This window comes from Abrus precatorius, unplaced genomic scaffold (assembly GCF_003935025.1).
Source record: "Abrus precatorius isolate BTA unplaced genomic scaffold, Abrus_2018 Scaffold6, whole genome shotgun sequence".
Lineage (NCBI taxonomy): Eukaryota > Viridiplantae > Streptophyta > Magnoliopsida > Fabales > Fabaceae > Abrus > Abrus precatorius.
This window is the reverse complement of record NW_020874406.1, coordinates 25,841,932-25,902,967: the sequence shown is the minus strand read 5'-3', so window position 1 is coordinate 25,902,967 and position 61,036 is coordinate 25,841,932. Positions and strand designations below refer to the sequence as shown.

The 61,036-nt window shown below is 31.0% G+C and overlaps 9 protein-coding genes across 14 annotated transcripts in view; 2 read left to right on the top strand and 7 right to left on the bottom strand.

Moving 5' to 3' along the window:
- Window positions 1–831: 831 nt before the first annotated feature.
- LOC113870480 (uncharacterized mitochondrial protein AtMg00810-like) lies at window positions 832–1,974 on the bottom strand. The gene has a single exon (XM_027507070.1). The coding sequence runs from the start codon at window positions 1,972–1,974 to the stop codon at window positions 832–834; it is 1,143 nt and encodes a 380-aa protein (XP_027362871.1).
- A 4,467-nt stretch (window positions 1,975–6,441) lies between these two features.
- On the bottom strand, window positions 6,442–6,971 carry LOC113869996. The gene has a single exon (XM_027506580.1). The coding sequence runs from the start codon at window positions 6,922–6,924 to the stop codon at window positions 6,583–6,585; it is 342 nt and encodes a 113-aa protein (XP_027362381.1). The 5' UTR covers window positions 6,925–6,971; the 3' UTR covers window positions 6,442–6,582.
- A 1,853-nt stretch (window positions 6,972–8,824) lies between these two features.
- On the top strand, window positions 8,825–9,585 carry LOC113869939. Its single transcript, XM_027506487.1, has one exon. It carries the CDS (start codon window positions 8,825–8,827, stop codon window positions 9,509–9,511), a length of 687 nt encoding a protein of 228 aa, XP_027362288.1. The 3' UTR covers window positions 9,512–9,585.
- A 5,366-nt stretch (window positions 9,586–14,951) lies between these two features.
- On the bottom strand, window positions 14,952–19,969 carry LOC113868634 (SH3 domain-containing protein 2). 3 transcript variants are annotated; one of them, XM_027504401.1, is made up of 12 exons: window positions 19,871–19,969; window positions 19,716–19,735; window positions 19,518–19,581; window positions 19,164–19,277; window positions 18,989–19,058; window positions 18,750–18,898; window positions 18,113–18,214; window positions 17,834–18,034; window positions 17,107–17,169; window positions 16,787–16,930; window positions 16,117–16,191; window positions 14,952–15,460 (listed from the first exon to the last, which is right to left on the bottom strand). In XM_027504401.1, the coding sequence occupies exons 3-12, from the start codon at window positions 19,575–19,577 to the stop codon at window positions 15,350–15,352; spliced, it is 1,089 nt and encodes a 362-aa protein (XP_027360202.1). In that variant the 5' UTR covers window positions 19,578–19,581; window positions 19,716–19,735; window positions 19,871–19,969; the 3' UTR covers window positions 14,952–15,349. The 3 variants fall into 3 exon arrangements, with proteins under 3 accessions (XP_027360202.1, XP_027360201.1, XP_027360203.1); XM_027504400.1 differs by lacking the exon at window positions 19,871–19,969 and having other exon boundaries at window positions 19,716–19,835; XM_027504402.1 differs by lacking the exons at window positions 17,107–17,169; window positions 19,871–19,969 and having other exon boundaries at window positions 19,716–19,835.
- A 1,147-nt stretch (window positions 19,970–21,116) lies between these two features.
- Window positions 21,117–30,498, bottom strand: LOC113868633 (LRR receptor-like serine/threonine-protein kinase FEI 1). Of its 4 annotated transcripts, none has more exons than XM_027504398.1 (15): window positions 30,331–30,497; window positions 29,995–30,053; window positions 29,519–29,745; window positions 29,010–29,145; window positions 28,314–28,385; window positions 28,146–28,217; window positions 27,768–27,839; window positions 27,328–27,399; window positions 27,136–27,207; window positions 26,287–26,381; window positions 24,479–24,646; window positions 24,027–24,359; window positions 23,147–23,392; window positions 22,426–22,559; window positions 21,117–21,856 (listed from the first exon to the last, which is right to left on the bottom strand). In XM_027504398.1, the coding sequence occupies exons 3-15, from the start codon at window positions 29,613–29,615 to the stop codon at window positions 21,638–21,640; spliced, it is 1,788 nt and encodes a 595-aa protein (XP_027360199.1). In that variant the 5' UTR covers window positions 29,616–29,745; window positions 29,995–30,053; window positions 30,331–30,497; the 3' UTR covers window positions 21,117–21,637. The 4 variants fall into 4 exon arrangements, 3 of the variants coding, with proteins under 3 accessions (XP_027360199.1, XP_027360198.1, XP_027360200.1); XR_003505403.1 differs by having other exon boundaries at window positions 21,244–21,856; window positions 22,426–22,843; window positions 30,331–30,498; XM_027504397.1 differs by lacking the exon at window positions 29,995–30,053 and having other exon boundaries at window positions 21,165–21,856; window positions 30,331–30,453.
- Window positions 30,499–36,745: 6,247 nt separating this feature from the next.
- On the bottom strand, window positions 36,746–38,284 carry LOC113870479 (cytochrome P450 89A2-like). Its single transcript, XM_027507069.1, has one exon. It carries the CDS (start codon window positions 38,282–38,284, stop codon window positions 36,746–36,748), a length of 1,539 nt encoding a protein of 512 aa, XP_027362870.1.
- A 5,869-nt stretch (window positions 38,285–44,153) lies between these two features.
- LOC113869685 (trihelix transcription factor GT-3b-like) lies at window positions 44,154–46,640 on the bottom strand. The gene is made up of 2 exons (XM_027506134.1): window positions 46,115–46,640; window positions 44,154–45,225 (listed from the first exon to the last, which is right to left on the bottom strand). The coding sequence occupies exons 1-2, from the start codon at window positions 46,442–46,444 to the stop codon at window positions 44,629–44,631; spliced, it is 927 nt and encodes a 308-aa protein (XP_027361935.1). The 5' UTR covers window positions 46,445–46,640; the 3' UTR covers window positions 44,154–44,628.
- Window positions 46,641–50,617: 3,977 nt separating this feature from the next.
- LOC113868977 (phytochrome-interacting ankyrin-repeat protein 1-like) lies at window positions 50,618–53,814 on the top strand. Its single transcript, XM_027505025.1, has 3 exons — window positions 50,618–51,282; window positions 53,058–53,229; window positions 53,324–53,814. Exons 1-3 carry the CDS (start codon window positions 51,151–51,153, stop codon window positions 53,560–53,562), a joined length of 543 nt encoding a protein of 180 aa, XP_027360826.1. The 5' UTR covers window positions 50,618–51,150; the 3' UTR covers window positions 53,563–53,814.
- A 6,857-nt stretch (window positions 53,815–60,671) lies between these two features.
- Window positions 60,672–61,036, bottom strand: part of LOC113869373 (F-box/kelch-repeat protein SKIP25) — a 1,844-nt gene continuing 1,479 nt past the window's right edge. The window contains exon 1 of the mRNA XM_027505671.1: window positions 60,672–61,036. This exon is cut by the window's right edge and continues 1,479 nt beyond it. The gene's annotated coding sequence lies outside the window, so the exon portion shown is untranslated.

Here is a 61,036-nt window from a genome sequence, read left to right as displayed (position 1 = left end):
TAATTATTTAAAAAAAAGATGTGTTATTAACAAATTTTACAAATTATTATTATTATATACTTAGAATAATAAAATAGAACAATTAAATTAAGAATAATTTAATCCATATAATATAGAAATTCCTCTTTTCTCTAAATCTTCCAACTTTGATAGGAGCCAAATTGAGTCATGAGGGATTTTATCCCCTTTCCTCACCAAAATTTTAAACTACACGAAAAAAAAAAAAATCCCTCCTTTCTTCTTTCCTCTATTTTTTCTTAATCAAACATTATGTTATGGATACATGAATTACAATTTTTGATCTTTTAGAACTTAAAAGAAGCAAGCTTATCAAGGTCCCCAGCAAACCTAACATCTTTGGATACCTGTTTAACATTTTAACTAATGCTTGGTAGGTTTCTTCATGACAAGGCTTCATGCCCCAAGACTTAGTTCATGTTCACTATACAGCACATACATACTAACCTTAAATTAAAATTTTCTTTTAGTCCCATAAATTTTCTTGCAATCACAACAATTTTATGCCAAACAACTATTTGCTTTTATCAATCTACAAAACAATCCCTTTATCAGCGTAACATTATTTATTGTCAAATTAAGAAAATATTTGGCCAAGAACTGTGTGTCCTTCTCATTCAGATTGCTCATATAAATACAATAATATTACAAGCTGTAACGTTGATTTCAGCCCAATAAATCAGCTAAACTACCATATATACATTTATAGCTAATTATGTTAAATAAAAGAATAACCGTTACAAATAATTGTGCAATCAATCCCATACAATTCTGTTTTCCATTAATTCCCATTAATTTCGTTGACATCCCCCCTCAAATTGATGCTGGTAAATCTACAAGCATCAATTTGTCAAGTAGAAAATTGTGTCGTTGACGTGTCAAGGATTTAGTGAAAATGTCAGCGATTTGAACAGATGTTGAGACATGTGGTAGATTGATGACTCTTCGATCATAAGCTTCTCGAATAGAGTGGCAATCAACCTCGATGTGTTTCGTCCGTTCATGGTAAACTGGGTTTGCTGCAATCTGTATGGCACTGGTGTTGTCAGCATGCAATGGAGTTGGTTGTTCTTGAGAGAATCCAAGCTCTGTAAGAAGACCACGCAGCCATATAATTTCAGAACAAGCGGCAGACATTGCACGATATTCTGCTTCAGTGGATGACTTTGAGACTGAATCTTGTTTCTTACATTTCCATGAAATAGGAGCATTTCCTAAAAACATACACCAGCCGGTAGTAGATTTTCGGGTGTCTGGACATCCAGCCCAATCAGCATCACTATATGCTTGGAGTTGCATTGATGAACCAGTAGGAAAAAATAAACCACGCTTTGAAGTGCCAAGGAGATATCTAACGATTCGTTGTGTTGCTGAAAGATGGAAATGCCGTGGAGATTGCATGAACTTGCTTACTGTATGGACAGCAAAAGAAATATCGGGACGAGTGATAGTTACATAGATGAGACTTCCCACCAGCTTGCGATATTGAGTGGGATCATCTAGAAGGTCACCTTCATCTCGTCTATATTTAACATTAACTTCTATGGGAGTGTCAACAGGGGTTGCATTTGTGAGTCCAGCTAGCTGGACCAAGTCTTGAATATACTTTTGCTGATTTAGAAAAATGCCTTCATGATGATAATGCACCTCTAAACCCAAAAAATAAGTGAGTTGGCCTAACTCTTTCATATGGAAAGTTGAATGCAGTAGGTGTTTGATTCTTGAGATAGCAACTTGATCAGAGCCAGTTACCACAATGTCATCCACATAAACGAGAAGCACCACAATTCCTTGAGGAGTCCTTTGTAGGAAAAGAGATGGATCATACTGACTTTGAGTGAATTCAAAACCAAGTAATGTCGATCGAAACTTTTCAAACCATACTCTTGGTGCCTGTTTCAATCCATATAAAGATCGTTTTAGTTTGCAAATAGTATTAGGCGAAGGTGTAGGCATACCATTAGGAAGTTTGATGTAAACTTCCTCCTAAAGATCACCGTGAAGGAATGCGTTTTTGACATCCATTTGATGTAGCTGCCAAGATTGTGATGCAGCAAGAGCAAGAATAGTGCGCACAGTTGTCATCTTGGCGACTGGGGCAAACGTCTCATCATAGTCTAGTCCATACTCTTGCTTATTTCCAAGCACAACGAGACGAGCCTTATAACGATCTATAGAGCCATCCGAACGCAACTTTATAGAGAACACAAACTTGCTTCCCAAAGGTTTAATAGATGATGGACATGGGACTATGTCCCATGTTTGATTTTCTTCCAAGGCGAGAAGTTCAGCTTCAATAGCTCGCTGCCAACATTCATTCTCCATGGCCTGTTTATAAGATGAAGGAATAGGAATAGAAGATAACGATGCTGTCATGGAAGTGATATACCTTTCTGGGGGCTTACGAACGCGTGAGCTGCGTCGTAGAGGAGCCGATTCTGGTTCTAGTTCTTCTACTGGACCAGCAGCCAAGGAATCATCTTGAGGGGGCCCATGAGAGTCAATTGGTTGAATGTGAGTGGTAGTACTACGTCTTTTGTATGTCAAGAGAGGTTTAGGAGATTGTTGACCTGCATGAGAGTTGGAAAACAATGGCAAAACAGAAATCGGAGAAGCAACATGATCATGATGTGATGCGAAAAAATATGTATGTTCTTGGAAGATGACATTTCTAGATACCCGAATTCTACGAAGGTTAGGATCATAACATAGAAAGCCCTTTTGATGAGGAGAATATCCAAGAAAAGCACATTGAACAGATTGTGCAGTGAGCTTGGTGCGTTCTTGTGGAGGAAGATGGACATAACACACACAACCGAAGATACGAAGAGTGGAGTAATTTGGTGGGTGACCATGTAACCGAGTGAATGGAGATTCATTACCTAATGATGGAGATGGCATTCTATTTATAAGATGGACTGCAGTGGAAAGGGCTTCACACCAAAAACGTGAAGGCACATGAGACTCCAATAAAAGGGTGCGAACAACATCTAACAAATGGCGATTTTTTCTTTCCGCTACCCCATTTTGTTGTGGAGTTGAGGAGCATGACCTGTGAGATAAAATGCCATTGGATTGCAAAAATTCCTGAAATGAGTGTGACATGTATTCACCTCCATTATCAGAGCGAAATATTTTTATTTTTGATGAAAATTGGGTCTGAACATAAGCATGAAAAATTTTGAAAGTGGAAAAAACTTCATCTTTTGATCGTAAAAAATAGACCCAGGTGAAACGACTATAATCATCAATAAAAGTTACAAAATATTTGTAATTAGCATGAGATATAACTGGTGCCACCCCCCAAACATCACTATGGATGATATCAAAAGGTTGTGTTGTATGAGACTGATGAGTTGGAAAAGGCAGAATTTTACTCTTACCAAGCTTACAAGGAATACAATCAAAATGAACAACATTAAGAGATGGAGTGTGTTTATTTCCAAGAAAACCAGATTTTAGCAAGTCATGAAGTACATTTGTGTTTGGATGTCCAAGACGCTTATGCCACACTTGGTAATCAACAGAGGCAGAATTACAAGAAACTAAAGGCAAAGAAAGACTTGGAGGTAATGAGAAACGGATTGGGAAAAGACGTCCAACTTTAGGCCCCTTCGCGATGATCTTCCCTGAGTGTTGATCCTGCACAAGACAACCAGACTGTGAGAATTGTACTTGACAATCATTTTCGACTAATTGACCAACTGAAATTAGATTACTAGTGAGGCCAGGAGAGACAAAAACATCTGTGAGAGATGAAGAAATATCACCCGTGGCTGTGATAGGCAATTGATTTCCATCAGCGGTATGTATGTTGAGAGTGCCCAAATATTTTTTCACATTTGTAAGAAATTGAGCATTGTTGGTCATGTGGTTGGAAGCCCCCGAATCAAAGTACCAAGATGAAGAGGATTTACCTGAGATTCCTAAAGCAGAGAATGCTGAAATAATCATCTGTTGAACCATTTCAGGAGTCACCGTTGAAGTAGTAGCAAGAGGATTTGGTTGAACTGGTACTGCATTGACTGAATTGTCAGGAATAGATGAATCAATTGCGGCGGTAAAGGCTGTGACATTTCGCTTTGGTGGCCTTATTGTGCATTCCTTAAGAATATGTCCATGTTTTTTGCAGTAGTTGCAGAATTTTTTTGGGCAATTGGAAGCATAATGTCCAAATTACTTGCAACAAAAACATTGAACAGCACTCATGTCATGACTTCTTGACTTCCCTCGTGCCACATATGCCATTGGAACAGTAGATGATTTTTGATCTGCAATGATGGACTGTGTATGGAGGCGTTGTTCTTCACGTAACAGATCATTGAAACACGCATCCAAAGATGGTACAGGGTCACGATGCATGAGATTGGACCGAATACCTTCAAAGTCAGATCTCAATTTCATAAGAAATTGATCTCGTTTAGTCGTTTCATAAATAGTTTGTACTGAACTTAGACCTTCAGAAGTTAAGTCTGCATAAACTATATCAGTGTACTCAGCCCAAAGATTCATGAATTGAGAGTAAAAATTAGAGATGGAGAGACTATCCTGTTGAAAGGAAGCTATGTCGTGCTCAAGCTGGAATCGTCGTGCAGTGTTCTTTTGACTGTAGACTTTTTTTAAGTAGTTCCACATTTTGGCTGCTGTCTTGTAAGGACGAAGATTCAAAACAATGTTGGGGTCAACGGAACTAAGGACCCAGGCCATGACCTGAGCATCTTTGACTACCCACTTGGCATGTTCAACCTTATCTTTGTCTTTATCAGGAATTGGAGTGTTGCCATCAACATGACCCCACAAATCTTTTCCTGTAACGAATATCTCGAAATGGAATGACCAAGCTGAGTAAGGCGAACCAACAGGACATCGTGCTTTTCGATAGACATGGAACTAGAGTAATCTGGACTGGGAAGCAAATGACCGAGAAATAGAAGTGAAAAAAAAAACCGAGAAGGTAGGCGAGGTTCTTGGATCGTAACCTAAGCTGATACCATGTCAAATTAAGAAAATATTTGGCCAAGAACTGTGTGTCTTTCTCATTCAGATTGCTCATATAAATACAATAATATTATAAGCTGTAACGTTAATTTCATCCCAATAAATCAGCCAAACTACCATATATACATTTATAGCTAATTATGTTAAATAAAAGAATAACCGTTACAAATAATTGTGCAATCAATCCCATACAATTCTGTTTTCCATTAATTCCCATTAATTCCGTTGACATTTATACGTACAATAAAGAAAATTAAGACAAGAAAAGTAAAGGGGCAAAAAATACAGCTTTTATCATCACATTCTGCATGCAAAAAGGACAAACATTTCTAACCCAAATTGAACATCATTATTATAATGCCGTAATTGCAAAAAACAAAAATAAAGAAAATTGGTGTTTGATCAATATTAATTGCCATGATCCCATGGCAAACATTTTAAGCAACAAATGTGACCGTCCTCCTCTCTTTTTCTGATGCCTTCTTCAGCTTGTTCTCCTTTTCCCTAACTTGAAGCGTCCTAGAATCTGTGACTGTACTGGGTATTGCATTCTTTTTTTCTACTTGGTTTGTGGTTGAACCCAAAACTTCACTGCCATTTGCAAAGCCCTTCTTCGTGCTGAATCCAAAACATGACTTCATGATGTTGCAATTTGCTTGAATTCACTCAATAGTTGATGAAACCAACCCGGTTTGTTATGTAGTTCCAAATATGAACTTCAATTGTAACTTTGCAATTTGGTACCAGTATTTATATATCAGCATCTGAATCATCATTTTACTATTCTCTTGTAAATTTGTGCTTGAATGCGCTGTCAACTAAGCACAATTTCGATATATAGCCATTACCTTAATAAGTAAATGTAGAGCTTGCAAGTAACGTTTAATTTATATTCAAAGGCTTGAGTCAATTATAGCACGCGTTGACTAATTTTCTTTGCACCATCGTTCATCAATAACCCATGATTTATAACATGCACAGCATTAATCTATGCTTTACGTGTATTCGAGGATGAAATTTGAAAAGTTAATTTAAAATATTTGATTTTGTTTAAATTAAACAAAGCAATTTACTTTACGTGTATTTAGTTTATTATCATAATGTACTTTTAATATACCTGTGTTGTTTATTATCGTAATGTGCATTTAACTCATATATCTTAATCATATTTTATCATATCATATGCACTAAACGAGCCTTTATATCCATAACGTATGACTAAACGTAAAACCCCCCTCCTCATTGATGAAAGCAAAGAGAAAATTCTTCATTTCTCTAGCAACAGACCATGGACTTGATGAACAAGTCCAATACATCGCAATCTCGTACAAGCTTAACTTGAAGACCAAGGAACCTCCCCCTCAAAGAGATAAATATATACATAACTATGTGTGGAAATTTTTAACTCTGCCTATATCTGCAATATTTTTTGTTTATTTATATAAGAAGGGAAAAAATGGGTATTTCTAATTAAGAGATGCTTATACACTATTCAATTTCTTGTAACCACAGCTTTAAAAGAAGAAGAAAGAAAACAGTAGACAACAGAAATCAATAAACTCACGATTATTTCTTAACAGTTGCTTCTTTTTCCTCATCACTAAGAATTGATTTTACTGTAGAAACATCAATTCTAGCTGATTCCTGCTTCACCCAATGGACAATCCTCTCCGCTTCTTTGCTTACCCTCTCTTCCTCTTCCAACGCTTTCTTCAGCCTTCTTTCTTGTTCTTTGACCGAAAAGGTGCTCATGTCAGATAGTATTTCGTCATTCTTTCCCCATTCAACTTGGTCTGAACTTGAAACTCCACTGTATTTGCCATTCCTTGAAACACTAATCTTCTTGGTGGAGAAGCAAAAACAACATGCTGATCCTGATCCTGATCCTGTGTATTCTGCCTCCATCATGCAAATTTGATGCGTAAAACCAACGATGGTCTTTTTGAATACTTTACTAATGTAATTTGAGAGAAAAATAATGAAGGGTATAATGTGGAGTTGTTCAGATAAGGACTTATTTTGAAGAATGGGAAACAAAAGTAAAGGAATCTTCCACGCCAGAAAGCTATATTAAACATACTTAGCTTCTAGTGGCTAATGTGTTGGGACCCAGTTTAAGCAATTCCATTGAAATTGTGATCTTTGTTTGAGTTGGTGAAAAGTTTACGTCAAAGATGATATCTGCATTTGCAATATTCATTTTGGGCGGCTGCTAGTTTATTATTTTTGCTTTTTGCCCCCTTAGGTAGAACTAAGGATTAGGAATACAAACCGGTTATGAGAGACCTATCTATCTATATCTAATTAGATATTAAATACTATCATCATTTAGAATAAAATTTAATTAATTAAATGCTATAATAGAATATATATATATATATATATATATATATAGTATAAGTTTAAAAAAATTTACACTCGATTTAAATTTTTTATTTAATTTAAATTTAACGGGTTATAATTTATTACTTTATTGACTATTAGATGTAAGTTAAATAAAAAACTTAGATTGAGTATAAGAGTTTTTAAATTATAATTTATTACTATACTGACTGTTAAATGTAAGTTAAATGAATGACTTAAATTGAATGTAAGAATTTTTAGATTTACACTAGTATTAAAAATCCTTTCTCTATATATAATTAAGTTTAATAATAATAATGTTAAGTGCTATATTCAATGATTGTACTAAATTTATTAGGTGTGTGACTTTTCATGTTGTTTAAATTTATTATGAGAATAATTATTAAATAAAAAATGATTATTACAAATTGAATAACTAGAAACAAATTAAAAAAATTAATTTCTTAGAATAAGTTTAGTTTATAAATATATTTTAAAATAAAATCATTCAAATAAAAGGTTTAAGAAATAAATATATACTTTTTTCTTAAATTTTTAAATTTAAGATTTTTTTAATATTTTTATTTACAAATATATCTATTGTATCATTCATACTCTCATGAGATAAAATGATTTATTATTAAATTTAAATATCATTAGATATTATTAAAGATAACACGTGCTCAAATAAATAAGTAGTTACCTGTTTACTCGAACTTACTTTGAAGTAATAATAATCTATGTTTATAAAGTATTGAAATCAATAACATTTAAAGCTTTATTTTATTTTTTAAAATTCAATAAAAATAAAATATTTAATATATATACTTGTGTCGCTGTATATAATCAATAAACTACTCACTACTCTTGAAAAATTTGTTTGTATTAAAATAAAGTATAATATATTTACCTCTCATAACAAAAAAAAATAGAAAAGTTTTCTAAAAATGGAGACTATAATTGATAACTCGCCTCTTTTCTTCGTTTCACGGATAATTTATCTTAATTTTCTTATACCTCTTTATTTTTGTACCTTAAGCTTCTTTTATTGTCAACACACTTTAGTCTCCTTTTTTCTTTTTCAACCAACACACCTCAAACTAAAATACCTTTTAAATATACATAAATAGAAATTTAAAAAAAAAAGTATCCATTTATTATATTAAAATTATAAAATTATAATAAATACTTTTCTATTTAATAAAATTTAATTATTATTATGAATTAAGTATCCTTAGTCTTTGGGGTTAATGTACTAATAAGATTATTAGGAAGACAGCAAAGCTCTCATGGTTTCCCATTTCTACAACCACACACTGTTGACCGAAAGAGGAAAAAATGGGTCCCTAAGAAAGCGCGAGTGGACCCCACGCTCGAAAACGGACTAGTTAGCCGTTGTTGAATTGATGGGTATTCTTTGCACACAACACAACAATCACACACTTCACTGATCACTGCGACGACAATGGACTCCGCAATCGAAGAAATCATCTCACAGGCACAAGACGCATGCGTTTTGGAGGAACTCTCCGCCATCAACTGCTCTGGAATCACCCACTCTGTTCTTCCTTCTCACCTCGAATCCCGTTTCCGAAACCTCAAATCTTTCCCACCTACCCGTTCTACATCCACTTCTACAAACCTACATAACAATCACCAAAGTCCCAATTTTTTGCCTTCCAAACACAATCCACATTCTGGGTGTGCCTCCGATTCTTCCAATGGGGAAAAGGGGCTGAGAGAAAAGCCTAAACATGCCTCTCTTTCTTCACCCCCTTTTGGTTCTGCTTCTGCCTCTTCCCCTTCCTCTGAAGAAAGCTCAATGTCCTCACTGTTCAGGCCAACGCAAAACGACGAAGAAAAGCTATCCAAACAAAACTCTGCGTCTTCTCCTTCGCCACCTCGAAAGACGGGGTGTTTCTGGTGCTCTCCGAAGAAGAAGAAGAAGAAAAGCAAGGAGAATTCGGGTGCAAATGATGACTTGTTATCGGAATTGGGAAGTTTCTCGAAGAAGCAACAGCAGAAGATGCTTAAGAAGGCAATGAAAGAAGAAGAGAAGATTAGCCGCGAAGCTGAGAAGATCGTACGGTGGGCTAAACATGCTTCTGCAAGGATGAACATTTCTGACATTGAGGATGAGTTCAGTGATTGATGATTAGGTTGCATTGCATAGCAGTTTCATATTTATATGTGTGTGTTTAATTCGATACAAATATCTTCAATAACTTGGGGATTGTCTTTATTTTGTTTATACAATCGAGATATTTTGGTAATTTTCAAAATTGTAAGTAATCTTTTTTATTTTTGTCACATCAAGTATTTTTTCGGAGGTGATTGTTAATGAGGAAGTTATTTAACATATGTGGTCTTTTTAACTTAGGAATCATCTTAATAAGTTAACATAATGAAAAGAGAAACCATTAATGCATGCGGCATTGTTTTTCAAATGGATTACACTGTTTCACTGGCAGAGCCTTAGAACCTGTGGAAAATGAAACTAAAATATTTTTTGATCTTTCCTATTATGTACATGGTGTGACTTCAGGAGATTGTCACCTGAATCCTATCACAAGACAGATACAGAACTTGGTGTATGTTTGTTTTATATTCTGATAGAACTGATTTTGGACTATTGAATATTATTAAGATGTACATTTAAATTAATATTAACTACAAACTTTATAGTGGAATGTGTGTCATGCTATTAGAAATTGATTTTGTTAGATTACCAAATGGGGACAGAAATGGTAAGCAATTCTGTAAAGGAAGCTATTTTTATAAGCTGACTCTTATCTTCAAGTGCGTGTGAATATATCTGTGTGATATATGATTATTTAAACAAGCAGGGAAGTTCATACTTTTTTTTTCTCTCTCTTTCTTTGGGACACGTCTTTGCAAATCCATTTGATGCCAGTGAGAAATAGAGCTGGGAGAAACTGATTAACATTTTCAGCAGGGAGAGAGGAAGCTATGTTTATTAGCTGACTCTGATTCTTCAAGCGGCTGCGACTTTATTTGTGTATGATCTTAAACAAACAAGGAAGTTCATATTTTTTTTCCTTTTTATTTGGTACATAATTTTGCAGGTGTTGCATGCGTGTGAGAAACATATGGGTGGAGAATCTGATATACATTTTCCGCAAAGAGAAAATCTTCGAGGAACCTATGTCTATAAGCTGATTTGCATGGGACCCTGATTGTGTATGATCTTAAACAACAAGCAAGGAAAGTCCATACTTCTTTTCCCTTCTTTTGGCACTTTGCATTTGTATAGCATGCACATGAAGAACAGAGGGGGAGCATATGTATGATATATGTTTTCAGCTGGGACAAAACCTTTAGAATTTGATACATCTATCGTTACAACCAGAGCTTAAGAAACTGAGTCAAGTATGAAATCAATAATGAGACAAGTACGAAAATTTTAGATGAATTCGTCCGAAATCACCCAATGGACAAGTACAAGTATTAAAGTGAGTGACACTATGAGAAGTTATAAATGATAATTATAAAAGGTTAAGTATAATAGATAAATTTTTAAATTCTCTCTGAAAGATATGTTATTTGAAATAGTTATAGGCTTGTTCTAATTATTTGAGAAATTTAAAACTACAAAAATGTATTATAAAAAGTTTTAAAAGGAAAAGACAGCAATAATTGAACAAAGGAACTGCTTTATAAAAGGGGTCAGGGGAGAAACTGATATACATGTTCGACAGGAAGAAAAATTTAGGGAGGCTATGTTTATTATGGGTCTGATCCTTGAAGTGCATGTAACTCCATTTGTGCATGTTCTTAAACTAGGAAGTTTATACCCTTTTTTTTTAACACAAACACACGGAACAGAATCTGAAATACATTTTCAGTAGGGAAAAAAAACTTGTATAGTTGGAAGTTAGATTACGAAGAAAAGGTAAGAGAGGATAGTTTTTTTTATTTTTAATGTAATTTTATTTTTAAAAAAAATAGAATAACATTACTTTCTTTTGTTTGTTTTTATAAATATTACATAACTTTCTTGATTTGAAAGTAAAAAAATTATCTTCACTTGTATCTTTCTTTCAAAACTTCACTTTCAAACATGCCCTGACTTCGCATGTGATAATTAAGCAAGCAAAAGAGAAAAACGCGTCCTCAAAAAGTATTCAACATGCTGAACTCTTTTTAATTAATTAGTCCAACATATCATTTTATCATAATTCTTTGAGATCTCGTGCCCGCGTCTAAGCAATATTTTTGAAATTTTATATAATTTTGAACTTTTGTATGTTTGTGCTCATATATTCAACATGCCGCCATAGCTCGAATGGACTGTATACCAAAAACATCCTTAATTATCCGGTGTTGAATCCCAAGTCTGAACTTAACAAGGATGATCATTCATACTCATAACTATAGAATGAATATCAAGGACATCTTATTTAAAGGGTTAATCACAATAGCAACTTTTTTTTGTTTGCAATTTTTTCATTTTTTATTTCTTTATGTAAATATAACAGATCAGCTAAAGGGTTAGGGAGATGATGTGTAACGATAAGTTGCAACCATTGAATGCATGGGGGGCGGGTAATATTTCTTGCTGCAACATATGACTAAGTAGCCCAAATGAACTTCTTGATAAGATCCTTCGTGCTCGCAGCTAGTTTAGTTTAAAATTAAATAAAAGTAATTTTAAATCATTAAATATGATATATATATATATATATATATGTGTGTGTATATATATATATATATATATATATATATATATATATATATATATATATATATATTACTTTTAAACAATCAAATGTATCGTTCATTTATGCTGAGATTGTAGTTGTACCAGGCAAAAATTCTGTGCAATTACGTGAACTACTTTGAAACGATTATATATGATTTTAGTTTCTTGAGGCTATTTATCCCTTTTCCTTTTTCTGTTCCATATTTTCTTAAGATCACAGCACAAGTTGTTGAGGTTGGTAATTGGGGAATTCTGGCACGGTTTTCCTAGGATTTAAACAAGGAACTAAAGGTTATATTCTTTTCGATACCAAATCCAAAGAACTGTACATATCAAAAATTGTTCAATTCTATAAAAATCGATTTTCTTTCATTGAAAATGCACACTTTGCTACTCAAAATGATATTGAACCTTCTCATGCTCCTTATAATTCTTGTTATTTGTTTGATTTCACTCAACAGTCTTAGTAACACCACTAAAACTTGTGGCAATTTTAATAATGAAAATATTATTTCTGACACTATACAAACTGAAAATGAAAATTCTTCTGTTGACAATAATAATCTTTTTATTTACCAAAATGAAACTCAAATCCTTATAAGACATTCTAATAGAATAAGGAAAGCCCTATCTTATTTGTAAGACTACCATTGCAGTCTTCTTACTTCAACAACAACAGCAACCACTTCTAAAATCAGGTATTCTATTTCTAATTTTGTTTCTTATATGCACAGCAACAATTATCCGTAGCCTTATCTACAGTCACTGAATCTGAACATTATGAGGATGTTATCATGCAAGACTGTTAGAAAAAGGCCATCATAGTTGAAATGTCTGCTTTGGAGTAGAACAAGACCTGAATTCTTACTTCTTTGCCACCAGGAAAGAAAGTCGTTGGTTGCAAGTGACTTTTTAAAGTGAAATATAAGGCAGATGGATCTGTAGAAAGACATAAAGCCAGGCTTGTTGCTAAAGACTTTACTCAAACTGAAGGAATTAATTATTTGGAGACCTTCAACCTAGTTGTGAAGATGACTACTGTGAGAGTTTTGTTAGCACTTGCATCTACTAATCATTGGCATTTACATCAATTAGATGTAAATACAACATTTCTTCATGGGGACCTAAATGAAGAAGTATACATGCAAGTTCCTCTTGGATTACATACCTCAGAGTCTAAATTAGTTTACAAATTATAAAAGTCTATCTATGGCTTGAAGCAGGCAATGGAATGCCAAACTGACCTCATTTCTTATGCAACATGAATATAATCAATCAAAGGTTGATTATTCATTATTCACCAAGAAAGTTAATGACAGTTTTACAGCAATTCTCATTTATGTAGACGACCTGATCCTGGCAGGAAATAATCTCACTAAAATCAACAATTTAAAGCACTCATTGGATGCTAAATTTAGCATTAAGGATATAGGAAATTGAAGTACTTCTTGGGCCTTGAGATTGCAAGATCACACAAAAAAATTGCATTATTTCAGAGAAAATATGCACTTAACTTACTGCAAGACATTGGTTTACTTGCTGTCAAACCTTGTTCTACTCCAATTGATTATAATGTACAACTTCACAAAGAGTCAGGCACACCTATAACTGATCTTTCTTCATACAGAAAGCTAATTGGTAGATTACTTTACTTGACACACACTAGGCCTGATATATACTTTGTGGTAAATCATCTAAGCCAATTCTTATCATGTCCTACTGATTCACATCATCAAGTTGTTGTTAGAATCTTAAAATATATTAAAAGTACTCCTAGAGAAGGTCTTTTCTTTCCGGTCTCCAGTGACATTAAACTCAAAGGCTTTTGTAACTCTGATTGGGGCGCTTGTATCGACTCATGCAGATCCACTTTTGGTTATTGCTTCTTCCTAGGATCATCACTAGTGTCATGGAAGAGTAAAAAACAGTTCATTGTGTCTAGATCCTCTTCTGAGGCAAAATATAAAGTCATGGCTCAAGCTAGCTGTGAAGCTCAATGGCTCAAATTACTTTTGACAGATTTTTCTATTGATCACTCTAGTAGCATTCTCCTGTACCGTGACAACAAATCAGCCATGCACATTGTCAATAACCTTGTCTTTCATAAGCGAATTAAGTATATCGAAATTGACTGTCATGTTGTTCAGGAAAGAGTTCAATCTAGCCTCATACATTTGCTACCTATTTCTTCTACCTCCCAAATAGCTAACATTCTGACCAAGGGTTTATCTCCCAAATGTTTCAGAATCATCATTCCAAGCTTGACATGCTTGATATACACAAACATACACGTTGGATAGCCAACTCAACAACAAACTCATGTTGGCTAACTCTAGTTAATATACTTGTATAAATAGACTTTTTTATTCTTAGATTAATTTTTTGAGATTTCAATTTCTCAAGCAATATTTTTTCTCAAATCAATAAACAAAAATTCTCTCTTTCTGCAAAGTTAGTTGTTCTTTCTTTCTTCATACATTGAGCATAATATCTTTTACGGTTTGAACGCCAGTCTGGTATGCTACTTTCCGTTGCTGTAAATCCTTAGCGTGGAATCCAGTTTATTTCAATTTCAATCTATGATCTGAGTCTTCCTTAGATGACAAGTCTCGCGTTGATGGGTTAATAATAAATTCAATATACGAACAAGAGAATCATGACTCGTGAGTCTATACAGCCAACAGTTTTTTAGACAAATATATCATTTAAGGTTCAGCTAACTTCCTCAGACTCTTGAATCAACCACACTCAAATTCGAATAGTCTTAATTTGAACCTTCATTTCAATCTACTTCAGACAATCTAGTAACACCATGCAACTAAAAGATTTATTTCTGTTAGATTAGCAAGACATCATGCAACTAAAAGATAAAAATATAATCACCTTTTCCACATTGATACATCGGAAGATTTCCTAATACAATGTTTCTCACCATATCTTCGTTTAGAATTACAGACCATCCTATAGAATATGGACAGCAGAAATTAGCATTTACCCACCTTACTAAGCTTTTCATCTCAAAAACTAAGTTCCTTAGAATGAACCAAGAGCCTAAGAAAATACCAATAATATATCACTCTACATATTCAAACTGTTATTTCCTCTTGCAATTATGCTCACATATACAACATACTGCAGAGAAGACAGAACTACCTAAAAATAATTGTAAGCACATGCTATTGCTTTTCAAAAGCACCTATTCCGTGATTACAATATACAATTTGAGCCTCACCTAAGCAAAAGACCAATATTGGCATCGTGCCGATATTATTCCACTATCTTGCTGGCTGGTATTAAGTCCTGTCTCTGTACATAAGCAGAGGGAAACCATCCAGCATTGCCTTTGCATTCTCCTTCAGACCATCCATTGGGATCAACCTGAAAATGTAACAACCAAAAGGAAAATACAAATACGGCTCAAATCAGTTAATCCGTTATTGGCAAAAAAGATTATAGCATATGGTCCCATAAAAACATTATGACATTTTTCTAAATATTAAATCAACAGTGGCACTAGTAGGAAAATGCACACTAACCATAAACTTCAGCACAGTAATATGTTAAGGGGACAAAGGTGTCGATTATTTGCATGTTATCAAGATAATGACTACGCAGTGAAAGATCTCAATATTTAAACTATCTGTTTCATATGTTGAAGTAACAGATAAATGGGTATTAGAGCAGATGAAGGTACGAAAACCAAATAAAAAATTAACTCCAAAAGATGATTCATTTACTGTCATTCAAGGAAGGGTGCAGGCTAAATGTTATCTTGGGATAAAATTTTTGTGCAAGTGAATTTTGATTTAATTTTAATCACATCTCCATTTTACGGTTTTTACCCCTCTTCTTCTGCATCACAGGACTAGTGCTTTTATGAATTACAACTCCAACCAATGACCCATAATTATGAACACCAACAAGTCCATCTTTAGTTCTTTAAACAAGCAAAAATTAAGCTTTGAAAGAATCAATTTATCTGGAATGCAAGTGATGCTGCATCATAAATAGCTGAACAGTCCTTAAAGAAATACCTGACGAACTACAACAAAATCATCAATTGATAAGCTTAACTCCCCCTCAGCTTGAGCATCAAATGGATGTATGACCTACAAGACAAATGATGATGAACATGAATCAGTTTAGGAGATTGAGGTTAATGGAAGATTTTCCAACAAATTTTGGCTTCTATCAAATGATAAGATTTTTTTCTCTGGTACACAGATTTGTCAATGTTTTGTGTATGTACATGAATACATGATTTCTAATCATTCACTATTTTACACATTATATTTTCTGTAGACCCTTTGTTGAGCAAATTTTCAGTACTTCTGTAGTCACCACTCTCTTGCAATTATTTTTCCTTACACAGCAGTTTCTGTTTATTTTCATTTTAGAAAAAATAAATAAATTATGGTAAAAAATAACCGTACATGCCAGGTGTCTTACTTTAAAGCAGAGGAAGTACATACCGCAATAGTACTAAAAAAATTCCCCCCCTTTGTAATAAAATATATGACAATACAATAATGAAAAGAATTAGATAAGATTTCATTTGCACAAAAGCAAAGCTAAATTATCTGTATAGGCTTCATCTTGAGCAATTAAGATTGTAATGAAGGAGCTTGTGAATGGCACAAGCACCTTACTAGTATATGTAATCAAGGAGCTCAAGATTTATTCATTTGTTCATACGTGACTTACCTTTGCAAAAAAGTATGTGCCTGTTTGACTGTTGTGTTTATAATCTAAGCCATTTGAATTAGTATTCTCATCTACAGGTTGATTATATCCATCACTTGGCAGTGGAAATGATGTAGACTCTTTCGGTTGTCTCTCCTCAATGATCTAATTCAAATAACATCCAATTTAATGTACAGGTTATTAATTTGATCAGTGACAAAAAAAAAAATATGGTCACAATATTATGACAGAAGCCAATTAGTAGAATGGAGTCAATGGACACAGGAACTAGTAACTATTCTTCTGATTTGAAGGAAGTATCAGGCTACATGGTCACTAACCTCACCATATAGTTTCTCTAGAATAACAAGGACATGCTGATGATAGGCTCTCTCAGCATCCACCTGCCAATAAGGGGACAAATGAAAAAAGAAAGCAAAGGTTTAGGGGAGGAGGATTTTCACAAGGCTCAAGAACCATACAAAATATAACTACAAAATGAAAATATTTCTATTTTATCCACACAAGTTCTGCAGCCTAATGGAGAAGAATTGACTGCAGACAGTATGTGATCAATAGAAGCATGTGAATCTTCTTTTCTTTTATAATCTCCGTATCCGTATTGGAAACAATTTGGTCAATGACAAACAAGGGCAGCCCAGTGATACAAGATTCCCACGTAGTGGGGTCTGTGGACAATTGATATACGCAGCCTTATCCCCATAAGTAGAGAGATAATTTATAGGATTTAAACCCATGTGACCTAGAGGTCATGGCATGACCTCCAGGTCAGAAAGCTTGCACTAAGAGCCCTCTGGTCAATGACAAGAAAAAAAATGTAACATAATTTGACCAACAACTTTTGGTACATGTAAGGGCATCACTGGTATGAACAAGAAATCATGATATCTTCAAATCTTTAATAGTTAACACCATTCAGATGTTGGAAATATAACAATAGTAATACGTTAATACTATGTTTTGATGTAAACCAGTAGTCAGGCACATAAAAGTCAAATTAGCAATCATATAGGCAAGATATTACTTCCACGAGGAACCTAGCAATACCATTGTACGGAGGCTTTGGAGAGTTATCTGTTGCTGTTGTTCTTCAACGGACAACATAGCAGCTGTTGCTTCTCTACCAAGTGCCACCAATGCAGATTTAAGTTCTTTCAACCTTGTTTCTGCATTTTGAAGCCTCATGGAACTCTCTGCAGAAACAGAAGAATCCCTCAACTTTGATCGACGCCTCAAAACTTCAGCAGCCTGATGAGAAGATATCTATGATAAATACCATGCATAGTACACCACCATATGCATGCTATTGTGGCAGTAAATTATTACCTGGCCTTCTACTTCTTGACGAAGTTTGTCATAGCGGTGAGTGAGGTGTCGTGCATCCTCTAAAGGAGCTCCTGTTATCTGTGCCCGCAGTGGCTCAGAGATCTATACAAAACCTGAAGCAGAATTAGAAACATAAAGATTGGGGGGAGAGGACATGATTGGAAGTCTCCATGTTTGTTTTCCATATTTGAATAGAAAGGAAGAGTCAAAATATTGGGAAATAACACAACTGAAGTAAAAGACAAAAAGTTTGTCTTACAAAACAGTCGCTAAGTAATAGTTCCAAAGAACTAGGACTTCCCTTAAGTAGCACTAGTAAGTAAATAATTTCCAGAAGTTATCTAAGCAAATAGTTCCAAAAAAATAGGGCTTTTTATTTCCTATCAAGCAAAAGAACTGATATCCTAATATACATATGAAGAAGCAAGTTAATGCCTCTCGATTAGTACTTGATCAAGTTGAATTTTCCAAAACCATGTGCATGTGTTGGTCAAAAACTCATTGCAGCAAGGCTACTACCAGTAAATCAGGTAGGCATAATGCCATTATAAAGAAAATTAATTTGCACATATTAATATATATACTTCACAAAATGAACTCTTAAAGACTATCTATACTTGAGAGCCAAAAATATTACCTGATCACCTAAAATCCCAAGTAAAGTCTCCCTCTCGCTTTCCAATACATCATACGAGTTACCAAATTGAAGAGAAGCCCTTGCAAGGGGGTAACTACTTCCTTGATTCTCAGTCCCGTACTTACTGCAGTCCTTAGCCAACTTCCTCACTGAATTATAGAGAAAAAATATATCAATCTTTCAACCTTGAGGCATATACCAAAATGACAGCAACACAAAAGGCCAAAAGCAAAAGTCACCTATCTCCATCTGCTTGGAACTAACAGAGATGAATCCTTCGATAGCACGAACAATATGCCGCTGAAAATGCTGCAAGCAACACACTGGTTAAAAACATGACCAAACAAAGCTTCCTCAACCGATTAAATCAATGTCAATTTGTCAACTGCCAAAAGACACAGGGAGTGAAAACACCTTAGCTGTCTTTGTAGAAGTGTATAACTTTCTAAGATGCTGATGGCATTCAATTTCAGATTCATCAGTCATGAGCGGTTCACTGCTAATTTGGCCCAACTGTCTAAGTATGGCCTGCAAAGCATCAACGTTATGATACAATACAAGACCAAAATCAAACAAATAAAACCACCAAATTGACCCAATAAATAAATACATAATTAAAATAAACCACTAGCAACACTTAATATTTATCGAATTGATGTTATGATCCCATGCTACAGAAGCAGTTTTAACCTAAATAGTAAATACTAAGAGCACCCAATTGGACAAAAAAGCTTTCCATCAAAGAAGAAGAAGAATAGGAATGATGACCTGCTGTTGCTTAGCGACTTGCTCCCTTAATTTGCTAGCTTGCTTGCGTATAGCATCCATTATTCTACTTTTCACAATAAAAACAGTTACTTCGTTGGAGTCCAAAGAGGGAATGATGAGAAAAATATAGTGCTGGGTTGAGGCAGAAAAGCAAGGCACGGTGGGAAATAAGATGATTGAATGGATTGATTATATTACCTGTACGTAACTGGCTGGGTCTTTCCAGAGAGAGAGAGAGAGAGAGAGAGAGAGGTTTGGAATAGTTAGAAGAGAACAGAACGGAACATAGAAATTATAATAATAATTGAGTTGAGTTGAATGAATGAGTACTGAAAGTGAAAACTGAATCATACTGTAAGACAGAGCTGAGAGAAAATCTTGGTCTTAGGGGAAAAAGCCTCTTTTTAGGATTTCCACCGCACACCCGGACACGCGCTTGACTTTGGACATACACATGAAAATATTTTTCGTTTGGGTTAAAATACGTGTTTGGTGGCTACAGTTCACATTTATTTATAAATGAATTCTTGTAGTTAAAAAATATTTTTTTAATTTTATATATTTTAATCTAATATTATTAAAATAAATGCTAACGTGACTGTATAACACTAATTTAATAAATAATCATTTTTATTAAAGTCATTATAATAGTAATAATTAAAATGTAATAAAATATTTATATAAAAATTGAAATATAAATTATTTTAAATATATAAATAATTTTTAAATGAAACTAAATATGTATTTTAATTATTTTTATTTCAAATTTTAATTATAAAAATAATTTAAATAAAAGAATTTTTTTTACATGAGAACAAAAATTAATCTAAACTGCACAAAAGAGTGGGATTTCTTCGGTTTCTAATTTTTTTGGTTAACGATTTTTTAACATTTTGAATTTTTGGACTAATTTTGTGATTTAGAACAGAGTGAATGGATTGTTGAACAATTTTTATATGTATAATCTATCAAGAATTCCTACAGCCTACATTCGGCGGGCTAATAATGTCCACTCCATACAACGGGTTTATCTTTATCCGCAAATATTTACAGATCCTAGTTAAAAAAATTAAACAATGACGATGTTTTATCCTGCCAAGGTTACATAAATCACACCGTACTATTGACCATCGTTAAAACTAAATTTTTAGAGATATTCATTAAAATTCAAAAAATTACTGTAGGAGTATTTTAAATACAAATATAAATTTTAAAAAATAAAACACTTAAAATAACAAAAATAACAATGTTGTTATATCAATAAAATAACAATGTTGTTATATCAATAAAATAACAAAACTACAGTTAAATTTACTTTTACATACTTAAACTTTTTTTTTTCAATTTATATGTACAAACACCCACGTACCTTGATACTCATCCAGGCCCTGTATTTTTACCTGCAATACTTGTGGATAGCAAATATCCTCGGATGTAAATGAGTTTTCCATCCCTATCTCGGATCAACGTTTTTTTTTTTTCGGTCAACAGGATCAACGTTTATGTTGCTCCTTTTGAAATAAAAGAAAAGTGAACTTTCTTCATCCCCGATCAGGAAGTGTAAAAGACGCTGCAAAGAACAAATACACAGTGACCTAAAAAAAGGTAACGAAAAAATAAAACGCTATAACACAACCTGAGAAGTGAGAACCAATGTCATCAGATGAATTCTTTTATGGAAACATATATTACAAAAATAAAAAACAAGAATCACTTGCAAGAGTGGGCCATCTGAACTTGTACATACTCATATACACTTAAATTGGAGTGAACAAATGTAACAAAGATTACAAAGGCTAGCAAAAAGAAAAGGGAAAAAGAAGAAAAAACAGGAGGAAGAGTGGAACCACGATCGATCCAGTAACACATGCAACTCTATTCACGAAGACAAAGAAATGTATGAACATGTCCAATGATGACATGTGATGGAGAACCACAACTTCTATCGATAAGTGGTGTAGTGAAGGACCTCTCATCATCAATTTCAGTTAAGAATGAATGCAACTGAGAAGGAAAGTAAGCCTGCTGATTCTGTCTCTTTCATTGCTTCTGACTTGCAAGTCATTTGCAGTGACGTGGATGCAAATACAACATACGTTTAGTTTGTCATTGCAAGCTTTTTAATCCGAGTTGGAGTCATAGAAGTCACTAGGACATGGAGTTACGACCTCTGGCTCAAGCAGCTGGACCACTCGGTGCATAGTGGGTCGATCCTCTGGACTTGAGGAAACACACTGAATAGCCACAGAGAGCAAGGCATCAAGGCTCTCCATCTGCACTCGCTCACATAGAGGGTCAACAATTTCCCTCGGCCTATTTTCGGTAATTAGAAAATTCAACTGCGACGATGGCAAATATGTGGTATTAGAATGCTGATCCAATTCCCATTAGAATGACAACTAAGACAAGATTGGCTTGTAAAATAATGACTTACCAACTACACAATTTATGTATGTACTAAAACAAGATGGGATTTGGAAATAGCCGTATAGTGTGGAGTGATAGCTGTTGATCGGAAAATTAGCAGTTGATATTGTGGTAAACGACAGGCACATATACAGCAAATTATGAAGTTATTCAAATCATAACTACTGATTTTCCAATCAAAGACTATCACACTGCACTTTAGCATCTATTGGTCGGATGCATTTTGGAAGAGCTAAATCCAACAAGATGACAATTAATTTCAATTATTTTACCAAGTAAAACCCACTGACCCCCACTCAATGCTGATTATAGTGTTAACCATAAGGAAGCCCATTATATAAAATAAGGTGATGTAATCTTTAAGATAACAAAAGATACTTCAATGAGTATTTATATTAAAAATGTTTAGTTATTTAAAAAAAAAAACTAAAAAAGAGATCATAATTCATATTAAAATATAATATTTAGGTGAACTACATACCCAACCGACAATATTGAGACCCTTTTCAATGAATGATGCATCTGTTGGTCGCTTTCCACTCAGCACTTCAAGTGTCAGCACACCAAAGCTATACACATCAGTCTTCTCAGTTGCTCTCCCACTTTGCATATACTCTGCCATGAAGTAACAGAGGCTTGCTCAGACAACAATTAGTTAAAATCTAAAACCAATCAAATATCCAAATTTCAGCACACCCCAAATATAACCAGCCCTTTCAATGTCACAAAATTGTCAAGCTGAACTCATCTATTGATTATTAGCAGCTCCTTTACTCCATGTTAAGAAAAATAATAAAGATTTTAATCATATTCAGCCATTTTCCTCGTTCCTTTGGTTGGTTTGGCAACATTTGTCCTCTCTCCCTCTCTCTCTCTAATGGCCAGAAGAAAGACCAATACTGCTGCATTTACTCACACAATCAGTCAAGTAGAATTTCACAAGCATTTACTACAGAGAGATATTTCCTGAGTTATGTCATAAGAGCTGCTATATCTTCCTCGCGCACAATAAAGACATCAAAACAAGAGATAAAAGAGTTAACACAGTAAAAATCCATGCAGTCTAAAGACCACCTAGTGACTAGTTTATAGATACCCTTGACAACAAAAGAACTTCATTAATAGTTCAAATGCTAAATACCATCAACCATGCTCCAGCCAACTATCTATGTGGCCAATATCATTCATTCTACATTGCTTACCTGGAGCTAGATAACCAAATGTTCCAGCAACAATAGTGGTGATGTGAGATTCTTCATCCTCCAGTAGTTTAGCAAGTCCAAAATCAGAGACCCGAGCATCCAAGTTTCCATCAAGCAAAATGTTGCTTGATTTTATGTCTCGATGTATAATCCTAGGGGAACAGTCATGATGCAAGTATGCAAGCCCTTTTGCAGCTCCCACAATTATATTCAAGCGTGCATCCCAGTCTAGTGGCTCAGATTTTTCTGTGCAATGCATCACAAACATCATCATGCCCCCCGAAAAAGACTTAAGCAAAGATACAATACAGTGAAGATTTAAATTTGAAAAGGGTGACTGATGTTGTGAAAAGATTATAATTGAGATTGCTACATAACATCCCCCTCAACTTATTAGAATCTATATGACAATTCAGCCAATGAACAAAACTTTAGGAATATATCCAATTAAACAAAAATAAAAAATAATGCATCGTGTTGGCAACCAAAGGAAATAAAGTTGAACAAGATTTAAGACTTTTACAAATTTACAATTAGGAAAAAACAAAACTTCTTTATAAATGAATGGACATGTTGATAAAGGTTCAGATTAGCTGGTAGGATAAAGGTTGCTATTGTGTAATAATGATTACCCATAACAAAGCATTTATTTATATCATATTGTCATGACCTATTTTGAGAGTTACCAAGGGTTCTTTAATTAAGAGTTGGTTGGTTTACGAGGAGAACCAAATGATAATTACCACATGAAATATTGACCCTTTAATTATCACATGCCCCACCTTAAAAAGCCCACACTTGTAGTTGTACCAAAAATACAGCTGTTTCTTACATTGATATGATAATCAAAATATTGTAAGTATTTGAACTGGGATCTTACCATGAAGAGCTTCATCAAGACTACCACCAGGTAGGTAGTCATATATTAACAACTTTGATGCAGGTGAATTGCAATATCCTCGTAAATTCACTAGATAACGGTGTTTAATGCTACCAAGAATTTCAAGTTCTCTCTCAAAAAATCTATCAAACCCCTCATTCAATTTTACAATCCTTTTCAAAGCAAATTCATTCCCATCATCCATAGTAAGCTTGTAAACAGTTCCGAATCCCCCTATCCCTATTATGTGTTCCTCATTCAAAGACTCCAGTTTCTTAATAATGTCTTTTGAAGAATATGGTAGGTCTCCATGAAACATAACAATTGATGCACCTACAAGACAAGACATTATTCAGACATTAATTTTCAAGGATTTTTCATTGAATAATAAAGTAGAAAAAAGATAATACAAATAGGTCCATATGCTAGCTACAGAGAGATAAGGAGCACACCTGAACCAACATCCATTGCCAGACTTATTCTGTCATTTTTACCAAACTTTTTATAAAGAAAACAACCCCAGAAGCACATGAGTGCCACCAAAAGTAGTGCACCCACAGTTGCTGATGCACTAATGAGCAGCCGGCCAGAATATTTCTTTTTTCCAAATTGATTCTGGTCTATAAAGAGTAAACAATAAAAGTCAAAACAGTATTGGAGACGATGTGATTCAATTGACTGTACTACATACAGAACTGTCAAAACTATTGTCGTGAAAACAAATATTGAGTCAATGAGTCCATTTAGGGCTGTGCCAACCTATCAAAACTCAAAAGTGAGACATACGGACCAGTTTGCTAGGATTAATAAGAAATAATCAAAAAATGAAAAAGAATCTTGAGTAAATATTACAAAAGTTATAGCTTCATTGAAAAAAGAGAAAGTGTTTTTTAACTAAATTTCTTATTCCATCATAATAGCTCCACAATTTTGTCTTTATTTAGGATTTCTTTGATATGATGCCCCAGGTTTCTTTCAAGTAATTTCTGTTCAAGGTGAGTGGAATCGCAAGGCCTTACTGTAGTGATGTAGATTTTTGAATTTTGAGGTTGATTAATTGAGGCAGAAAATTTCTTGTCTTCATCAAATTAATCATGCATAACATAGATAACAAAAAAGTAAATCTAAAAGGAAAATTGAAGAACTTAATTTAGTCAGTGTAATGGCGAAAGATGCAATCTGCCATTCTTTACATAAAACATATGCTAAGTACTGTATCCACTTTAATATCAAATTTGCAATCTAGCACACCAAATTGGTTATTTAAAAAGGTAAATGTATTCTTGATTTTATTTTATTTCATTGTTTGGGAATGGAGGGGGTTAATTTCAATGCCTTTGGTGGCATTCAACACAATCAAAATGACCCTTGTCCTCTCTCCCAAGCCCAGTTAATATATAAACAAAAGTATGGCCCAGTACCACATACAAAGTCACTCTCAAGTGCTTGAAAAACATGCAGCCGAGTGAAGCCTGATCATACAAAATCAACTTGACACCACTCAGAGTTATGAATTACAGAAAAAGACCATAAATAAATCGCAAGTGTATTGTCAAATTCAGTTAAAATAAAATATCGATTTGGATTTTTATTTTATTTTTATTTTTGAGAGGGTTGGGAGCTTGTTAGCTACAATTTAGGTAATTCATTAACTATATATTAGAATTGTTCCCAATTTCTTTTGATCTACTTCTAACCATGCATGCTTATACCTGTTGAACTGTTTGTTTTCTTCATTTATTCAGTTTTTTAAGTCAGATATTTTTAATATCCCACCAAACGGAACTTTGAGTGCAAAAAAAGTTTATCAGCATTCTATACTGATTGACTTATGCATTACCAAAGAATCAAATGCCAATACTTTCCATATTCTCTATTGATTGCAATCTGAATTAGATCTTATTAAAAGTCCCCAGATTGTTGCAATGACTCTACCTTCATTTAGTTGACAACATAGGGCCAGGATTGAGTTATTAACAAAAAGGACATTTGGTACCACACTACCACCCTTACACCCTCCAAGAAAGGATTTCCACTTTTCATTTTAACTCCATCTAACTAAAAGCAGTTGACAACTCAAGTTGCCACCTTTCTCAAACATATTGTGCCAGAATATATCTATAAAGTCAAAGGCTTATGTGTTAAACTTAAAATATTTTATATATAAAGACAATGCATCACTAAAACAAAGAAACAGAAGGGAGCTTGAAATAAGGTTAACTGAGCTATTAAGCACTAGTTTCAGAAGCACACAGCTTACCAGAGGAAGTAGATTGAGTATTTGTCTCAGGCGAACCATCATCTTTACATGTTGAATTGATTTTCACTCCACACAAACCACGATTTCCAACAAAGCTGCAACAAGGAAAATTTGTCTCAATATTGAAAAGTAAATTTAGTTCCTTAGAGGTACACCACTACATTAGGAGAGTCTAATAGTGGATCACATAGGATAAAAATAAATTATTTACAACATAATTATTCACAATATTTATGTCAAGACTGATAAAAATATCAACTGGCATAACAAAATAAAATTATCATAAAACAAGACAAAGTTAATGCATAGGCATATAAAATATTAATTTATGCCTACAAATATCCGTGTGCATGGGTAACAAGTAACAATTAGGGATTAGAATATCAAAACACAGATGGATTTCAACATAACAATACACCAAATATCAAATGCCATAATTGTAGTGAAGGCACTGCAGGACTTTTGCTTCATTTATATGATGCAAATCTTGTCATACCGTTGTGCAGTAGATGCAAATAGCTTGATATCTCATTAAATACAATATTTTATAGAATCAACTCAAAATAAGCTCTTTTCAACTTATTGGAATAAGTTGAAAAGATCAAATTTATGCCAAAAGCCTTAATGTGATAAAAGTTTATTGAATAAGTGCTTAATATTAGTTATACACTTATACTTATATTAGTATTTATCTATTCACACACTAGTTAATCTTAATTGTTCTAAAAACACCAAAACTCTTCATTACTCAAAAGAAAAAACTCTATAATGCATATAACTCTGAAAAAATCATATTCCCATCAGCACTTAGCCTACAGAACATCTATAAATAGAAAAGGTCATACTTACGAGCTTCCAGTAAAGTTGGCAAGGACACCATCAGAAGGGATCGGTCCGACCAGAAAATTGGTTGATAAATTGCTTCGTAAACATAACCAAAAATGGTAAAAAGATTCAATTTTTTAAAAAATAAAATAACAAATTAAATAAAAATGTACATAAAAAAAGAAGAATCAAGGCAGAGAAGAAAAGTCTACATACAAATTTTTGAGATTATACAACTTCCCAAGTGATGCAGGAATATTCCCACTGAGGGAATTGCTTGATATATCCCTGTAAAAATAGGGAGATAGGTTGATGAATATGATCTCTGTATGACCAGAACTATCTAATTTGAAATTCTTAAAAAAAATAGAAATGCCACCAAATCAAATAACAACAGCATACAAGTACTACACTCATCTCTAAAGTAGCTGACACGTGCATGCATGAATATACCCACCACTCACTCATGAACACCAGACAAATTATGTTTAATAGTCCATTTCTTTCCTCTTTTTATCTCAGAGGGCACTTTCAGGTCATTTATTCTTCAAACGAAAACAGAATGAATGTGCACTAAAATATTCATAGAGTTTAATCAACACCCAAATAATTAAATAAAAACAAAAAGAGAAGCATAAACTAAAAGAGAAACTCACAAATTTTGAAGCAATGAAAGGTTTCCTATTTCACTTGGAATCATTCCACTAAGGTAATTACCCTGTAAGAATCTGCACAACGAAAATTAGCAATTATTACCAAGTAGAAAAATAGAACATTGGATTTACCCAACATAAACCCAAACATAAAGAACAAGATCTAGTAGTCATAACTTATATCTTCAGTTAGTGTCTCATATATCTTCACATTCAGAATGTGCAATAAATTAAAGTTGACATAAGTGGGATTATGTTGTAAATTTGTATTATCTTAATATCATCATCAACTAAGATAAATGCAGACAATTTTCCAAGTTAAATAGAAAAAAAAAAATATATGGAAGAGAACTTGGCAAATGAACCAAAGCTAATACATACATTCCTTCCAATTCAGTGCAATTTCCCAGTTCTGATGGAATTGTCCCATAGAAGTTGTTGTTATGAAGAGCACTACAATAATACATTTTCATTAAATAAGCAATTATGTAAAAGTATCAAATAACTGGGAAAAAAAATATACGCAATCAAAATTTTAAAAATACATACAGAACCCTCAGATTCTCTAGCTTCCCAAGGTCAGGTGATATAGACCCACTTAACTTATGGTGAGATAGACTCCTAAAATATCACCAATGAAAGCAAAGTTAGATAAAGAATCCAGACATAACTGCCAGCAAGTCTCCTGTTATGTCTTGATAAAGTACCATTTTCTAAAATTAAGAAATTTTGTAGCAGATTATTACACAAATGCAATCTTTCAAGGAAATCTACACCTAAAAACAGAGGATCATATCCTGCTTTAATGAAAGCCCTAACCTAATACAAAACCCATGAATGAAAAGGTGACAGGAGGGATTAACTCTCTAGGGTGGAAGAAATTTAAGTCAAGCATTGAGCTATTAAAAATAATAGACAAACAATAAAAACTGAAAACAGCCAAATGTTCAATGAGAAATTTACAATCACTAGCAGCAAGAATTAGCCAATACATTTGTTTACCAAATCTACAGTCTAAATCAGAATAGAAGTGTTTCAGACGCTGTAAAAAATTACAATGAAGCTTTGTCTAAGATTGGTTTGCCGTATCTATTAGCACGAAACTAACAAAATAAAATCTATTGCCCTCTAAATAATAGATGTGACCATATTACATCAGTCAATCCAACACTTTCATCTCTAGAAAACTGTATCTTACAGTAAGTGCTAGACAAGAAATGTCATATGACTGTTATAGAAACTCACAGATGTGTTACACTCTTGGTTTTTGGATCACACTTCACTCCTTTCCATTTACATGGGTCAGGATCCTCTGGCCTCCACTGTAACAGGATACCGTCAGAACTAACAACTGCTGTCCTAAAGCTGAGAAGTACCTCACCTACACATGTGAGAGAATACAATATGCCATCAACATGATTATGCACAAGAAAAGGAATCTACCTGATGAAACTAGTTAAATGCTAATTTCAATTAAGTCCCATGAGAGAACAAATGCATGCAAGTAAGATGATAAAGTTCTACAGTAGAATTTGTAAAATTTTGATTTAGTTCAAAGAAATTATTATGGAAGTATAAAAAAAAATATACGTTTGTTTTCTATAAATATTTTCATAATAAAATATGCCCATATTTTGGTCAGTGTAATATAAATATGAAATTTGATATTATTAAATGCAGGGTTAAATCCTTACCAACAATAGCCTCTAAAGTAATAAGTTTAAGAGAAGCATAACAAATATATATGATCATACCATCAGGACTGATTGCTTCACTTTGATTGATTACAATGTGTATCAGCAGAATGTAAAGAAGCCACGGCCATTGCCATTTCAAGCGACAAATGCCCATAGCAACACTGTTCAATAATAATACGGCTAATAACAGTCATCTGAGAAAGCAGTATCTAAAATGTCTCTCTCCACCATGTAGTTATCTAGTTAGTACGAACATCAGCAGTGCAGACAGATGTATACACTCCCTGCAACCAAAAAGAAAACATTGGTGAAATTACAGCAAACAATAATCACGGTGATTAAAAATTTATCAAAGAAATTACCGTAGACAAGAGGCAAATTTTATTTAGGAATTTAGGCATATCAGTCTTTCACACGACACTTAACAACGGGGAACACATATAACCTCAACAAGTAATGAAAACACGAAATAAGTTTCCTATATTTTAGTTTAAGAGTATGCATACGGCCAAAACTAAAAATGCACAACAAACCATTTTGAATGACGCATCTTCACGGCTTGCAATGACAGAATACGAGGGAATGCTTCAACCTGAGTTACAAAATTTTCAAGATGAAACACACAAACACGTCTCTATCTAAATAGGGAAAGAATCGAAAGCAGCAGATAAGCACACTAGGTAAACAGGTAGAACAGCTCCGTACACAGTAGACTAGAGATAAATTCAGCATTTCAAATCAAAAGCATTAAATGCGGAAACAAGAAATCAAAGTTAATAAATCCGCAACCAGAATTACACGAACAGCGATGGTGAATTTTAGTATTCGGAAAATGGAGGAAGCGGAGAGAAAATTGCACGCGCACTGACCTGGATTTCGATCTGAGATGCGAAAGTGAGAGAGAAATGCAGGTTGAACTGTAAAGGAATAAGAAGAAAATAAGTTAAAATAAAACCCTGTCTCACTCTCACTGCCTTGTGTTGAGTTTGCTGTGCCTGAGATTTCTGTGATTCCAAAGAGCGAGTGCGAGTGTGTGCGTGTGCGTGAGTGTGAGTGAAAGTGTTAATAGAAGCTACTCGCTATGCTCGTGAATTAAAGGGGAACCAATTAGAGCAAGGCTGTTCGGCACGTGAGAACATCGACACACCGTACGTGCGACCGACGCCTTCGCTCCACACCCCGTACAACTCATTAAAATGACGCCTGTAGCTTATATTGCATTACGTTACAACACTTATCCCAACTCTTTCTCTCAAAAAAGAAAAACAGAAAAAGAAAATTCCAAGTTATTTATTTATTTTAGATAAAAATAAAAACAGACTGTGAAATTGAAAATAGTAACATTGATAAAAAGAGCAAGTATTACCAGAATAGTATAATGTATTCCTTTTCTAGCCTTATTTTGTAAAACGTGTCCAATTATTTTATTTTATTTTGGCACGTATACGCTTCCCATTCATGCTTATTCACACACATTGCATCAAAAATTAATTAAACTCTAAAGTTGTTAGTTAGACTAACAAAAACAGATTGTAACGCCCATTAGCACACTATTTAAAAATATTTTTATATATTGTCACGTCAATTCATATTAATCGTGCTATAAAAATATTAAATTCGATTACTCAAACCCACCTGTTAATTGTGGTATAATTTAGGCTGGATAGGTCGAGTATATCAACTCGTATCATCTCTACACAAGGTTGATTTTAAACAACTAAAAATAATATTTTTTATTTAAAAAATAATTGCCTCTGATACTTTTATATTTATAATATGAAAAGCGTTAATATCAATTTTTAAGATTATATTTAAGTAAATAATAAGAGCAAGATTTAACTAAAATAAATAAATATTTATCACACTTTTTAATTTTAACGTAGTAAATATTTTTAAAAAGAAAATACTGTGCTTAAACACAATCTTAAATATTGAAGTTAACTAAATTCTTATAATATAATAAAAAGCATTTAGTAAAACTTGCTTCTTTTATATGCTGAAACCTATTCTCAAGATTGAAATAAAATTGATATATATATTCACATTGTTTTAAGTTTATGTATTTCTACCATGCGCATTTACTTTTATTATACATATACAGTAGAATTTTTGCAATTAAACAAAATGGAGATAAGCTTCCATGTCCATAAACTATCTAAGCATACATGTAAATTATTTTACTTAAAATATTTTTTATAAACTTTGAAAAAATTTAAACATTAGTTGAAACAAGCTTGTACCAACTCAATTCCTTGTTTACGTGATTTATCATTTGTTAGTTGCTCATGGATGTCCATTTCGCATGGGACCTCTTGATACTACATTGGCTATACTCTATAGGGTTTTTTTAAAAAAATAATGAAAGGCTTCTTGAGACACATTTTTATATTCTTTAATAATATAAAAAATTAGAATAAATAATATATTTAAAAAATATTTTATCAAACTCAATAATATTAAGTAATCCACGTATTATTGTTGTTGTGAATTGTATGATTTGTCTAAAACACTGCTGAGTTCTGGTTATGAAAAAGACTATTATTTTCTTTGGAAATGAAGGTTTTATAATTTATTATAGTGCGATTACATGCGATTTGCATACCAATGTAAAATTTAAAAAATAATTAACTACTTATTATATTAGTTGACTTTACCATGTGAAAATTATTGTATATTAATAACTAACAATTACAAGACAAATGTATTAGTTAAAAGTTAACAATAAGAATAAAAAAATAAAGCTATTTAATAAGAATTGAATTTGGTTCAAATACAATTTTGAATAGATTAATTTATGTAATACAAATATTTTATATAAGAGAATGATCTTCTTATACTAGTATAAATTTAAAAGCTTTTATATTTGATCTGAATTTTTTATTTAATTTACATTTAACGGCTAGTAAAATAATAAATTATAACCCGTTAGATATAAATTAAATGAAAGGTTCAAATTGAGTGTAAAAATTTTTAGATTTATACTGACATGCAAATATCTACCCTTTTTAAATATATAGCTATTCACATAGTGAAAAATAATTCTGATCACTTCCATGTCAATATATATGTAGAATAAAAATCCTTATAAGCTTCTTCACCTCTTTGATTTAATAATAATCATTAAGCTATCGTCATTCAAGTGCAACCTTGAATGTCCTTAAACACATCAAACTATCTATTAATAAATTTTAGCTTCAACTTCAATATATGGTTTCTTACGTGTGTCTCAATTCACCCAAAGGTGTGATTTGTGAACTGATCTTATATAACTCACTTTACATATCAAACTAGTGTTAAGTGTCTATTTTGTATAAATTCTGTTAAGTATTTAGGCACTTAAAAATTTGATTTAAATGGAAATTTTGTTTTTAACCCCTTTTTCTTTAAGAAATTAAAAAGATATGTAAATACCATATTTTATTGAGAGTTGTTGGATTTTGGAACCAATTTCTGTTATTTTGACCTTGCAAGACTTAGAAAGATTTTTGGAAGATTTGAAGTCCTTCAACCGCTCAGCTTGTGGGAAAGCGCTATGCAGACTGGAGACAGTTAGCAAGATTTGAAAGCATGTCTCAATTGCTTAGCTGTTATATAGGTATTGAGCAAATTTGTTTCAAAGATGATGGAGGTCTTGGCCTTCAAAGCGCCTAGCGCTTGTTCAGGTAATCAGCGGTTTAGATTTCTTAACCATAAAAGAATCTCTCAACTGCTCAGTCATTCCCCAAGAGCTGAGCGGTTTACTCTCTCTCCAAATAGTATAAATAAAAAACAGAGACAAAACAGAAGTGGCAAAGGGAGAAAGAAAAAAGAGAAAAACACAAACAGAGGTCGAGAAACTTGGTTTTTAGCCAAGGATGAGGGAGATTCATCATTTTAACTCTTCTACTCCATTCTCTTTTATATTTTGGAATTGTCACTCATCACCATGAGTAACTAAATCACCTTTTTGTTGAGATTAAATATAATCCATCAAACTCTCTTGTATTCTTTTTTTATTATATTTATGATATCTATTATTCAGTGTTAGTGATTGTGATTCTGCTCTTAATGTTTTAGATGAACTGGTCACTCATCTTTTGATTTTTTACTTTGATTTGGAGCTATTAATTAGTTAGTTTTTGAACTTAATGCAAGGATCATGATTTAATAAACTAAGGAATCGTTGTTGGATTATAATTTTTAGTAACTCTAAATGCAAAAGATTGATTTAGAGTAGTTTAAGAGAATTCAATAGCATTAATTACAAGAATCATATTTATATGACATTAGAAATCAATTAAGTTAAATAAATGAAATTTAATCTTAACAGTCTCTCTCTTGTTGTTTCTTAATTTTATTTACATTGTTAAATTTTATTTAATTTATGTTTTAAATTTATGAATATCAAAATGTATATATATAATGTATATAGTTATTTTTTCAAACTTTAAATAGAATATTAACATATATTATTATCTTACAAGTCCTTATAATTTAATAACCTTTATTTTATTTTTACTATAATAGACTTATTCTGCTTGTGATACGTTAAAAATTGCCTTAATAGCTAGTCAATATAATTGCTTCATTATCAACCCAAGTCAAAATCACATTAAATACCCACCAACATATATAATCTGAAACCATCACATAAACCAACTAGATAAAATAAAGACAAGACTCCTTTCAAGTGTAAATGCTTATGATTTAAGTCATAGTTTTCTGAATTTCTCTAAAATTATGCAAGAATATTGTGTCTTATTAACAGTTTGAACAATAGAATCTTGGAACTCTGATTTTCACAAACAATAACAAAAAGTAATTTGGAGAAAATAATTCCTTGCCTTTGTTTATTGCGAAAGCCTTTTATGCTTTTGGCATGATTGATGTGAAAGGAGAATAGAATAAACTACCCTTTCATACGCGCGTGTATATATATAAAAATTATGTAATTTTTTAATTCATCATTTGACTTTTTAAATCTTATGATTATAGAAGTTATGTATGATTATATAATTTAAATTATCTAATATTTATATAATATTTTTACCTTTGTTGTTCTAATTGTATCTTGCAACAACAACTATCAAAACTAGACAAAGTAAAAAGTTGTTTCATGACTCTATTTGTATTTTGATTCGAAATAATTATTACATTAAAAGTTTTATTCTATTTTAAATTACTTATCACTTTGAAAATTAAAAATAGTAAACATTAATCTTCTAAGTTTAATGTTTTCATAAATTAAAATAATTAAGAGTGGGAATGACGGAATGTAATATAAACACAAACTATTCTAAAAATTAAAAAAAAATCAATAACATTTCATTTGAAAAACAAACATTAATTAGTTTAAAACGAAAAGGGATAATCAATAATAGACAATATATATTAAAAAAATTTATGGACAGTGAACGTGACAGGAAAATAAAGGAAAACATCATCATAATTCATCATATATAATGTTGCAACAAGAGATTCTACACATTGGAGCATACAAGCAATACATTTGGACAAAAATAAATAAATAAATAAAGAACACAGTAGCAAAGCAACAGATGATGATTGATGAGACAGTGGTTGAACACTTGAGATAGTCAAATATGTCGGCATTTACTTCTACGAAGGAGGGGTCACCGGACAGACAGACGGTGTAGGCATTTCTCAATATTCCCTTAATGATAGCTACAAATTAGAGTTTGTAAATATTTTTTGAACTCTCTCAATCTGTCAGGTTAACTTGTTTAATCTAATAATTTGTATTTTTTTTAAGGAGTTACATGTAATTCACCCACACAACTTGCATAATTTTTGAGTTTGTGAAGAGTTGGGTTGACCAAATAGTTAATTTCTAATTTTAATTTTTTAAAAGGGCCTAATTCAAGCTCAATTTTTACTATTTTTAATATATATTTATTTATAGCCTTATATATCGTCTAATTTGCTTTTAAAATATATGTTTTATCTTATTTTTATATATTATTTTACCTGTTAACCTGCATCAGAAAAAGTTAACTTTCCCAACCCAATTCTTAAAATAAACTAATCTATAGTTAAGTTCTTTTTGTAGTTGAGTGAGAACGAGGGGTCAATCTACTTTTACATCTCAGCACTATCTATTCATACATTTTTTATGCTTTTTTGGTTCAATAGTTGTTAAAGAAGTGTTTGAAATGATTTATAGAGAATTTATAAAAATAATTTATATATTTTAAGTTTTTTAATTTATTTTAATACTTTTTTAGCGTAATTTAATAAAATAAGTTTTTTTTAATTATAATCAAATTTGTAGGAAAAAACTCTCCAAAGGCGGGCCAATCCACTTTTATATCTCAAGAAAAAGTGAGTTAAGCACTATAAACTCATGCATTTTGATGTTTTTCTGCTCCAACCATTGCCAAAGAGACGTGTAAAAGAATTTATAGAGTTTATATACAATTTATATTTTTTTAATAAAATATTTTTTACTTATTCTAATAATTTTTTTGTATAATTTATTAAAATAAGATAAACTATTATATAAAAAGAGTATATTAAATAAATGTTTAATTATGTCATTTTCTCAAACACGTCTTATATTACTATTTATATGTCATTCAATGTGGCTTTTCTTTTAAGACGTATATATGATCAATTTAGCAACTAGTGTATTTAATAATATAAGATTACTGCTTATTTAAGAATTTTTATATATTTTTTCTATATTAGAATTTATATTTTTTTATCAATAAGATAATTAAATTATTTGATAAAAAAAATTAAGAGAGTCTAAGGCTTCGTATATATAATTATTAATAAATAACAATTTTGCGGGCCACAAACAATGGTTGTATTTGGATTAGTTTACATTATTACCACCTTCGTATTGTTATTAAACTGTATTCGTTTAATTACATTTTGAATTAATTTTTTTAAATACGGAGAAAGTATTAAAAAGTTATACAGTTGCACTACAAAATGTGGTAAAAAAATTCATTACTCCGCTTATTTGTACATGTAATTAAATTCATTGAAATATGTGATAATATAATACTAAATTTAAGCGTTAAACTATTTTACATCATTAATCCATTAAAATTAAATCCAATTTCTTATTTATAAAGTATATTCAATTTAATTTTCAACAAGGTTGTTTTGTTTTTTTTTTCTTTTTCATTTTTTTCTATAATGAAAATTTAATTAGAAAGAATCTAGTAGAGTTACAAAAAAAATGTAACTAATTTTTTATTTTTTTAGGAGGTAAAGAAGAGGAATTGAAATCCTAGAACCCTTGATGGTATAGAAAGCTGAAAGAAATACTTGTATTCAAGTGTTTCTTGGAGATACACATGGCTTCAATGGATTCTTCATTACTATAGTGAAAGCTTGTTTCTCACTCATGTCAACTTCACACCCATTTTCAAGTGTCCATTTAAAATCCCTCACCAAATTGGCCACAAAGTACTCAAGGTGAAGCATAGCCATACTAATTGCTGGACAAACTCTCCTTCCTGCACCAAAAGGCATCATTTTAATTTTTGCATTTCCTTTTAGATCAAATTTAGCATCTCCTTCATTGCACCTCAAAAACCTTTCAGGTTTAAACTCCATTGGATCTTCCCACACATTTGGATCCCACCCAAATTCAGCTACAAGAAAATTCACTATTGCATTTTTGGGTATGTCATAACCATCCATAATAGTATCTTGTGTAACTGCCCTAGGCAATATAAAATGACCCGGTGGGTGTCTTCGTAAGGTCTCTAACACCACAGCCTTTAAATAAGGCATGTTTTTCAAATGTTCCTCTTCAATAATGACTTCATTAGGTTTCACAACATCCTTAATTTCATCAAGCAATTTCTCTTGTATGTTTTGGTACTTCACTAAGTTCGCCATGGTCCATAACCATGTAGCAACTGTTGTGTCTGTGCCACCTAACATAAACTCGGAACACAAACTCACCAACTCTTCATCTGTTAGCTTGCTTCCATTACTTGGGAGTTTCATATCAAAAAGGGTATCTACATAAGCCTTAAACTTTGTTTCATTGTCATCTTCAATACCAACTTTGTTTTTCATTTTCTCATGGCGTGCTTTTATGATGGGGAGGAAGACATTCACTTGATTTTGACGAATTTCCAAGATCTCTCTCCATAATCTTCTAAACACAATCTTGGACAAGACGGGTACAAAATTCAACACATTGAACCTAATGAAATTGTGGATAAAACTATGCTGTACCCTTTGAATATTTTTTACAATCTTCTCATCAAGTTTTTCTCCAAAACATATATATGAAAGTAAAACATACAATGCAAAATTAAAATGATCATCAATTGGTACAGCCTTATTGTTTAATTCAATATCAGCCAAAAGATGTTTCTTGAATATATTCAATGCCCACTTACGACAATGGGAATATGAGTCTAACCGAGAAGGTTGAATTACATGCATTAAATTTTGGCGCAAAAACCGCCAATTGGAACCGTATGGAGACGTAGTGATGGTGTATTGGTTAGGGAAAAAGACTTGGATGGTTTCAAGAGCCAAGGGACGACCAGCAAAGATAGTGCCATTTTTAACAAGTGCTCGATGAGCAGCTTCATGAGATGTTATGAAAATGGCAGGTGTAGAGCCAATGTGAATGGTAACAATGTTACCATACTTGGAACGTAAAGAGCGAAGGATAGGCTCAAGATCAGCAAAATTTTTGGACGATTTGAGGAGCCAAAATATGTTGCCTAAGATGGGTATGGTAGGAGGGCTTGGTGGTAACCTCTTGTTGTAGATGAATTTGAGAAGGGTTTGAAAAAATATACAGAAAGGAATTAATGCAAGAAGATAGAAGAACCATAATTCCATTTCTTTTATTTTTCTTGGAGTGATGAAATCTAAAATATCTATTTCTCTACTCTAAATTTCTTCCCTTATCTAGCTTGAGTTAAGAATATTTTGAGTACTTATATATTGTAGTTCTGTGAAGTTTACCGTTATGATATTTGTCACTGTTATATACTTCTCACTTAATGTTTAGTAGTTTCTAATCGTGCCTATCACTTATTAAGAACTCTCTGCATGATATAATACCATTGCTTAGTCCGTTAATCAGTATTTAATGTTTTTTTATCTGTTACTTCTATATTTTGACAGAAATTAATAAATAACTTTAATATTCTTATTTTTATTAAATTTATCGTCTTATTTTTTGTTATATCCTTTTATGTATCTTTTAATTAATTTTTTTTATTATAAATTAAATATATAATTGGTAAAATTATAATCAATATTATTTAATTAAAAAAACTTAAAAATATGACAGATAAAAAAGAATAAATAGAGTATACAACATTGGAAACATAACCATAGGATGTGAAATTAATAACTGTACAAAAATTATTAAAATTTATTTGTCTCATTTTCGCATAAAAAATGTCTTTTTATTTTGATACATTCCCTATAGATGAATGCATCAGGTGAGATGGGTATTTTTACATAAGAGTGTGAGTAGTAATTAAAATTCATAAACAGAGGGGGAAATTAAATTAATGAAAAAAAGTCATTCAAATGAGAGAAAAAATCATTGGCACGAGAGAATAATTCAAAACAATCAAACATGAGGAAAAATAGTTAATAAATAATTCAAAAGGGTAAAAAATGGATCAGAACAAAAAACAATTCAAGTTAGTGAAAACGAGAATTTAAATAGGCAAAAGAAAGAACGAAGAAGGACGAAAAAAATAATTTGACAAATATGAGATAAAAAATCAATAAATAACTCAAAAGGGTAAAAAAAATTGGTTCAGAACACAAAACAATTCAAGTTAGTGAAAAGGATAATCTAAATAGGCAAAAGAAACAACGAATAAGGACCAAAAAAAAAAAAACTGAAAAACACGTTATAAAATGATCCCTCAACTAAAATATATAGAGATAATAATAAAATTGTATATTAATAATAAAAAAATATTTTTTGTTATTATTTTAAATTTTTTTGCAAACTTAGGTGTTATGATATATAATTATAATTTTTATGATACAAAATATATTAATATTGTATATACATATATGATATGATAATCATATAATAATGTATGAATTTATAATGATAATAATATATAACGTATAATATTTTGAAAAAGAAAAAGAGAGAGAGAGAGAAAGAAAAGTGGAGAAATAGTTCTCAATTATAAAATAGATAGATAATAGTAATAGTAGAAGCCAAATATTATAATTTTTTAAAGATTAAAAAAAAGGGTTGGAATACAATAGCATATTCACGTGACATAATCAATAACAAGCAATTACGACATCAAGAACACAAGATTATCGAAGGCACGAGGGTAGGACCCACATACGTCTCTGCTATTCGTCTTCATATTTCTGAGTTGGTCTTCCAATTTCAATTTTCAGGTTTTCGCTACGGAGAGAGAAAGATGACGCGGGGAAAGCAGAAGATCGAAGCGCAGAGACGAAACGCAGAGAGGAATCAGAAGCCAAAAGGGTCTCAGCTTGAAGCCAGAGCCGTTGGTCTCAAAATCATGTGTCCCATCTGCAAGGTTTTTCCTTCTTCTTATCATTTTATTCTTCTTTATGTCAAAGAAAAAATTAAATTGAATTTTTATTATTGGGTAGTTTTTAATTACCCTTTTTTTTTAAATTTTGAATCTGCCTTTGATCACCTGATTCCAGCAACACCTGGTGCTATTGGGTTATGCATGAATCAGCGGATCTGGGTTGTGGCTATTACTTTTTTCCTTTTCGCGGTTTGTTTGATTCAAGGGTTGCTAGAATTAGTATTTGGTTTCAAGTGATTCAATTATTAATTTGGTTAATGAGCATAAGCTAGTTGTCTTAATTATTTATCACATAATTTCCTATCGCACTTTGTGCATAGTTGGCTCTTTGTCGGGTTCCTAACTCGTGGTTCTAATTTTTTTGGCAAAAATTTTTCAATAATGTATGATGGGGGGCACGTTGCTGCTGCTGTTAGCGGTGCCTTGGTGGGGACGTCAGAGCAACTTGTGCAGTGTCTTATTTGGATACTCATGTTAGTCTTTTTTTTTTTTATGATTATCTCGCATGGTTGATGTGTAAGATACACAAGCTGAAGTTTTAAAAATGATTACTTTTGCAATGGTATTGTTGGTTTGCAGTATTGGCCAAAGTTAGGTGCATGTTACATTTGCATTTTGCAACCTTTGCTGGGGATAAATTACAAGTCAACATTGTCCTTTAGTGTTGTAACTTGTATGGTAAGGAAAGATTCTTTGCAAAATGTGCATCTTTTGCTGTGATATATATACTTCGCCAAACTATGTTGTTTTTTGCTTCTGTAGTTTCTAGCGGATTTGCTTTTCTCATTTGAATGGAAGAGAGAGCTCTCTCTTTATATTTTATTGGTTATTCTTGTGTACTTTTTTTTCCCTTGTAGGAGGATTCATTGGTGTCCTTGTTCTGCACTTATTGTGTTATTCCTTCTAACTTCAGTGTCTTCTTGAAGAGAAAAATATGTTCTGTAACCAAGGCTGAAATTTATAATTTAGACAAGCATGGCTTTTAGTCATAGACTAAGTAATTACTGGCCAAATTTATTAACATGTAATTACCAGCACCTATAATTACTATTTAAATTACTTCATATTGGTTCAAACTGTGATTTAGATGACTATCCAACAGGGTTGGAGCTTGATTTTCTGTACTTATATCTTGTTCCATGGTGGACTGAGTTTTACATGTTGTCTCATGTTGGTGCATGTCACATGGTTCATATAAACTATGGCATGGCAGTTTGTTTGAAGTCTGAACAGTCTTCATTCTTCAGTGGAAAAGTGCTTCTGAAATTGACCTGGTTTTGAGGGGATGCTTTATATACCTGACAGTTTACTTTTCTTCTATGTGCTTATTAGATGTGTGGGTTGGCAAGCAAAACTTATCACTAGCAAATAGAAGTTATGCATTGCATGGATTGTAGCCTACAGAAACATATTGAGTAAAGAATTTTGCGGAAGATAATAGTTTTCCCATACATCATTTTTCAAAACTGAACTACTGAAGTATCTCCCTAGAAGAAGAAAATTGTAAGATCTCTTAATACTAGTGATCAAATGGCTATGTATTTATATTATTGTTAAAGAGATTTGTCATATTTATAAATAATAAGAACTTTCAATATCATAGAAATTCTATGTTTGTGGAACTTAAATTAAACACAATAAAGGCGAAGTCCATATATTCAAAGGCTTGTTAGAGGATATCTAGGATGTGCTAAAATCTTTATCAATAATTAATGAACTGTGTGTGTCTTTAGTGAATAGGATAATTCCTCTGCAACAATCCCTATATATATTAGCCCTCAATAATTAGTAGGCTGAACTGAAAGTCTTTTTAACAGCTATCTAAATCTCAATTGACTTCTTTACTTGATTAAGAAGGTAAAATATTGATATTGATGTACAGGAAAATTAATACTAATACTTGCATGAGTTATTCAAATACTGATCATTAAGTTGGGGGCAATAGTATGTTATTAAGAATATACATAGATCAGAGGTGCTCTTCACCTGAATTGAAGATAATATGTGATGCTGGGTATTTTCTTATATAAAATCTATTTCCTTTTTGGTGTTGAGTTGTTAGCCATGCCTGCATAATGTCTATACAAGTCTAGGACTAAGCCTTGTCACATAAGCACAGCTGCACTCCTACAACTCTAAAGAATATACAAATACCTCCTCCTGGATTGAGGTTAAGTCCTACTTGTTTAGATGTGTTTATTTATGATCATCAATGTATAAATTTTACTATTAGGCTTATCCATTCCATGAAAAGGAGCTAGATAACGGAATCATTTGCAAATTGCATAGAGTTGGAAAGACAACTTTTCCTTCTTATGATGAAATTGCTGTATTTTCTACAAAATAATTTATTTATCTTGTCTTAAGATATATATTGTTGCTCATGCTTAAATTAACATGTCAAGTAGCAATATTTTAATGCCTGTGCTTTGAGTGTCGAGCATATCTTTGTTAATATCATCATTTTTACACTTTGACTAATAGAGTATTAGCTAATCATGTGTATCTGGTATTTGATCATTCTGTTTGTGGCAAGAATACTATTTTAAATAGGTCAATGGGCCCATTCAATTTTGACACTTCTCTTGAACTTTTCTGAATGTTACGGAATCATTATATTTCTGAAGAGCTTTTGCATTATTAAATGTTATATGACTATGGACCAAAAAACATGTTATTGAACCTTTGAGACATTTTTTGTGTTTGTATCATGTTTCTTCATAATGTTGTAGCGCATTCCATTTCAGGTCCAACTCGCAAATCAAAATCAACTTGGCGATCATTATGCCTCCAAACATCCGAAGGAGAAACCCCCTTCAGAGTCAAACTAGTAATACTTTGAGCAAATGGTACGAAAGGTCCAAACAAAAAAAATGCTCTTTTGGTGTGCCTTGATGCTTTTAATGTAATTCCCTGCTTCCAAGGCAGATTGCAACATGTTTGAATTTAATTTTGTTAATATGCATTACTGTGAGATCATAAAGGATGATAAAAACTGTGCCTATCATTATGAGCATATTATGATGTTGTAACAGTGCTGACTGACTTGTGGTCCTGAAGATAGTATTTGATACCAAGATAGAATGGAATGAAACTACTAAAATATCGACTTTTTTTAACTTCATGTTCCATTTTGTTGGGTATTTATAAATTGAACCAATCCAAAATAAATTGAAAAAATTAAACTTAAAAGTTGAAAATCAAACTAACTAGAAATTGAATAAACCAAAAAATAAAATAAAAAAAAATTGGATTCAATTGGATTTTGAATGTAATTTTAAAAACTAATTCAATCTAGCTTAAACGTAACTTCCATGCACGTAAATAATTTTCTAAAAGAAATTATTAGATCACTCATTTGTGTAGCTACATATCTATGAAATTATTATGTAACTTATTTTCTTCATTGTTTTGTTATTTTTTTATAAATTTAGTAGTTCAAAATGAGTTTAATATTATAATATCTTTTTATTACATAATTTTGCATTTTACGTTTAGAACCAGTTTTAATAAAAGGAAAAAAAGAGTTGAAGAACGTAATAACATAAAAGTATTGCTATATTTTTTAATACACTCTTTGTAAAGTCGTGAACAAAATAACTATGTGAAATTACATGATAGCCCGCACCAGAAGGCGTATGAAAATGTGTTGCTACAAGAATTTACGTAGTTTAAAAAGAAGTCAGGATGCAAGTGGCTCAAATTTGGTGACGGAAATTCCTCGTATTTCCATGTCCATGGCATTGAAGTGGTTAGGAGAATGAAGAGCGATATAGAAGCTCTCCAAAATGCTAATGGGGATTGGAAGATGGTAAAATAGATAAGTTGGTGAAACCAGCCGTTTTCAGCATGGGTTGCTAAAAGCTCCCGAAAAAGATGGATTTAAAGCCTTTTTTTCTCAATCAATTTCAATTGGTTATTGTGAGGCTTTCTTTCCGACTCACAAAATTTCAATATTCTTGACAAATTTTAAATAATTGTAAAAATAGTGCTTTCCAAAATCCAAAGGTTACGTTACTGTCATTTCTCATCACAATATAACATATCAATCATCTTAATCACCTTCAATTTACAAACACCCATAAACAAATAAATTAACAAATATCATAATTTACAAATTACCCATAAATTAATAAATATCAACTCAATGTTAAACAGAGCTAAAAGTAATATGTTATTTCATGATCATCCTATTGAAATTTCAACTCAATGACATAGAGATCAGTCCATAAACAATAAAATTTATAAACTAATAAACAAACTTGTCATCCCCAAATGTATCTTTCAGGGAGGGAAGTAAAGCAAAAATATTTGTACAGATTTAATAAAAAACATACAGAAAGCTTTTAACCCATACCAGTTTTAAGTTACACATGTCCCAGAACTTTGTGCCAACCAGAAGTATCCCTAAATAGTTCATATAAAAAACCCAATCAATTTTCAAAAGAAAATGTTCATATACTCCTATAAATCTGTAATACTCCTTTCATCAATCTATTTCTCCTCTCCAAATTTCTCTGTAATCAAAAGCTACTATGCAATTTGGTTCATTCTCAGCTAAACTTGGAAATAATATGATAAATGGAAATAACAAAATAATCAGCTACAGGGAACCCAAGCCATTCGCCTCAGTTAGTTAGATTCATTAATGAGTTTGTTCAAAAGGGTCGTCAATAGAGCATCCCTTCTCTCTGCCCTACTCTCTTCTCTCATTCTCCTCTGTTCTTCTCTCTCCCTCCATGCTTGCTCAATCATTAATCTCTCTTTCTCAAGCTTCTCCATTGACTGCCGCCATTCCTGCTCAAACAACTGTCTTTCATGAGCACGCCTTTCCATCATCTCCCGCCATTGCATCTCCATCCTTAACTGATGTTGAAAAAACTCCTTGAGCATGTCCTGAATACTACTAGTACTATTAATGACAGCATTTGATGGATTGTTTGCCCTTGAAGACTTCTCCATTGCAACTTTCCTTTTGCGGGTATTGCTTCTGGAAGGCCTCTCCTCTTCGCTGTCATCTTCAACCTCATCATCATCTTCCGAGAGCTCCTCTGAGGACCGATCTCCACTTAATCTTTTCACCCCTTTCTTGGTTTGAGCTGAACGAGTTTCAGATTCAAGAAGCATTTGTTTTCGTTGCAAGTTATGTGCTCTTTCAGTAAAGACTGCACGCAACTCTTCAAAAAATGGGCATTGCCTGCCCTGCTCTGGGTCAGATGTCTCTTTTCCCTGCATAATAAATATTAGCATGTAATTTACTGAGTAAAGTGAAGACTTCCATCTTAAAGATATGATTTGTTCAGAATTCTAACCATACATATTCACTCCCTATTGGGGCTTTTCCACTCATGCATAGGGGAGGTCAGTGTGCAGATTTTGGTGAGTTCAGGGATCCATGTTGGCGAATATCAAACCATATGGGATTTTTTTGCACATGACGATAGTTAGAGGGGGCTTCTAAATTTCAGCCTAAATTCTAGCAAGCACATCCTATAACCAAATTACTTCAGATCACATAGAATTAAATATACATGAACTTCATACAATTCAATGCATACACTCCTCAGTTACCATACACAAACATCGTATCAGATTTCATCATTTCTGAACTAATTCAAATGAATGTCGGATATAAAGGTGCAATGAGATTATGGGAATGCCCACTTAGTTTTACTTCCAAATGAAATATCAACTAAAGATTCATTATCACAATGTAACAATGCTTATTTGAGTAGGCAGAAAATAAGAAGAGGAGAGAAACTAGAGTGACACAAAAATGCTTAGTTTAAAATAAAATTCGTTGTAGATGGTGGAACATTACTTTTCCAAGTTTGAATTCAGTTTTGTCTATGCTATAGAAGTGACTAACATTTTCAAGGTGGAATGTAAATGAATTCAAATCCAGTTTAAACCGATCCACTTTCAAAAATTTCCACCGACTCAAACAAACATTACTAAAAAAAAAAAAAAAAGTAAAGCAGTTTCTTCTCTGCCGTATTTTTATCCGCAAGCATTGCGAAACTAACCTTGAAATTCGAGAATAATGCAAACGCCTCAATTAACCAAACGAAATCCAACAGCGATAAGACAAAGAAAACAGAAAGAGAGGGAGAGGTACCTTATAGCGATTAACGAGGTTCTTCCACTTGCATTTGCACTGTTCGGGGCTTCTCCTGAACCCTCTCTCCCTCATCTTAGAGCTCACCGCTTCCCAAAGCGTCCTATTCCGCTTCGACGCAGTGAAATCCCTCTCAAACTCCGCGCGTATTGCTATGAACTCTCTCGTCTCCTGCTGGCTCCACTGCGGCTGAGCAGGAGCCCTCTCCTCCCTCGCCGGCGCCGGAGATATCTCTCCAGACATCACCGTCGATGTCGCCGGATTCAGCAGCGACGGCGAAACCATGCCAAGGCGAGCCGCAAGGGCATCATCACCTCCGCCACCGAACATTGACCTTTCTTCGACAACGACGTCGTATGAATCAAACGAAGTGAGTTTGGGATTAGGGTTTTGGAATTGAAAAAGCGTACTAAATGAAAAAATGGAAGTGCTGCACTACAAACTCGAAGCCTCGAAAAAACACTTTTCTATTTTCTTTTCTTTTTTTCTCCTTTCGGCCTTCCCAAGTTTCTTTGTCGACAAGACAGGAATAGTTGACTATCCACCTTCATTGAAATCTCTAAATGCGCTTCTTTATTACAATCACTTGGTTGTTTTTTTTTTTTTTTAACGTGTTTCAAACAAATATTAAATATATTTTATTAACCAATTCAAATTATTTAAAAATATATTTTTTAGTACGTGCTTTAAGATTTAGTGGAATAATAAAAACAAATCTAATACATATTTATTAAAAATTATAGTATTATTTATCAATCCTTTAATATGTTTTTTTGGTAAAGTAATCCTTTGATATATGTTTTCTAATATGTATTAAAAATTATTTATAAAATTTAAATATAGATCGTTTATTGACATGAAGCTTTAATTTTATTTAAATCATATTAAAAAACGGTAATTTTATTAAAGTCGTTAGCCCGTTTTTCATTGTCTTGTCGGTGTAAAAGTTGATACTTTGGATTAAGCAAATAAAAAACTGGTATGGAAATCCTGGTTTGATAAAATTGGTTTTTAATTAAATAATATATTTTTAAAACTATTTCCTATATTATATATATATAGCTATTTTTCTTGTTTTAGCTTTTTTTTTCCATGTCATAAAGCACCTTCTTAGTATTATTTTTTTTCATTTTTTAAAATAAATATATATTTTAACACACAGAACAACTACCTCTTTTAAGACGGAATTAATATTTTCAAATGAAAAGCGAAACTCTAAGAAATACTGACACGTGATGTGAATTACTTTTTTTTATTTACCGGTAATTAATGTTTATATTTAAAATTATGAATTACAAAAATAAGATCAGGAATCGTAATAATTTAATTTTAATTAAAATATTAATTATTTGCACAAATAGTTGTAATAAATTTAGTTGACATATTTTTAATAAAAATATAAATTAAATTTATAATTGATTAAATTATTAAAATTATAAATTATAAAATTTAACTTTAACTGTATTATTAATTTTTAGCTAAAAATAGTTATAATAAGTTTAGTTGACATAATATTACATAAAATTTGAAATTAAATTTATAATTATTTAACTTATTAAAAATTAAAATTAAAAATTAGTTATTTTTATTTTAATATTAATTATTACTACAAATTAAATTATTTTTAAATGAATATCATATATTAATATCTTATTTAACCTCAAAATACTAATCTCACTTAAAAGTAAAGACAACAATCGATGTTTTTAAAGTGAAAGTACTTCTCTTTAAAGATTATTGGAGTAAGTATAATTGTAAAATATGATATTTATTTTTAAAAAATAAAAAACAATATACTATGCAATATAAAAAATTAGATAATGAAGTGATTTTATATAAATATTAATTAAAAACAGTTTTTAAAAATATATTATTTAAGTATAAAACTCAATTTTATAAGGGTTTTATTTAAGATTAATATTTTTATAATTTTGAAAATTTTATTTGATAATAATAAATTATTATAAAGTTTAAAAAATATATTTTAATAACAAATATTAGTATTAGTTGTTGAAATTTAATTTAAGACTTTATATTAATATTTTTTAATTTATAATAATTAAGTTTAAATAATAGAAAAAATAATGTTGAATATAATTTAACATGACTTTTGAGACTATTGATTCTATATGTAAATTGGATTATTGATTTTTTTTGTTAAACATCAATATTTTATTAAAGATAAAATATAAGTACATGTCGTATTTTAACTCATTGTATCTTCAAATGAATTTAATAATATATGTCAAGAGATCATTAATTTAATTCTCATATACAATTAAGTGTACCAAAGGTCGCCACTTCTAAGAATGATATTTAATAAAATTAAACATTTAATACACCATTATCAAATATAATATTATTTTTCTCAAGCCAAATTGTCTGTACTGTTACAAATCACACAATTATAACTTTTTTTTATTTCTTTTTTTCACATTGAATTATACACATACTTAATAATGTCCTATACAAATTTTCAAGTAAGTATACATTAACACCAAACATAATAACTTTATTATTTCTTCGTCTAATGGCAATCACGCCATAAAAATAATGCTTGTGTCAATCCCCAAGTTCAAACCACTTAAAATCGAATTTTTTGAAATCATAGAAATTCTTTTCTCTCTCGTCACAAAGTTTAGATACAATATCATTCAATCTCTTAATCAAAACTCCTTTTAAAATGTATTACATTAAACATGTTTTAAAATGATAAACTAAGAAAAATTTTCAAATAAAAATAAAAAATATAAAACTTTAAAATATTCTTATGAACTAAATAAGTCATAATATGCATGCATTAAATTTCTAAAAAAACTAATGTAAATTCATTTAAAATCTAATTATATGGATTAAATTTTAAACTAATTTATTTTAATTTTTTTAAAATATATTTAAATTTGATTTTAAAATTTAAAATTAGTTTAAAATTGGTTTTAAATTTAATAAAAATATACTATAAATATTTTTATATTATTATTAAATTATTATATTAAAAAGTATTTAAATTTTATAATAACTAATATAAAATTATATTTATATATATTTTTTAATCTATTAATAATATAATTTTTCTTATTTTTATATTGTATTAAACTAATAAATATTTGCATATATTATACTTTTTATCGTTTATCTACCACACAAACTAATTATACAATTAAATTTTAAATTATTTTATTTTATTTTTTTAATTGATTCTAAATTTAATTTTTTTGAAATTAGTTTTAAATTCAGTTTTATTTTAAATTAATTTTAAATTTAATTTATAAGGTAAAATTAATTTTTAAAATAATTGTAAATTTAGTTTTTCAAGTAAAATTAATTTATTATAAGCACAGTTGCATTAAATTAGTGCGTTTTAAGAAAATTTTAATAATATTTATTAATTATATTATATTTTATAAAAATTTATAAAATATTTATTATCATTTTAATTTATTTTTAATAAACAAAATTTATGATGAAAATTTAAATTAAAATCTATAAAAATAAAAATTAATAATATAAATAATAATAAAAATATTATATTATAATATTTTAAAATTTAAAAAATAAACATAATATAAAAATAATAGTAGTAATTAATTTAAAAATATTTGTTGAATTTTAAAAATATTATTTTAAATATTTAATTTTAATCTAAAGTTAATAAAAAATATTAATTATAAATAATAATCAAGATAAAATTTTGTAAATTGATATAAATATTTGATAAATAAAGACATGATATAGTATTTCCATACATGAACACTGAAACAATTATACAAATATAGTTAATAAATAAATTAATTTAACATAAATTTATATTTTAAAAATGAATTAAACTCATAAAATTAATTTTTTTTCCTATTTTAATCATAATATTTTTAATGTCTAATTAACTTAGTTCAATTTATTCCCATTGTTCGTCTTGTATTGGCCCCAGCTTGAGTGGTAACCTCAATTAGAAATTTGATATCATAATTTTTTATAGCATTGCCAATGCTTGTGATTATAGTAAAATTAATTTTATGAAATCAGTTAAACTTCTATATTATCAATTCGATGCTTCACTCTTGTAAAATAAGACGTTTTTTTTTTTTATAATTAATTTATGTGTTTTTACATTAAATACTAATGTTATTTTTATTTATGACTTTGTATTACTACTTTCAAACATAATATCTCATGTTTTGTGTATTTTAAATTTAAATTTTAAGTATCAATACATTATATTGAATAAATATTTTTAATAAATAATTTAAATTATGTTTTGAAACATCATATTTACAAAGATAATATATCTTAATTAAATAGTTTATATTTAAAATTATATATCAATTCCTATATATAATTTATCAATACTATTGTAAGAGTATTTTTAGAAATATTATAAAAAATATTTTTAAAAATTAGTTTTTTTAATTTAATATTAATGATAAATTTACAAATATTGAAATGAATAGAATCGTGGGCGCAAAAGATTAATTAAATTAAGTAATAAGATAGAAAGGGCTCTTTGGAGAGAGAGATTCATTGATGTGTGAGATCTGTTAGGGTTTCATTCATAGCATAAAACAGCATCCACCAGCACCTCCTCCGTCCCAATGAAACAAGGCTTCATCTGAATCCAATTCCTACGCTTCATCTCTTTCTCATCCTCCATCTAATCCTAATCATTTACCCCATTCAATTATGATTATCATGAACTCAGTCTTCTTCGTATCGCAAAACCTTCGTGTATTCGGTCCTGGCTTGAATCCCTTCGCACCCTATTGCGTTGCCAATCATTCCCTTTCCTCTCGCTAATTCCCTTTCCCAAACCATTTTCTCTTTGTCTAAACGCAACACTCGGATTTCTCCTCCAATAACATGTGAATTCGGAGACCCTTTTAGACTCGCTCTCTCTCTTTTTTTTTTATTTTATTTTATTATTGTCGGGGGGAGGACTCTGCAATCGTTGTCGGTGAAGCCTGTACCCAATTCTGGTTGGGATTCTAGGATCTGTGTCGTTTGATTTTTTTTTTCGTCGTTTTGCGTGATTGCTGAAAAACATGCTCGAGGCGCAGCCGGTTTTGTTCAGAAAGAGCCCTTCGAGAAGGCGCTTGTTGAGGCCTGGGTTCGATACCGATGACAGGGGTTGGACCTCACTTCATGTTTGTGCTCGGAAAGGGGATCTCAAACTGGTAATTTTTTTCATTTTCTGTGTTTTTTTTATTGCTGAATTTGAGTAAGAAATGTTTTTTACTAGGGGAGATTTCGATTTGAGGTGCTCAGAGAAAAAAAAAAGTTAAATTAAAATGCGCACGCTGGGTTGTTTTATGTGGCGATGTATTGGGCTTTTACTCGGCTTTTTGTTTGATTGAACTTGAATTGGGAACCTTATTGCTTTTGTGTGAAGAGTTGCATTTGGTTTGGGTGGTTTCGGTTTCAAGGTTGGAGGCTCTGATTTGCAACTATAAACGGTTTTTGTTTGTAAAAGGGGGTTTCGTTTTTATTGTCCTGATTGAGGAAGATTATGCATTGTACAACTCACAGTAGGATTTCATGGAAACAGAGAAAATTCACTATGATTGATGAAGATTATACGTTGTATCCACTCAGACCCAAACCCTTATCCCGATATACCCAAGGATTGTCTGTGATTTTCAGCGCACTATCCACTGACGAACTATTGAATTTACAATGGGTCCGGCCCGATACTAGATATAACCCTCTTATAATACCAAATAACGCTTGCTTTTAAATGAGAGTTGTTGCTTGAAGATGTCATATACTCATATGCTAACTCTTTTATTTTTCATTCTTTGTTTTAATTGTTCTCTATTCTTTTATCCATTTTCAGAAGTGTCGGAAAATAAAATTCATTTAGGGTGCAGTCTAATAGCATGAACAGAAATCTTTTGGTGTAGCATTTTCTTTGTTAGTATGTAATAAATGTGATTTGGGGGGTTTATAGCAAAGTTCTCAACTTTTTATTGTATAATCCAGCTCTAAGATCTGCTGTATGAATGTAAAATCTGTAAAATTTTGGGGCTGTTTCTAGGGAATATGGATGAACCTAATTTGATGGTGTGGTTATTCCTAGTTGAATAAATGCTTGATCCACCTTACCCGTTCATGCAAAACTCTTTTTTGGCTGATATACCTATGTCTCTTCAGTGGTGATATCATTCTATTGTTTTAGTGGTGATAAATGATATGAAACTTGTGTCCCAGTTGGATTGGCTTTTTCATACCAAGCCTTTATGAGTATTTGTATTGTATCATTTTCATTTCAGCTTAATGACAGTTATGAGTAAAGGGGACTATTTTGCAGCGTTTGCATATGGATTTGGTATTCTACTGACTAAAATTGTTGCTCAGTATTTAGCATATATGTGGTGTTTACACTTGAAGAGTGATGGGTGGTGCTATGTAAGGTCATTACTTAGTACTCGTCAAATAATTTATAGGTTACAGATAGAAGATTTTGGTGGATGAAAAATCCATTTAATGTGTATGAATGGCTATGTAGAAACACAGATGGCTCGCATGAATAAGGAATCTACAATCTCATTCAATCGGACTTTATTTTTTTATACTTTTTTTTAGTATAGATGTTCTGCAGTGTTCTTTTGTAGAGGCAAGTGGCATATTAGGTTGCTGTCTTATGAACAGTTGGTACAGTTCTGGTTGTCAAAACAGTGTCTTGTGTTGTGGGGTATGGATGTGCAATCTGACTTACCTCATCCCACAATGGTGGGAGCCTAAACCTTGTTCATTGATCCACTCTTTGTGGATTCCCGGCTGAATTTTAAAATTTGTCAAATCTTAGGATGCTACTAATTCCTGTAGTACTTGAATACTTTGCCTCATGCATTTGATGATTTGTAAATTGTTCGATTATTGGAGCAAAAGGGTTCTCAATTTTCTCAAATTTTTTCACATGGGAGCATCTTCTTATGGTGTTGGTGAACAGGTTAAAAATCTTCTCAATGAAGGAATGGATGTCAACGTGACTGCATGGGGCCCTAAGTCAAAAGGGGTGACCCCTCTCCACCTTGCTGCTGAAGGTGGTCACATTGGAGTGATGGATGAACTGCTTGAGCGTGGTGCTGACATTGATGCCAGAACTAAGGGTGCCTGTGGCTGTAAGTGATTCAAGCTTCCTCTTAGACATAATATTGCTATGTCTATTCATAATTGAAGTTTCATAATGACGAGTATGCTCTTCACTTGTACCAGGGACACCACTCCACATTGCAGCTAAAGAAAGGAGGAGGGATGCTGTGAAATTCTTGATAGAGAATGGAGCATTCTTGCCACCTGATATCAATGATAGCAGATTTAACCCTCCTCTTCATTACTGCCCAGGACTAGAATGGGCCTATGAGGAGATGAAGCGACTTCGACAGGAAGACTTATCTGCTGGAGAGACATCTCTGAAAGTTAATTTGCATTTCAGGGATTTGGTTGATGATTAAATCTATCTTGTGGGAATAATTTCAGAAGTGAAATAAAACAACTATGCGTAGGGTGGGTGTTTTATGTATGAGGATGTGGTGCTACTTACTTTTTTAATATGTTGGATGCTGTTATGGGAACACTTATGTACGATTATTAATGTGATATATTGTATGCTTGCTGATGTAGTCGTGCATTGTGTGCCCGCACACTACTTTCTTATGAACAATATTTTGACAACCCTGAGTTTAGAATTCTTCTGTCTTTTCTCTTAATGCGTGTCTAGTTTGAGTTATTGGGGAAAGTAAGTGTATATTTAGTTTGAAAAGTTTATGTTTTTTTTTTTTTTTTTTCATTTTGGCAGATAAACGGGGTTCAAAGCCCCAAACAACTAACGAGTCGTTATAGAAAATCATTTACCATACGAATTTTCTCCCAAGAGAGGAATCAATAGAGGAGCTTCAGAGAGAATACGTTACACAAATGGGTTCTGCATGTGTTATGTTAGATAGGAAATTCGAACATCTATTTTGCATCTTTCTGAAAATATAATCAATGCTGTGTATTCTCCCATTCTGTAGTGATATAGATGGTGAGAAGGATCCCAGTCAGCATTATAAAGATAAACTGTAAAATTTTTAATACAGATCAGTGGTCAATCGTCTTATATTTATCCTCAGTAAACTTTGCAGATATACACGAACCAAGAGTACCCATAATTTTTGCTTTCACAGGAGATCACATTACCAGATTACTTACAAAACCAATCTTTATTAGTTTGAAAAGTTTTTTTTTATTAATTATAAAATTCTCATTTCTTTTATTGTTTTCTTTTTAAATATATGTAGATAAATGTTGAAAATAGGAATTGCTGCTTCTGCCATTTTTCAAAAAATTTTAAAAATAAGAAATAAGGAGAAGTAATGTAATGTTTTGAAAATTATTAGTAAACAACCCGGTTTGGAAATGTTGGGGTTTTTAATTAAAATTTTTGCATTTTTTTTTCACTTAAAAGTATTATAAAATAAGTTGATTTGATTGCAATACATAGTTAGAATAATCTTTTGCAATAACTGTGGGGAGTGTTACCATGGTTGCAGGTGAGGAAAGGATTATAACTAATTCCACGAGAAATGATGTGGTTTGCCACATTGACATTTATATAAAATGACAGATGTTATTTTTCACATCAACATTTTTATTTATCACTTAGTGTAATATATTAAAATTCTGTTAATATATTTAAATGATGTATAACTGGCACATCAGATTAAATTAATTGATAAAAAAAGTTAGAAATTATTAAAGATATTTTAAAATTTCAACGACTAAAATACTTAATGTGAATAATTTAAAAAATTAAAATGCTTGACTTTGACAATCATTTTAAATACTTTAATAAATAAATATTTTTTAAAATATTAATTGAAAGGGAATGAAGTTTTTATTAATTTTTGATTAGAGATTAAAATGCAGTAGAGTTATTTTTCTAATTACTTTAATTGATGGTAAACTAATCACTAGTAAAAAATATATATTTTTTACATCGGTTAAAAAAGGATTTTTATCCGCATCTGACGTAGATACAAGTGATATAGAAATTCAAGACTTTCTACATTGGTTGTTTATAATAATCGATGTAAAAAATATTCTTCATGTTTATTTTTGTCTTCTTAATGATGTCGAAGTTTCTCTTCTTTGATAATTTTAACATTCGTGTTAATATTATCAATATATGTTTTCACATTTAAAACACTGTTTAAATTAAAATCTATAAACATTAGTGTTCATCATGTTGGTTATCTTTCATCGTGTTCACTGTGTCGTCATTGTACATCTTGTTTGTCGTGTTCATCATTGTTAATCTTGTTCATCGTGTTTATCATTATTCATCTTTGTTTGAATCTAAAACATAAAGAATATTCAGTGTTCATTGAATTATTTAATGAAGCAAAAAATAAAGAAAATGAAGTAAGATAAAACCATTGATGTACCATTGTCCATACATGATCCTAGCTAACAGAAACTTTAAAAACTTAAGAAAAGTTTTTGCGCTCATCTCCAATTTATGCTATTTCATTGGCACATGTATAAAAAATTTAAATTTGAATTGATTATACATCGATCCTAAAAAACAACCGATGTAGAATGTACTTTTTATATCAGTTGTTTATTAAACCGATGTAAGAAGTTCTGTAGTTTTAAAAAGATTAAAAGGTTATAACTTTCAGTACACAATTTTAATTTTTACAAATTATGTATATATTTTTGGGAAATAATGAAACAAAAAATAAAAAAATAGTAAAAATTAGAAAAAGGAGGAAAAATATTGAAATTTTAGAAAATGGGTGGTGAGTTGGACAGATCTCAAACAGTTATATGAAATAGACATATAATTTATATAAATTAAAGTTCTGTACTAAAAGTTATGTTCATTCAAAGTTTATAGTTAATACAAAAAATTGTAGAATTGTAATACTTTCTAGAAAAGTTTGCATAAATTTCAAAAATGTTATTGCATCTTTTTCTACATCTATCGTCAAAAAAACTGATGTGAAAAGTACTTTTTGTGTCAGTTTTGAAAACACCAAATATAAAAAAGTTTACATAAATTTTAAAAATGTCACCACATTTTTTTCTACATCAATTATTTTTAGAGAACCAATGTAAAATCCCGTTGTAGAAAGTGCATTTTTGTATGTAGAAATAATGAAATTAGTTAAAAAATTAAGTTTCATATGCAATGCATGGGTATTGGTAAATTAAATTTAAATTTAAACTTTATGATTATTTTTAAATTTCATAAAAATTGTAAATTTTTTAGAAATATTTTAATTATTAATAATAAATATTTTATTATATTGAATTAGACTAAATTAATAAGATAAAAATTTTAAAACTTACAAATTTATGAAAATTTTAAAGTTATGTTGTTTGTATAAAATTATTAAACAAATGTTTATTAAAGTCTAGTAAAAATAAAAATGAAAAAATAAAAAATTATTTAAAAATATAATAATGTTTTTTAGATTTGTTAAGGAATAAATATTTTAAGACAAGTTAAAATAAATAAGACAAAGATCTTATGTCAATAAATAATATGATTTAATGTAACTTTTAATAAAAAAATTATTAATAATAAAAGCACATATTAACATCTAATAAATAACGAAAGATATAACATGAGACAGAGAGTATTTAAAAAAATGCAAAAATGGGTCATTTTTAGAAGTAACATTACGTGCACAACCAACCTTCTTATTTATGGTCCCTTTTATCCTTTATGAGACCAATTCCTTCAAACTCCGCTCTTTGCGCTCATCAGAAATCCATCATTTGCATATATATATATATATGGCCACTATTTTTCATATTTTGTGGCTAAGATAAGGTTTTCAATTGAAGTTTCCACTTACATAAATTAAGGAGAGATAGGTATGGCCCAACTGTGGGGTCTCATGCATCGACTATCCAACAGCTAAGAAATAAAACTTTATATACTTGAGATCCTCTATTCTTCAACGCAAAATTATTTATAAGAAAAATTGAAGTGAAATGATTTTTGTTATGTCTTATAATTTTGAGAAGTACTTTTAAACCCTTATGTATAAAAAATAAAAATATTAACTTTGTTTCTTAAGGCTCAAGATAAACAATTAAAATTAATGATTTTTAATACTCAATTTTAAATCTTGAGGTTGACAAAACTCACAAAATGTTTAAATAACGAAATGGATGTTTCAATAACTGTGATTATGTCATGAAAATAGATTGGACTTGAGTTTCTGAAGGAAAGAAAGCTTTCATTTCAAGTCTCTCTCTTTCCCTGAAGACTGGTTGAAACCAAACAGCCATTATTCTCTCCCGCATGCATGCATGTGAGGGTGTTCTAACGTGATTTGAAGATACCCATATGCTATTATTGGGGCCTTAATCGTTTTTGAACAAATGTATATTGGACTAAGTTATTAAAGAGTTTCAAGGTAAAAAGCTTCTAAATGTTAAATGAATTTGCCCCTGATTGAGGAAACGTTTTGTAATAAGCAACTATAACCAGTAAAAGAGTCTGAAAAAAGCTTTGGGGGCAGTATTCAATTGGATTGGATTTTTAAGCCCCCATTTAGAGGTTTCAACTATGGTATTAGAATCATGTTAATGATTTGGATGTGGATTTATGGCTACATTTTGTCATGGTTATTGTTCTATTGCATTATGGTCTCATGGCTTTTATTGTGGATATTGTCTTAGGCACAAGTTTTGTTATGTATTGTACCAAATGTTACCATCAGTTATCAACTTTTAAAAATGTAAACAATTTGTGAACAGTTTTGATCAATTTTACCAGTTGCATCGATGACTGGGTAAGTAACTAATTATTTTTATTTTTCATTGTCTTTATTCAATTTGATATGAATTTATGCATAGAAAAGGTAGTAGTAACTATGTAAATACCAATTGCATAAACTTGCATCCATTGATTTTAATGGTCTTAATACACTAAATGAAATACAAAAGCCAAGCAACATTAGCAGCCAAATCCTACACAAAACACTATCTACAGTGCAATACAAAGCCTCATAATCCCTAACCTAAGCCTATTTTGTTGCAAGCATAACCCCTAAAAAAAACAACCTACAATGACATTAAAATCCCTCCCTCTAACACTCTCTTCTACATCAAATTTCATCAAATTTCCTTAGTACAGTTTTAATGATCTTCTCTTCACGTTCATTCACTTTTCCATCATGTTATTCAAAAAGTTGCACCTCTCCTTCTTGCCTTGCACCTATGCAAATTAGCAAATTAATATAAAAAATAGGCACTTATAATAATAACACTTTAAACTACAGTGAAATTCATCAAAACAAATGAAAACCTTCTTTTCCTATACTTTTCTATCCCTATATAATATTTTTCACCAAAAGAAACAAAGGCTTAGCAACAGAATGAAAGACTAATAACAAGACTCGACTATAAGACGTGTTTTTTAATAAAATAATTGAGAAAATAATAATTAATGTCATCTTAGAATTTTGAAATAATAGATAAATAAAAATTATACGAGTTATTAGTATAAACTCTTTTTTAATATGTAAACTAAAAATTAAATTTAATTTTTTAGTGAAGTTATAATCTTTTACTGTCTGCTTAATAGCACCTAATTAAAATTTATATATTAAGTATAATTGTATTAAAAATATAGAATTTAATATATTGATAATATTAAATATTATAATTTTAAAAATATTATTTATGAATATATTATTGTGGGTTGCTGTTACATACATATTTAAAAAACTAAAATTTAAAATTACCTAAACTTGTGACCAAGCTAAAAATAAATGTTTTATGGGGCTGTCAACATAAACAATTGTGAGAGTAAGCCCTGATTAATAAAATTTTCAATATAGAGAAAAAGAATTATAAATGTGAAATATTCAAAAGTAGACTTTGGGGCTTCCGTGTATTTGAATTGCTGAATTGATTTCGTCTCACTATTTTAAAAGTCAATTCTTGACAAACTATCATATGAATCCGTTCCTCAATCCAAAATTGATTCGTAATTTAATTTTTAAAAAATATTATTATATTTTTTATTTATAATTTTAATTTATTTTTCCACATATTTTTTATTATTTATTCGAATATGCTGTTTATTAATAAAACGTGGCGACTATATGAAAAAATAAATAAATAATAATTTAATAATAATGCATGTCTTGCATCAATTGGCTCTCATAGCTTATCGATTGATACGACACGAAAACATCATCCCAAACAAAGAAATAAATGTCGTTTATTTTGAGAGAGAGATGTTTACCTGAATATCATTATAAAAATATCATATCATATGCATGTTAGAGATGCAAAATGTAATTCAGATTATGATCAATAAAAAAATCCAAAAGGCAGTTCTTGTCCTATTTTGATTCTTCAATAATGGGCCCCGTTTTTAAATGAAATGAGTGGTTTTCATATATTATTATTAATGTGACAATTCATGATATAATAATAATGTAAAAAATTATATTACTAATGTATTTCAAAATGATTTTATTATATTTTGATGTTTCAAAATATTTTTTATAAATTTAAATTCTCATGAATATGATTTGTTTTAAAAAATTGATATTACTACACAATAATAATATGACATTCATTTAATTATATTCATCAACAATTATTTTGAGATACTATAACCTGTAACATGACATAATTGGTCACTAATGGATACAAATAATGCTTTAAAAATTAAAACCATATTAAGTGATATTCATAAAGATTGAAAATACTTTTTATCTTTTATCTCTTGATTTATTATTTACTTTAATCTTCCAATATTTCTACTAAGTAAAATAAATTAATATTTTTTTATTATTTTAAAAAATACTTATTTTGATATTTTTTTTTTGAAATCAAGCAATTTTTTTAAAAAAAATTATTTCTATCTAAACATGGGCTAACAAAATTAAAAATAAAAAAATATATATATACGGGTCTTGTCAAGACATTGATTAAAAAAACTATTAAAAGTAATATTAAAATATATTAAAAATGATAAAAAATCATTTTAATAAAAAAATTTTAAAATTATTTATCTAGTGCTGTTAAAAAACTTGAAAGTTTTAAAGGGTACAAAGAAATTGAATACAAAATAATTGGGTATTAAACTCAATTGCATCACATTCACATTTATCCTTTGAAACAGGCAACATGACGTGGTCTCCAATCCTTTCTTTCGTCTTATAGTGGCATCATAAATCAAACACATGTCCACTATTCCATTCACAGATGCAATATTTTAAATATTTTTAGTACTGTTTTTAAATTAAAAATAATATATGTCTTCCATAATTTTAAAATTAAAATTAACAATATATATGATATTGTCCTTGTTTTTTCTTTGGTCTTAAGAGTTTATCGATTGATAGGTCCCAAACAAACAAGTAAATGTTGAGAGAAAGATATATAGCTGGATATCAATACAGAACTCAATTAAAATATCAGGTAATGCTAATTCAGATTGTGATAAATAAAAAAATCCAAAAGGATGTTCTTGTCCTATTTGGATTGTTCAATAATTGGTCCTATTTTATTTTATTTTAATCTTCTAGCTGTTATGGGCTAATAAAGTGTAATTATCCATTGAATAAAAGAAAATGAGGAGGAACACACAACATTGACATGAATCCATTGAAACAGGCAACATGATTTGGTCTCACAACCCTTCTTTCTCAATCAGAAATCAAATCAGAAACTGAAGAAAGTGGACTGTTACTATTGATTTCATGAATCTCCTCCCTGCCCTCACAAATCCATGGATTCAATGCCAACCTCATCATTAGAAGGCATTCACTCCACCCACTTTCTCCCCAAATGAGAAAAATCTCTCACACCCCCACACACCCCTCTGTTTGCATTACGGACAAATTTTCACTTTCAGCTCTAAAGTTTTGAGACCACAAAACAAAGAAAAAATATCAAATATATTCA

Bases quoted from the DNA above. Each gene is read 5' to 3' on its own strand.
- LOC113868634 (XM_027504401.1), bottom strand. From the start codon at position 19,577: ATGGATGCTATACGCAAGCAAGCTAGCAAATTAAGGGAGCAAGTCGCT. The intron at 19,278-19,517 runs GTCATCATTCCT...GATGCTTTGCAG, and splicing joins AAGTCGCTAAGCAACAGCAG to GCCATACTTAGACAGTTGGG. The intron at 15,461-16,116 runs GTATTTCTTTAA...TTACATTTTCAG, and splicing joins ATTTTGTTGTAGTTCGTCAG to GTTGATCCCAATGGATGGTC.
- LOC113870479 (XM_027507069.1), bottom strand. From the start codon at position 38,284: ATGGAATTATGGTTCTTCTATCTTCTTGCATTAATTCCTTTCTGTATA.
- LOC113870480 (XM_027507070.1), bottom strand. From the start codon at position 1,974: ATGCCTACACCTTCGCCTAATACTATTTGCAAACTAAAACGATCTTTA.
- LOC113868633 (XM_027504398.1), bottom strand. From the start codon at position 29,615: ATGGGCATTTGTCGCTTGAAATGGCAATGGCCGTGGCTTCTTTACATT. The intron at 29,146-29,518 runs GTATGATCATAT...TCACATGTGTAG, and splicing joins TGAAGCAATCAGTCCTGATG to GTGAGGTACTTCTCAGCTTT. The intron at 23,393-24,026 runs GTAAGATCCCAG...TGCATTGCACAG, and splicing joins TCTTGATGAAGCTCTTCATG to AAAAATCTGAGCCACTAGAC.
- LOC113869939 (XM_027506487.1), top strand. From the start codon at position 8,825: ATGGACTCCGCAATCGAAGAAATCATCTCACAGGCACAAGACGCATGC.
- LOC113869996 (XM_027506580.1), bottom strand. From the start codon at position 6,924: ATGATGGAGGCAGAATACACAGGATCAGGATCAGGATCAGCATGTTGT.
- LOC113869685 (XM_027506134.1), bottom strand. From the start codon at position 46,444: ATGTTCGGTGGCGGAGGTGATGATGCCCTTGCGGCTCGCCTTGGCATG. The intron at 45,226-46,114 runs GTACCTCTCCCT...TTTATTATGCAG, and splicing joins ACCTCGTTAATCGCTATAAG to GGAAAAGAGACATCTGACCC.
- LOC113868977 (XM_027505025.1), top strand. From the start codon at position 51,151: ATGCTCGAGGCGCAGCCGGTTTTGTTCAGAAAGAGCCCTTCGAGAAGG. The intron at 51,283-53,057 runs GTAATTTTTTTC...GTTGGTGAACAG, and splicing joins GGAAAGGGGATCTCAAACTG to GTTAAAAATCTTCTCAATGA. The intron at 53,230-53,323 runs GTAAGTGATTCA...CACTTGTACCAG, and splicing joins AACTAAGGGTGCCTGTGGCT to GGACACCACTCCACATTGCA.